The 60,948-nt window shown below is 46.4% G+C and overlaps 6 protein-coding genes across 6 annotated transcripts; all 6 read right to left on the bottom strand.

Moving 5' to 3' along the window:
* Positions 1-737: 737 nt before the first annotated feature.
* LOC144119780 (uncharacterized) lies at positions 738-1,577 on the bottom strand. Its single transcript, XM_077652321.1, has 2 exons — positions 1,225-1,577; positions 738-775 (listed from the first exon to the last, which is right to left on the bottom strand). Coding segments are annotated over exons 1-2 (354 nt in total). The 3' UTR covers positions 738-774.
* A 15,613-nt stretch (positions 1,578-17,190) lies between these two features.
* Positions 17,191-18,566, bottom strand: LOC144119779 (uncharacterized). Its single transcript, XM_077652320.1, has 2 exons — positions 18,558-18,566; positions 17,191-17,535 (listed from the first exon to the last, which is right to left on the bottom strand). The coding sequence occupies exons 1-2, from the start codon at positions 18,564-18,566 to the stop codon at positions 17,191-17,193; spliced, it is 354 nt and encodes a 117-aa protein (XP_077508446.1).
* An 8,576-nt stretch (positions 18,567-27,142) lies between these two features.
* On the bottom strand, positions 27,143-28,659 carry LOC144119778 (uncharacterized). The gene is made up of 2 exons (XM_077652318.1): positions 28,651-28,659; positions 27,143-27,490 (listed from the first exon to the last, which is right to left on the bottom strand). Exons 1-2 carry the CDS (start codon positions 28,657-28,659, stop codon positions 27,143-27,145), a joined length of 357 nt encoding a protein of 118 aa, XP_077508444.1.
* Positions 28,660-34,418: 5,759 nt separating this feature from the next.
* On the bottom strand, positions 34,419-35,170 carry LOC144119777 (uncharacterized). The gene is made up of 2 exons (XM_077652317.1): positions 35,162-35,170; positions 34,419-34,760 (listed from the first exon to the last, which is right to left on the bottom strand). Exons 1-2 carry the CDS (start codon positions 35,168-35,170, stop codon positions 34,419-34,421), a joined length of 351 nt encoding a protein of 116 aa, XP_077508443.1.
* Positions 35,171-45,473: 10,303 nt separating this feature from the next.
* LOC144119776 (uncharacterized) lies at positions 45,474-47,718 on the bottom strand. The gene is made up of 3 exons (XM_077652316.1): positions 47,671-47,718; positions 46,333-46,661; positions 45,474-45,492 (listed from the first exon to the last, which is right to left on the bottom strand). The coding sequence occupies exons 1-3, from the start codon at positions 47,716-47,718 to the stop codon at positions 45,474-45,476; spliced, it is 396 nt and encodes a 131-aa protein (XP_077508442.1).
* Positions 47,719-56,515: 8,797 nt separating this feature from the next.
* LOC144119774 (uncharacterized) lies at positions 56,516-57,243 on the bottom strand. Its single transcript, XM_077652315.1, has 2 exons — positions 57,235-57,243; positions 56,516-56,857 (listed from the first exon to the last, which is right to left on the bottom strand). The coding sequence occupies exons 1-2, from the start codon at positions 57,241-57,243 to the stop codon at positions 56,516-56,518; spliced, it is 351 nt and encodes a 116-aa protein (XP_077508441.1).
* Between the last annotated feature and the right edge of the window lie 3,705 nt (positions 57,244-60,948).

The following is a 60,948-nucleotide window of genomic DNA, read 5'->3' as shown; positions in this document are numbered from 1 at the left end:
GCGAGCTGCTATAAGAACAGAGTTAGACTACTTAGCAAACTGGGCACGCTACACAACGAAAACTGCACAAAAAGCGAGAAAAGGAAAGCGTTATAAAGAAGAGCCCTTCAGTAATGGTTCAGCATCGTCAATTAGCTACTGCAACTGTCATCGTATGTACGAGGAAAAAATTTCGCCACACAGATGAAAGCTTGTTGAAGCTTTTCCCTCCGCCTCCTTCCACTTCTTTGTGGAGAATAAAACTTGTATGTATGTATATGTATATGTATATGTATATGTATATGTATGTATGTATGTATATACACGAAGCTTAAAGCTAAAAGCTTCGTAAAAGTTCTGGCTGCAATATTATGCCGTTATCGGTTGTCCCGTTGAGTGTCCCTGATAAGCTTTATATAATGATGCATTTAGCTTACTAACGAAAGGTTGCTGTTCGTTATTAATATTTAGACAGTGATTTTCTCCGGGACCTGGTCTGGTTACTTAAAAAAAAAAGCGGAATAAGACAACATCCTCCATAGTGAAGCCGAAAACAAGAGCGGAATAAGACAACATCCTCCATAGTGAAGCTGAGAACAAGAGGGAACGAAAAGGGAAGCAGACATGTACACGGGTGGGTAATTTTGTTCCGATGGCTTTATTTTTAGCCTTACGGTCAGAAAGCACGCTTAATAGCAACAGATTGTTGGCTGTATCATGGCCGCAGTCAAATACGGTTGTCACATGTTCGTCATTTTCTTGAGAAGCCTTGTTCTTCTATCGTTCGGGGCCGTTTCTGCGGAAGAAAATGAGACATAGAAATCAATCAAGAAACCAAGGTCAATGCAGTGTTTGAGAACTTACGTTATTTTTTCTTAAAACGCAGTATGTGATGGTGAAATTATGCCGAATACAGTAGCTACTACCGTTACAGAGGAACAGGAACTGCCGGTGCTTGAATGGCGCAGAATAAATTACTGGTCTGAGGTTTTGCAACAGTCAACGCAGGCATAACGTGAAACATGCTTGACGGAAACTAAATTCGTGTAGGTGTGGTGAACCAAAACGTCTTCCAGCGCAGAAAGCTAATCATTAAATCTCACCAAGTGGACTATCCAAAATATTAGTCGCCAGAGCTGCAGCCAGATAAGATTGAAAATCTCGCAATACATCCTTCAAAATAGCCAAGACATTGTCCGGGAGTCATACGGAACAAATAGTCCAAACGGTTTTTCGAGAGCTTACCACTTCTTTAGGACGGGGTATCCGAAAGCGTCCAGTCCGTAGCCGTAGTTGAGGCCGTACGGGCTGAGGCCGTACACGTAGCGGACACGCACCGGGTGGGCGTCGTACCGGTGGCTGTAGCTGACGCCCGTGGTGCGGTAGCCGTACGGGGTGGCCACGTTGTGCACGGTGGGATTTACCGGCACCAAGTGGTGGACAGCGGTGACTGCGGCTGCAGCGACAGGGGCGGCTTGCACCGCCTCGACAGCTGGAACATCGTATGTGGGGACGTCCACGGAGAGTGCGTTGCCCAACAGAGCAAGGAGACACAAGACCTGTAGGCAAAATGAGCCGTACTGTTGCCTAGTTATCATCTTGAGGGAGTGACAAGGGGGGTGCGCAACAATAGTCGCCCGTTAAAAAATTAGTGCAAGATGACAGAAACAGCAACAATTTTCAGAAGGTCTCCTTCAAGAGAACCTCTCTGTTTCGTTAAACTTGGCAGTAATTTGAGTGGCCACTTCTGGTGGATTGAAATTCTTGTATTGAAGAGTTTGGAAGGAAATTCCTAGAAACAAAATTATTGCGCTGTTGTGCTGTATTGTTTTAAAGACTGAAGTGGTCGATGAAACCTTACCGACAGTGTCTGACTGCATGTTCATGAAGCTCTAAGCTTCTTGAACAGTGTAAAACGTATCAAGGAGGTACTTACGGCAATCATGGTTGACTCGATCTCTCACACCTTTGAAGTGCTCGAAGAAATGATACGTTTGCAGGGGCACTCAGCTCTCTTTTATACGCGACTTCGGGAATGCGTAATACCCAGTGTCTCCGTGCACCTACTCTTATTGAATCCTATCACATGACCTGTGTGCATGAGAGAGACTAAACCTGCATCGATTTTGCATGTTTACGTATTAAGGCAACGTTGAGGCTAAAGTTGCTACACAATTTTTTTTTTATGTAGGAGGCGGCTTTAACTTGTACGTTGGCGATTTCAGTGCTATATAGGGGTAGTTGCGACAGTATCATGTGCTGTCCATTTTTGCCCCCACAGTCGATTGTAGCTCCTTCGAGCACCTGCGCAGCCAAAAACACAAAACGCCTTGGCACGTATTTCGCTAAACACGCGCAAACCATTAACCAGCAGAAGCACGTTGAATGCCGTCGAGCACCCTGTTGGCTACCAGATTTATTGCTTTCTTTTGCTGCCTAGACAACGAAACGCGTTGTGTTGCCTTGAACTTTCCTTGTGGTCACCATTTCTCCACCGTCTGGGCAGCGGTCTTCGTTTCTATCTTGTCCGTGTATCTCCGCGCCATCAGTTTCATTTCCGGTCGGTATTAGTGCCGACAACTTTCACCACGGGTGCGGTAACTGCGGCTCTGTTAGGACACCTCGACGGCATTTATTTTAGTCGCGCGCTGACCACTCTGCGATTATTTTTATCGTCGTCAACCAAAAGGACCAAGGTTGCTTTTCTTTTCGGTAAGGAGGTCTGCCGCAAGCGGGGATTTTTTTCTGAAAGAAGCAATAAAGATGACGAGGAAGTGAGACTTCACTGAGGCAACATACGCCGGATGTTTTTAAACCATAGAAGTTTTTTTTTCGTGAATAGGCATTGACATTCAAGATAGTTTGGATTAAGGAACGAAACAAGTTGAAATTCCTTTGCATCTAGTTATATTTATTTTCTAATCATCGATGAATATTTTCTCTTTAAAATGGGAGGTAAAGGCGTGCAGCAGTCACACCAGTATAGTGGTTGGTGAATTTTTTTGGTGGCACGATCATGAGTTGCGTACAAACACCTGGGAGTAAGATACCTCACACTATATACTATACAGCGTGTTGTAGTGGACACTCTTAAAATTTTCAAAAATAAGCTTTTTGGGTAAAGTATGGCTTTGGCAGGATTGTACTTGTATTACCAGTGTTGGCAGACACTAGAGAACCGGTGAATCGTTTTGAGTAGTAAGCTGGTTAACTAATTTTTAATAATTAACTTTTAACTAGTAGAGTTCTGTGCCTAGTTGTAATTAGAGATTTGTAGCCGGTCGTTAGTAATAGACTTATCACTTTATATAATTTCGAAAACGCGATTACACTTGACGCTGTGGCTCGAAAAAATATCGCTTTTTCTACTAGTTACTTGCACTGGAGGGGCTGCTTTGCCTGCGCGCTTTCAAAAGCGTATGTACTGCCGCACGATTAAGACAAATTTTGCCGAGCCACAGTGGCGGGGTAATCGTGTTTTGGAATTTCTAAAAACTGATATGGCTATTGCTAAAGACCAGCTACAAATCTCTAATTGCAACGAGTTGCCTATCTGTGTTAATTAAAAGTGAGTTATCAGAAAGTAGTTAACCAGCTTATTAAGACAATTCACCTGATTTCCGGTGTCCGCCAACACTTGTAATACTACGGCGCAAAAGCCATCATTTTACCCCAAAAAGCCTATTTGGAAAATTTTTGAGTCTTCCCTGAAACACCAGGTATACTGTACTGGGCTAATCGAGTGACTCTGAAATGGAGGCAGCATTGAAGATCGCTTTGCATTATATTTTATTTTGCGGCGACAGATTTGTACAGGGTGTTCTCCACGGTACAATAGCCACTGGCGCCATCGGTATCTCCTTTGTCGATTTTTCTCAAACCTCATACATTCCTGTCCTCAGCTACGGGTATTATAATTCCGTAAGGTGAGGAATAGTGGCCCATAGAATACGCCTGATGTGGTCACATGACTGCGATTATCACGTGATCCACATAGAAAGTAGCTTATTGTTTAAGACAATTCACCTGCTTTCCGGTGTCCGCCAACACTAGTAATACTATGGCGCAGACGCCGTATTTTTACCCCAAAAAGCCTATTTTGAGAATTTTTAAAGTCTTCTCTTACTGAATCTGTAAGATATTGTAACGTGAAGATGTGCACACCAAAAGGGAAAAATATATTTACAGGGAAACAGCTTACAGCCACGCAGCCGAACAACCGGGCACGCGAAGCCCAGCCGCAGAAACGCACTTCGTCCTCTTCGCGTTCCAAGCGCGAGCGCACCAAGCACGAGCGTTCCAAGCACAAGCACAACCGTAGCATAACTCCCGGCGGCAAAAGCACCGTCCCGGTGCTAAGTGGATGATGTAGCAGGCGTGTGGTACGGTTTGAGACGGACTACATGAACGACGTCAGTCAAAGGGCTAGTGGACGACGTCGGAGCATGAAGAGGTGTAATCTCGTAGGTCACGTCGGTCACCTGACGGAGAACTCGATAAGGGCCACTGTACGGACGTAGAAGTTTCTCAGAGAGACCTACACGGCGAGAAGGAGACCAAAGGAGGACGAGTGAGCCCGGTGGATAGTGCACTGGGCGATGCCGGCGGTCGTAAACTGACTTCTGGTAGGTCTGAGATGCGGTGAGCCGGTCTCGGGCGATTTCACGGGCCATAGTTGCTCGGGAGATGGCGTCACGTGCATACTCTGTGGTCGAGGCAGTAGAACTCGGTAGTAATGTATCCAATGGCAGCGCAGGATGCCGACCAAACAGAAGGTAGAAAGGAGAATAGCCGGTGGTATCATGCCGCGACGAATTATAAGCAAATGTTACATAAGGCAAGGCAACGTCCCAATCGCGGTGGTCGGGCGAGACATACATGGATAGCATATCGGTCAGAGTCCTGTTGAGGCGCTCGGTAAGCCCGTTCGTCTGGGGATGGTAAGCTGTAGTGAGCTTATGCTGCGTGCCACAGGACCGGAGGATATCGTCAACTACTCGGGACAAAAAGTAGCGGCCGCGGTCCGTCAGCAATTGGTGTGGAGCGCCGTGGTGAAGGATTACGTTCTGCAATAGGAAGCCGGCGACATCGGTTGCGCAACTTGTTGGTAACGCACGCGTGATAGCGTACCGGGTCGCATAGTCGGTCGCGACAGCAATCCAACGGTTGCCGGAGCAGGACGTCGGAAAAGGTCCGAGAAGGTCGAGTCCAACACGGTAGAATGGTTCGAGAGGTACGTCAATAGGCTGTAGAAGGCCAGCAGGCAACGTTGATGGTCTCTTCCTGCGTTGACAGAGGTCGCAGGAGGCAACGTAACGCCGAACAGAGCGGTACAGACCAGGCCAAAAGAAGCGGCGTCGGACCCGATCGTATGTGCGGGAGACGCCGAGGTGGCCTGCGGTCGGTAGGTCGTGTAGTTCCGCTAGGACAGATGAACGGAGACGGTGGGGAACGACTAGCAGGAGCGGAGGTCCGTCAGGACGAAGGTTGCGGCGGTATAGGACGCCATCCTGAATGACGAACAGTTGCAATGAAGGATCTCGGCTGGCACAGTTGAGGCGATCAATGAGAATACGCAAGGAAGAGTCTTGTCGCTGCTCGTCCGCGATGTTAACCAGATCGGAGATAGCGAAGAGGCACGGGCCGAGGTCGTTGTCTCCAGGATCAGGCGGCTCTACAGGGTGCCGAGACAGGCAGTCGGCGTCTTGATGGAGACGCCCTGACTTGTAATGAACAGTGTAAGAATACTCTTGGAGGCGCAACGTCCAACGTCCGAGCCGGCCTGTGGGGTCTTTCAGTGAAGACAGCCAACAAAGGGCGTGGTGATCGGTCACTACGGAGAATGGACGGCCAAACAGGTACGGTCGGAACTTAGCTACAGCCCAAACAAGAGCTAGACACTCGCGCTCTGTAATTGAGTAATTTCGCTCAGCTGTAGAAAGGAGGCGGCTGGCATATGCAATAACGCGTTCTTGCCCTTGGTGACGTTGGGCTAGCACGGCGCCAATCCCATAACCGCAGGCGTCTGTGCGAACTTCAGTCGGAGCCGACGGATCAAAATGGGCCAGAATAGGTGGGGAGGTGAGTAAGTCGACTAGCGAAGAAAAGGCCTCCTCTTGGGCAGGGCCCCAGGTAAAAGGGGTGTCTTTCTTTAGAAGGTCGGTCAGGGGGCGAGCGGTGCTGGCAAAATTTTTGATGAAACGGCGGAAGTACGAGCAGAGGCCGACGAAGCTGCGCACATCCGTAGACGACTGGGGAATAGGGAAGTCCTTGACGGCTTTAACTTTAACAGGATCCGGGCAGACACCAGAAGCGTCGACTAGATGTCCGAGAATGGTGAGTTGGCGGCGACCGAATTGACATTTCGACGAATTGAGCTGTAGCCCGGCTCTACGGAAGACAGAAAGAATGCTCGCCAGTCTTTCGAGGTGCGTGGTAAACGTGGGCGAAAAAACCACAACATCGTCGAGGTAACATAGACATGTGGACCATTTAAAGCCGCGAAGCAAGGAGTCCATCATTCTTTCGAAGGTAGCTGGCGCATTACAGAGACCGAATGGCATAACTTTAAACTGATATAAGCCGTCCGGTGTGACGAATGCCGTCTTTTCGCGGTCATTGTCATCAACAGAGATTTGCCAATACCCGGACCGAAGGTCAATTGAAGAGAAAAATTTGGCTCCGTGAAGGCAGTCCAAAGCATCGTCTATTCTTGGGAGCGGATAGACGTCTTTTTTGTTATGTTGTTTAGGGGCCGGTAATCAACGCAAAAGCGCCAGCTGCCGTCCTTCTTTTTAACCAGCACAACTGGTGAGGCCCAAGGGCTCGACGAGGGCTCTATGATGTCTTTACTGAGCATCTTGTCCACCTCTTGCTGTATGATGGTGCGTTCTGTACTGGACACTCTGTAGGGTCGTCTGTGAATAGGAGCTGCGTCACCGGTGTTGATGCGATGCGTGACCACAGATGTTCGAGCCAAAGGGCGGTCATCGAAGTCAAAGATGTCGCGAAAAGACGACAGAAGATACCGAAGGTCGTGAGCTTGCCCTGGTAAGAGGTCAGCAGCAATCATTTTTGCATATTCATCAGGTGGTGGGACGTCAGAGTCGCGGCAGTTCGACGAGGGTGGGACGCTTCTCACCGCCGATACGACGCATTCGGCAGCAGGGCACAGCGTGGCGAGCGACATACCTTGTGGGAGCGGCTGAACGTAAGAGGCAAAGTTGAGAACCGGAAGGGACGCTTGATTTGCCGACATGGTGACAACTGTAAGTGCAAGGGCAACACTGCGTGTAAAGGGCACATCAGGAACCGGAGTAATGATGTAGTCACCATCGGGAACTGGCGGGACAGAGGAGAAACGGACATAAGTGGCGGCATCGGGGTCCAGGCGGACAAAGTCGGCGGTGCACAGTCGGTGAACAATTGGATCCGGTGGCTCTGAAGGAACAGGTAGAGCGAGTTGAACGATGCTTGTGGCGCAATCTATAAGGGCGGAATGGTCGGTGAGAAAGTCAAGGCCGAGAATGATGTCATGAGGGCAGTGTTCGAGGACAGTGAAGAGCACAGAAGTATGGCGGCCGGCTATTGAAACACGAGCAGTACACATTCCGACGACAATAGACATACCGCCATCTGCAACACGGACCACAGTTGAGGGGGCAGGAGTGAGCACTTTCCTTAGGCGACGGCGAAGACGAGCATTCATGACTGAGACGTGCGCTCCAGTGTCGATCAGAGCGGTAACAGGGACCCCGTCCACGTCGACGTTAAGGATGTTCCGATGAGCATGAAGAGTTAAAGGAGGGTTTTCTGGTCGGGTCGTCAGAGCAGCATCACCCCCAGACGCTGCAGCCATCAGTTTTCCGACCGGGAGCGGGCATATGGGGCCGGCGACGAAGGGCGGCGAGGTCGGGGCGATGGAGATCGACGGCGCTGAGGTGACGACGAACGGTTGGTAAGCGGGGTCTGAGCGTGGTGGCCAGAAGAGGTCGTTTCCGAGGGCGAGGGAGAGCGGCGGAAATATGCAGAACCCGGCGGGTAGCGGCTGTAGGTCGAGGACGGACGGCTTCGGCAGTGTCGAGATATGTGGCCAACTCGGGAGCAGTTAAAGCAGATGGGCCTGTCATCAGGTGTTCTCCATTCATCTGGATTGCGGCTGCGTCGAGGGTAGTATGCACGTTCAGAACCGAGCTCCGGGGACATGCGGCGAGCATATGGGGCACTAACTGAGCAAACAGGTTGAATCCCAAGATTGGCAAATTCTTTGCGAACGACAGCCTGTATAAGGGATACTGCTGGAGTACTGTCTGTTGCGGGTGGATGAAACGCAAAGGGGGACATTGCCTCTACTTCTTGGCGCACAAGTCGTGTCAGGCTCTCAGATGTCGACAGACGGCTCGGTGGAGTCGAGTCTACACAGGACGACGTCGCAGTCGTATTCGGCAACCGCGTGAACTGCGGAGAAATTCGGCGGCTCTTCGCTTGTTCGAACCGGCGGCATTTCTTGATGATTGCGTCAACCGTTCCGCAGTCCTTGTATACAAGAAGGTTAAAGGCGTCATCTGCGATGCCTTTGAGCACGTGACCTACTTTGTCGCACTCTGACATAGTGGCGTCGACTTTCATGCAGAGAGCTAATATGTCCTGAATGTATGATACATAGGACTCTGTGGACGTTTGTGCACGGCATGCGAGCTCCTTCTTCGCAGCGAGCTGACGCCCGAATGGCTTACCAAACAGGTCACAAAGCTTGCGCTTGCAGAGATCCCAGCTGGTGAGTTCATCCTCGTGGGTCTCGAACCATACCCTGGCAGTGCCCGTCAGGTAGAAGATGACGTTGGCCAACTTTAGGGTCGGGTCCCACCTGTTGTGTGTGCTCACGCGCTCGTACATTGCGAGCCAGTCCTCCACGTCGACGCCGTCCGTTCCGTTGAAGGTCCCAGGATCTCTCGGATGGGCAATGATGAACGCCGGGTTGGCGGACGCCGACGGAGCGGCCCCTTCGCTGGTCATGGTTGAAGAGCCGGCGAGCTGACGACCGCTGCGGAGTTCCGTGCTTGCTGTGGCTGTACCCCGCACCTCACACCAATAATTTAACGTGAAGATGTGCACACCAAAAGGGAAAAATATATTTACAGGGAAACAGCTTACAGCCACGCAGCCGAACAACCGGGCACGCGAAGCCCAGCCGCAGAAACGCACTTCGTCCTCTTCGCGTTCCAAGCGCGAGCGCACCAAGCACGAGCGTTCCAAGCACAAGCACAACCGTAGCAATATGCATGGCTGTTGGTCGTCAAACAGCTGATAAAAGTCATAGATCTCGTAATTTTAGATTTGCGACAATTTCCATGAAGCAGCAGGATTCCTATTCGTAATTATGGCTCTGCAGGTGTAGCTGCGAGGACTACTGGTTTCAGAGTGCCACTTTTTGTGCAAAAACAGTTAGCCACGAGTGCTTAAGTTTCCTGTTTCATTAGAAGCACTTTATCTGGCGGCTGCCATGCAATGTAGCTTGAAGGATTGGGGCTGTTTTGGTTGAGGTCAATCAGCGGCGCCCAGAATGTGAGGTAGTATAGGTACTTCTTACAACTGTGCGAAAATGGCACAGTGGTATGAAGCAATTGACCTAAACCAGATTTTGGAATCAGACTCTTCTTAGAGGTAGTTCTTCAACAACGTTAACCATAGATTAAGTCGCAACAATGGTAGGATTATCTTGTGCACTGCTTGTTTCCAAGAGGTTTGCTGCTGCAGTTGTCTTTGTTCCCCAAGAAAATAGAAAAAAAGGTGTTTGCTTGCTGCACGAGCCAAGCTCTATGTATATGAAGTCACGTGTGCCGCGGTTAATGTGGGTCGAGGCCGGTGCTCTGGTAAGACTATCTTACCCGGGCTGGCCCTTCATTTGCAAAACTGAAGTTAGTAATTCTAGAGGCAGTGAACGTCGCGTTTTGCCTTTCGAAAAAAAATAGCAAGCGCTTTTTGAGAGAGTGGACTAATGTATGAAGAAGTCGTTTACCTGCCTTCGACAGAGGTTGGCCACGTTAAAATCAGGTGTTTAGGCAAGGCGGGTTGTTGGCAGACTGTGCAATATTGCAGAAAGATAGAATGTGATAGGTTGGCAGTGCTCTTACTCACCTAATCGACGTTGCCCGTAAAAAACTGCTAGGTTACTTATTATTATATACCATACTGTTCAGGACTTGTTTTTGAAGCACTGGCAAACAGCAATATACATACTTAAACAGCGAAAACAAAATAAGTTGCACCCGTCTTGCTCCGGTCCCCAAAGAATCATCCTCACGGCAGCTGTCTTGGAGCGGAATACACGATCGCCCTGGAATGCGGTAAGGCTATCGGCTAGGCATGGAAATTTGGCATTGCCATTCAGTCCAACCTTATTCTTCACTCCGTACATTGCACAAGAGGCACCTAGCAATATACACGTCCTCGCTACCTTGGCTTTGCGTAGCTTGCCGAACACTCTTTCGCCTCGACCCGCAACCATTTCCGCTGCCATTCATCCAGTTTACTCGGTAGTCGGCGTGGTGGCGTTCGACGCACCCTGTCGAGTGCAGCACACTTCTTCCGGTCTGGATCCTCGTACAGAGCACAGCATGTTTACAAACATGTAGAGTAAACCATACAGTGGCGCTAAAGGGAGGGAAAGCTAAAAGAAAGAGCACGCACTACATAAGATTCTATACTCCTCTTTACTACCGCTGGCCTTGGGCTTGGCTGCATATTTAGTTGGTGCTGCTTTTGCACTTCGCAATGTTCTCTCGACCGGTGCATGCCGCTTGATTACTCTCTCTCACTGGCCTCATAATACTCCTATCTGCTCAACTTAGCTTTTTCCATCGCTCGCTCTCTTGAGCTAGGACTAGCCGAGGGTTTGTGCAGTTTCATTCTGACGGCACAACACCTATGATGGGAAGACGGCGTATGACTAACTAATGCCGAGAATGCTCAGGTGTGTCGAGCGCCGCTGCCGTGGAATGTTTGAACAGAATGAGAAAAAATGCGTAACAGCCATTTATTTTGTCAGGTAGTAGGTAGGTAGGTAGGCCCGACGAGTACCGCTGGCCCTCCAGGAGCCCCTACGAGAGGAATTGGGACGCATAGGGCGCTCAGGCATCATAACGAAAGCCTCCGAGCCCACAGACTCGGTAGGTAAGCCTATTGGTCATTGTGCGAAAGAAAGACTGGAAAATTCGAGCATGCATCGACCCCAGGAGGATTAACCGAGCATTACACAATGCCGCGACGTGAAGACATAGAGGCAGAGTTAGCGGGCGCTACAGTTTTTACGCGTCTTGACGCAAACTGATTTTCGTCAGATTCCGTTGGACGGCTAACCCTCCAGAATTTGCGCCTTTGCAACGCCATTCGGGCGCTACGGATTTCTGCGCTTACCCTTTGGAATATCCTCGGTGTCTGAGGTATTTAAGAAAACTAGAAAACTATAAATGAAATTGTCGAAGGCCTTTCCGGCGTCAGAGTATACGTTGATGACGTGCTTGTCTGGGAGTCGTCGAGGCAGGAGCATGACATGCGCCTGCAGTCGGTACTGCGGGCAGCAGAACGCGGCGGATTGACATTTAACCCGGACAAGTGTTCTATTGGCGTCAGCAAAATCGAGTTTCTGGGTGATGTCATTGACAAAGAAGGAATCAGACTAAGCCCATAACTGATAAAATGTATGGTAGAAATGCCACCGCCGGCTGAAAAGCTCGCGGTACAGAAAATGCTGGTCGTCGGTAATTATTTCAGCAAGTTCATCCCGTCATTGGCCCAGAGGACAGCGCTACTCAGAAATTTTGTAAAGCAAGGTGTTCCGTTTGACTGGACGTCTAATCATGGTGAAGAATGGAGGCAGCTTTCTGACTGTTTAAGTAAAGAGCCATTGCTAACAGTATTCGACCCAACAAAAGCAACAAAGGTGTCTTGCGATGCGTCACGAAACAGAATCGGCGCAGCACTGTTACAGTGTTACAGTGACACATGGAAGCCTGTCGCGTATGCTTCACGGGCGCTTACAGAATGCGAACAGCGCTATTCGCAAATTGAAAAGGAGGCCATGGCGGTCTGATATGGCTGTGAGAAATTCAATAATTTTGTGTACTGCCGGTCGGTTATTCTTGAGACTGATCATCACCCTTTGATCGCCGTCTCGGAGAAAGCCATTGGAGACATGCCCCCGAGGTTGCAGTGGTTTTTCCTGTGCCTTCTTCGCTACGACACAAAATTGCAATTCACGCCAGGGAAGCAGCTTTTTCTCGCCGACATGCTGTCACGAGCAACAACCGGGACCAGCACAGAGAACAACGTCATCAATGACGACACTGAAGTGCATGCAGTAAGTGTAGTCTCTTCAATCGTCACCGAGAGCACCTGAAAGAGGTTGGCTACGGAAACTAGTCGGGATGAAGAGTTAAAGGAAGGTATCGAGGACCTGGAAGACGGAAAACCACTTAAAGGATAATGGAAGTCGTTTGAGAGAGAACTCTCTCACGTAAAGGGAGTACCTTTAAAAGGGTGCAAAGTTGTGTTCCCGGCTAACACGAGAAAAGAAATCTTGGAAAGAATTCATCAAGGCTACCTGGGCATCAATAAATGCAAAGCAAGGGCAAGAAATCTCGTCTTATGGCCAGGAATCAATGCTGACATTGAAGCTTTCGCGCAGGCGTGTTCTGCATGCAAGTCGTACGCGTACACACAGCCACAAGAGCCATTAAAGTTGCTCCCGGTACATACCCGATAAGCCCAGGCATCGTGTCGGCATCGATATTTTTTAGTATGAAGGACGGTCATACCTGTGCGTCTACGACGCATTGCCAAATTTTCCTAAGGTAGAGCTGCTCAAAGGCACTATCGCAAAGACAGTCGTTGAAGGAACAAGTGCGATTTTTGCCAGATACGGCATACCAGTTGAGGTTTCTTCGGAGAATGGTCCACAATTTTCCAGCCGGGCATTGCCAAATTTTTTCATACGTACGACATCAACCACACAACTTCCAATCCTAGGTACCTCCAGTCCAACGGTTTGGCGGAAAAAAGGCGTTCAAGTAGTTAAGAGGATTTTAAAGAAAAGCAATTAAATGAATCAAGATTTTTGGTTTGGTCTTCTTGCCTACAGATCTACTCCAATGAAATTCGGATCATCACCTGGCGAGGTACTTCAAGGCAGAAGACTGGGGGCTGTGTTCGTTTGCTGCTGCGCCACCGGCGCGGCTGTCTGTTTGTCTGATTCCCTCCTCTCGGTTCGGACAGGATGAAACAGCATTAAACACGTATGTCAGGAACGATTTACGAACTTCGCGTTCATGTTGTGTCTTGAAGCCTGATTGCTGTAAAGTTCTTGAATTTTTTCAAAAGGGTGCTTCGTATTGTTAACGTGTTTAGAGATAGGAAGGACAGCGAGTGTCGCTTTATGAGCTTTATGATTACTAAAACGATATCTGAACAGTGTTTGCGTTCGGCCAATATATTGAATTTTGCATATTGAACATTAAAGCATATAGATTACGGTGCTGGTATGAGATGAGAAATTACCCCGACATATTCACAATGAAGTTCGATGCAATGCTGGTAGCCATTCCTGATGTCATCTGCAGGCAAACTTTGCAGGGCGATTTATTGCACGGATGGCAGCAAATTAACACACTTGGGTTTCTTCTAGATGAAGTGAGGATGTCACTGCGGATTTTGCCATGGCGGCAGACAACACGGGGGGCTTGCTGAAACATGTGCTCGAGTCGATCACTGTACGTGACAATGACATGGTGGTTTTTAAAAATGCTCGCGACGTTTGTAGCCGACGCGGAGTGGGCTACTACTAGGTTGATTTGGGATTAATAGGATCGTTGGCTTTCTTCTTTGAGGAGTGCATCGTGGTGAAGAAGGCCTGCGCGTTCTATCGCAACGTTTATTGGTCGATCTGGGCATTTAAATTTAATTATGGCGTTCCGGAGGTTGGTACAGTTTCGTTCGAAGTCGCGCTCGTCTGAACATATTCGTTAAAATCGGACGGCTTGTCCATATGGGATGCCTTGGATGCCTGTAGCTGCCTTGGAGCGCATTTCGCGATCGGCCTCGAACGCTCCAGGGCTAGCAGCTAAGCGTGGATGTTTGGCATTGGAATTCAGCCCGACCCTGTTGTTCTCTTCGTTCATTCCGCACCATACGCTGAGAAATACAGTCGTCTTCGCTGTCTTGGGTTCGCGAAGCTCGCTGAGCTCACTTGCGCCTCTATCAGTCATCATTTCCGGTTCCATGAGCCAGTTTACGCGATAGCCGCTGTGGTGGCGTCAAACCACTTGTCCTTCTGTTCTCGGTTGTACTGAAAGCAAAGTGCTGTCAAGCATGTAGAGGAAAAGTGTGCTGCAGTTTAACACGGGCCGTGATCTGCTGCGGCGACAGCATGGTGCTTTTTTGCAGTGGCAGCGAAGCTGATCTGTTCGCGCCTCCGTGGGCTCGCAATGTTTATTTATTTTTTTATTTATCAAAGTTCAACGTCAAGCCTTCAGATGTGGCCCAGCTTTTGCAGCTTTGGCAATTAAGTAGAGCTTTCGCTCTAAAACGTCATTCATCAGCAAGCTAGGGTTGGGAGAAGGCGCTTGCTGGTCTCACCAGGTGGCCGAAACCCCTGGCTCTCGGGGACCTCTTTGGCCCGCTCGACGGGCCGGAGTAGTGTCCACGGGCCGGAGCTCAGCACCACGGCTTCTCACTCCTCAGAAGTAAGGAGCTGACCCAGGTCCGGAGGAGGCGCGTCTTCCGGACATTTCCAAAGTATATGATATAATGTGGCTTTATCAGAACAATGAGTGCAGGAGGGAGAGTACTGACCGGGTATGTAAGGGAACATAGAACCAGGTCCGCGAAGAAGTAGGTCTGTAGCCGGCTCCAGGTGACTTCCTGTCCCTTGGTTAGGGACATTTGAGGGGGTGGCTAAAGTTTCCTGTTGAGTCGATAGCGGTAGGTCACATCGCGAAATGAGACCAGTCTGTCTCTCGCAGACCACAGGTCGGAGGTGTACAAGGCGCGGCCGATGAATCCTCGGGCGCTAGTGAGGGCGGCCTCGTTGCCCGGGTTGAAGGAGAGCGCTGCTAGCTAGATCAGTTGAATCTCTCGGATGGGTATTGGGACGTGAGAAGGGAGGTGACGTGTGGTGGGGGATATGCGGCCCTTCGCAAAGTTGTGTATGGTGGCATTCGCTTAAAATTGTGTCGGGTGTGGTGTTGGCTGTCGCTGCTTCCTCCGCTGTTTCAAGGTAGGTTGAGTATACGGGTGCCGCGGTGAACGAGGTGCCTGTCTCAGTTACCGCTGCCAGCGCGAACACGTGTTGGGTAGAGTAGTCACCTGTGTCTACGTACACGCAGTTAGAGTGATTGCCATATTTGGCATGTAGGGCACGTGCGCGTGCTATGAGGCGATCCCTATGATAGGTGGGATATATATTGTGACGAAGGAGACGAAACTGGCAGTGGCGTGGTGCACAGCGCTCGCGCTAGGCCAGCGGCCTTTAAATAATCTCATTGCCATCAGTCAACCCGTCTCATTATACGGCTGGCCGTCACGTAGCGATATTCTTGGGAAGCGGCTTTATTTCTAAGGCCCTGCGACTGTACTGTGGGGGTTGAACGGAGTCCTTGTCAGGGGACTCGAAGCCTATGTTGAGGCGGCAGAGGATAGCCCTGCCCGGTCTAGTATGGCTGAGGGGATTGCACTGGGAGGTGTGGTGGGCCTCGAACGGTTCTAGGAAAGTGATGTGGATTCCTAAAGCGAGGAGGTTTTCTGTGAAGGTTATTTGAGGGCGATATAGCGCAGACTTGTATGCTTGGTGAATGAGAGGGTCAGGTTTAAGTTTCTTGGCGAGAGTAAGATAGATATAGGGCAGGGTGCAGACAAAGCAGCTCAGTACTAATTCTTGTACTAGGAAGTTGACGTAAGCCACATTCACGCCCTGCTGTTTGTTTGCAATTCACCGGATGAGGCGGGTGGTTAGAATGACCGTTGTGGTTATCTTGGTGAGTGTCTTTGTATTCGTACGGTGACATGACATTTTATGCCTGCGGCATTTTATGCCCCAGATTTTCTTGTAGTCTCCTACCGTCCAGCAGAGTGCCGTCTGAGAATTCTGCCCTTCGTGGCTTATGAATCCGCCAAATGTGATGTCTGGAAAATAACGGCGGGAAATTCTTGCAAGTGTCAATAAAATAAAACATTTAATAATTTCAAAATGAGAGATGCTAAGCGAGCGACGCCAGATAAGCTTGGAGCAAGTCTTTTAAGATGTCATTTGAGCTAACACGGCGGCGTATGAAATTTTGAATAGCTCATATTTACCAAGAGCCTGAAGGCAAATTGGAGTGTTCCTCTAGTTGAATTTATGATTGATATTGATTCGACTCTCCCCCCAGCCCCGCAAAGAGTATACTTGCATTGAAGGCGTAAAAAAAAAAATAAACAACGGTGACGTAGGGGAGAAGTTATTTTGGTGCATACAAGACAAAACGAAGAAATACACTAATTCACTTAAGTAAAAAGTGGAATAAAAACACATCGTCCAGCTTGAGAACGAGACGAGCGTGCTGAACTGAAGAAGAACCAGACATATACATGCGAGGGTCATTTTGTTTCGGTGGGTTTATTTCATACGCTTGCAGCTAGAAAACCAGGGAAATAATAACAGAGTGAAACTCTGTTAATAACAGAGGTGACAAATATGGCGGCATAGTGTCCGTCGTTTTCTTGACGAGCCTTGTTGATCAGTCGTTCAGGGCCGATTCTGCGGATGAAAAGGAGGCATATAAGTACACGAAGAAACTAGGGCCATTGTAGTATTCGAAACTTTTATATATTTCTTGAAACACAGTATGATGCGATCATGCTAGGAGGCAGTAACTGCCGGGGCTTGAACAAATATCTCAGAACAAAATATTGCTCTGAGGTTTTTCTGCAGTGAACGTAAGTATAAGATGAAACATGTTTGGTGGAAACAAACATTTCACTTGATGTGAGCCCAACCAAATGTTCACCAGCGGCGAAAGATAATAAATCTCACCAAGCTCTGTATCTAATATAATTATCATCACCACGGCAGCCGGCAGCCAGCTAAGATTTAAAATGTCGATATTCTTCCTTCAAAATAGCCACGGGTTTGCCGGGAGCAGCGTTTAAGAAATAGTCCATGCGGTTTTTTTCGAGAGCTTACCACTTCTTCAGGACAGGGTATCCGAAAGCGTCTAGTCCGTAGCCGTAGTTGAGGCCGTACGGGCTGAGGCCGTACACGTAGGAGACGCGCCCCGGGTGGGCGTCGTACCGGTGGCTGTAGCTGACGCCCGTGGTGCGGTAGCCGAACGGGGTGGCCACGTTGTGCACGACGGGGTTCACCTGCTCCACGTGGTGGACAGCGGTGACTGCGGTGGCAGCGACTGGGGCGGCTTGGACCGTCGTCACAGCGGGCACAGTGGGGTAGCCGGCCACAGGAACGCCGTACGTGGGAACGTACGCGGCGAAGGCGTTGCTCAGCAGAGCAGCGAAGAGGCAAAGGACCTTAAAGAAAAATTAGACATCGCATTTTAACGTGACAGCGTTAAGGCTCATACTACGAAGAAAAGCCGTCCTCCTCGTCATCGGTGTCGCTGTCCGTGAGCGAAAAATCCCGATTGAAGGAAGCAATTAATAATATTGAGCTTAAAATAAAACTGGATGAACTTGGGTTCGGGTGGGAATCGAACCCAGAATATTGAATTGGGGATCGGGCGCATTACCCTCAGGTCCCGAAGGTTGAGTGGTTGGTTGCTGAATAAGGTAGACGTAGTGTATTCGTTGTTTTCTTTGACTTATTGCAGTGTCTTGTAGACAAGAAGTGATGCGTACATGAGTAATTGTAAGTATGGTAATCTGGGATTAGATGAATGAACAGGGGCACGAACCGGTCCCGATAACGCTGTCGTGTTCTACTCTTAAAGGCGAACCTCAAGCGTCCTACGATTTTTTTAGCCTCTTTAAAGAAGTGGACGTTTTATGCAAAACCGAATTATCCTATTAGTACCGCAGCGGTGGCCAAGTGGTTGAGCATCCGTTCGCATGCGTTAGGGGCTGGGCTCGATCCCCAGTGCCGCCGCGGGTACCCACCGGTGATACAATGGGTACAAGCTTTCCCCTGCCTGGTGTTCGGCCTCTTAAAGGTGAAACGCTTGGAAAATGGGTCTTTGACCCCACCTTGAGTAGAAGAAAAAACCTTGTGCCATGGCTCTGTTTGGCCACAGATGCCATCATTAACCTGCTAAAAATTACTGCAAGGAATGATAGCAGTAAGACGAATTTCTTTCACAAGGTCTTCGTCAAGAGAGCCTTTTTTTCTATTAGCATTAATTTCAGTCGCTACCTTCACAACCTTGAAATTTTTAAATTGGTAAGCATTAAATGAAAAAAATAAGGTATTTGCGCTCTTGAACTGCATTTTTTGAGGAGTAAAGTGGTTTATAGAACCTAACTGACTGCGTCTCAATGCATGTAGATGAATCTCCAAGTTGCGCGGACTGAGCTAAGCGTATCTAGCAGCTACTTACGGCAATCATGGTTGAGTCGATCTCTCACACCTCCGAAGATCTCGAAGAAATGATACTTCAGCAGGAACACTGAGCTCTCTTTTATACTCCACGCTGGGAACGCGAGGTATCCAGCGTTTTCTTTGGACAATTCTGAAAACAAGAGAGGGAGTAAAGCTGCATAAATTTTCGGTATTTACGTCTTAAGTGAACGCAGGAAATGGCGCTAAGTCGGACGTTTGCGATTTCAGTACTATTTCATGGTCGTCGCGAGAGTATTATGCCATGCCCCTTTCTGTCCCCTCAGCAGCTTTTAGTACGTTTCAGCAAAGACGTAATCAAAAAACAAAAATGTCGTCACACGTATCTTGCTGAAGACATGGACATCGGTAATCAGAAAATGCACGTTGAGTGTCGTCGAGCGCCCTTTGGCCGCTAGCTTTTTGTATTGCTTTCTTTACTATCAAGGCAGCGTGAGGCCTTCTTGTTGGCTCGAACTTTTTTTGTGTCCAGTATCTCTCTACCGTCTGGGCAGTGGTCGCCGCTTCCAGCTTAATCGTCTATCTCCGCGCCATCACCTTCATGTCCAGCTGGTATTAGTGGCAACAACTTTCATCACGCGTGCGTTTGCTGCGGCTCTGTTAGGACATCTGCGTCGAATTTTATTTTTGTCGCGCTCGTATAAGTGTTTCAGTATTTTTGTCGCAGGCAACCAGAAGGCCTATGGTTGCTTTTTGTTTTTGCACGAAAAAGGTCTGCCGCAAGCAGAGACATCTCACTGAGACAAGTTAGAAAGGTGACGAGGAAGTTGCACTGCTGATTGTGGCAATATTAGACAGATGTTTTTGAAGAGTATATATGTTTTATTTCGTCAACAGGCAGCGATATTCAAGACAGTTTGGTTCAAGGAAGGAACAAATTTAAAATATCTTAGCATGGGAGTGTATTTTTTATTTTCTCTTTTGCGATGAAATTTTGCTGTTTAAAATAAAAAGAGAAGACGTGTTGTGATCATACAAGTAAAGTGGTTGTCATAATTTTTTTAGAGGCACGAACGCAAGTTGTAGATAAATACCTGACGAGTAAAGTACTTAACACTATAATATTTACTCTGGTGGGCTGGCTCACTGACGTTTCATACCTAACAATAACCAAGCCAAATACGAAACCACATTTTCCCGGCAAATGCTGGCCCACTTGCAGTCTCAAGAGGTAGTACTAAACTCCATGGTGTCGAATATGTCTTATGAGGTCTCGTAACCCAAATATCAGGTGTCCCTTGTAAACCTCTGCCCGGTCGATGTAAGCGTGCAACGATAGGCCGCTTAAGGTGTCGCTGTGCATCCGCGGCTTTGCAAAGGCTGAAAAGTATGCGAGCTTTTTTTTTTATCGTGAACTCGTCGAGGTGACGGCGAGCCATATGGCGCATACGCAGGTTGTACGCATTCGAAAGGTATGAATGAAGCTCTAAAGCTTGTGCAACATAGAGAATGTTCGTACCTGACATTAAAGGGGTGCGAATTAAATGCCGGCATTACTTGCGTTGAGCGCAGTGAAGATGCTTTACTGAACCTACAGCGTATTGTGACGCTATAGGCTACTGAAGTGGAATGTTTAGAGTGAGGTTTCGTGGAATCGATACTAAGACCAGATTCCGGGTTTGTCGCAGCAGTGATATCCGTCGCCTGTACTTGATTCCGCTTTTTGTGCACCACAAAATTGCTGTTTGCATACTGTATCTATTGGATTAATCGTTCATATTATGTATATGATAGAATTCTAAACCGATGATGAAAGGCGCAGCTGCCGAAATCTTACCTGTATAGCAACCGTTATCAAGCAATAGGGTTCGCTTTCGCCATCGTCTCTGATTGTTACGTCACTGTGGATCGACAGGTGTAACTTGGAGAATTGCATGTTCCTTTAGCCACGTCATGAGCAAATCAGCAGTTAGCCGAGAGTGTTAATGTTAAGCTTTCTGTTCATTTTTAATTGAAGTACTTCGCCTGACTTTTTCCTTATAACGCGCCTGAGAAACTGGAGCTGAGTTGATTGAGGTCAACGGTTTGAGGCCAGAATGCGAAGTTGGTAACAATATTACAGGTTTACAACTGTGCAAAAAACTTTGTCAAATAAGCCACTTGAAAGAAACCAGCATTTTGATTGAGCTAAACTTTTTTTCGGTCTAGTTAGGCAAAAACGGCAATCGATTATGCCACGGCTGTCGTGTGCGCTGCTTGTTTGCCAAATTTTTTTCGTTGCCCCTTTAGACTAGAAGAAAAGAGACAAAAGAAGTTGCTGCCTGGCTCAGGCTCTAAGGAGATGAAGCCACGTGTGCCACGGTTGGCATGCCTCGGGACGGGTACCCTGGAAGGAGCATTTTCTTGGGTCGGTGTGTGATTTGCAGAATAGAACAAAACACCTTCAGGTTAAAGGAAAGTCACGTTTTTTGGAGGCGGTGTAAAGGAGTACACTACTGTCTAAAATCATGGAGGGGGTAGCTGGCAGATTGCGCAGATGTTGCAGACTGAGAGAGCTTCTCTTAGGCTACACCTGATATAACTGACATGATTTATGCTGCTAGGTTACGTTTGTTTTGTGGGATAAACGTGCCGAAGAGAGTCAGGCTATGAGGATCTCCGTAGTGGAAGGCTGGATAATTCTGACCACTTGGGGTTCTTTAACGTCCGCTGACATCGTACAGTACACGGTACTCTAGAATTTCGCCTCCATCGATATGCCATCACCAGGCCCTGTATCGATTCCACGTCTTTCATGTCAGTAGCCGGGCACCATAACCACTGAGCCACCGCGACGGCCGACGGTGGTAATAATATTATGCTTAGGCTACTAATAAGCACCCATAGCGAGGGTGACGCTGGTGAACACTTTTACGATTAAGTTACACTACCCATAAATATCCCCGAAAGCAGATGATTGAACTGCCACTACCGTAGCTCAGTTTGTAGATCACCGGGCGTAAAATTGGAAGGTCGTGAGTTCGGATTCAACCTGCGGCGCTTGGTTGCTTTTTCTTCTGCTTTCCAATGATTATTTCAAAATAACTACACTAATAATCTCCCGTCGATGAACGGCACAAATTAAAGAAAAAAAATTCCTTTGCTCCTTGGTTTCGGTTGCTGTTCTTTTCCGTCATGTATAAAGCCTTTAAGACATTTATAAACAAAATTGCCGTTTGGGCGAGTTGGTGTGACGTGATTCGAAAAGACCAGCGCGGAAACAGACAGGGACACGAGAAGAAAAAACACTGACGACAGGACGAGCGCTGACTAACAACTCTTTATTGTCGAGGAACACCCAGCACAATATATGCCAAAACACCACGTGACAGTCAGGGGGCCAAAGATTACAACCTTATCCACAGTCATCGAGGGGCGGCCAACACATGCTTGAACCAGAAGGAAAAACCAGAAAAAGTTAAAGTGAAAAAAAAAGTGAAAGTGAAAAAAAGGGGTGAATCTTTATGAAGTGAGCATATCAAAAGTACTTTAACCAGCAAAAAACCAAGGAAAAAAGTCCCAGGAAAAAAAAACAAGTGCCAAACAACATCGTGGCCAAAGGGCGGTGTCAAGAACACTTTAACAACAACAAAGAGCGAGCCTAAAAGGGCCCAAGCAAGCGAAGCAAAAGCAGAGTCAGAAATCTAAAAACAGATAAAACGTCATGCAGCCCTACAGATGCCATAAACAACTAAAACCAATTGAAAACAACCTAAAAAGCAAAAACTTGTCAACGCCAATAAGGTAAGAGGTAAAAAACAGTCTGCATGCAAAAACACAATTTGGACAACTACCACTTATGAGCCGCACCAAAAAACCCGAGGAGAAGAATGCGCACGGGCTAGCATAGGAAAAATTATGAGCAAACGGGAAGTGGCAGGCGAACACGTAAAATCAGTAATATTTAGGCATGGTCAAGGAAGCGCATTTCTTTCTCGTGCAGTGAAATTGAGGGCGTGCTTACGCAACTGTCCCCGGCCTTAGCAATAAAGTAGGCCTCAATGACCTCCCTTTCTGTTTTGTTTTTTGATGTTGCTAAGAACCTTGTGTTCTCTAATATAGGTTTACACTTGTGGCGAGGCTGGTTGCAGTGGTCTGCTAGATTACTTCCAGACCCTCTATCTACGATGAGGAAGTGCTCCCTGGCCCTGACATTAAAGCATCTTCCCGTCTGGCCTATGTACACACAACCGCACGTTAGAGGTATCTGATAGACAACCCCTGTCCGGCAGTGTGTGTACCGTTGCCCGTGTCTCGTAGTGCAGGTCGCCTGTCTTGCCTTGTTGTTCAAGACACATATCCTCGATAGCTTGCACGGTGCGGAAAAGACGACCTGGACGTTATACCGTCCTGCTACATTTCTCACGTTGTGGGACATCTTGTGAAGGTACGGTATGACTGCTACGCGTTTCTTCTCTCGCTCCTTCGCAACCTGCCTCCCCTCCTTTAACTTTTTGACCATCGCCTCACATATATTAGTAACTAATGAAGGCGTGTACCCGGCAGAGTAGAGGCGCTGTACCTGGTTGTCAAAGCTGTCGTCAGTGTTTTTTCTTCTCGTGTCCCTGTCTGTTTCCGCGCTGGTCTTTTCGAAACATTTATAATGCCAGAGAATATAGGTTGTGTCTCACAAAACAATTCCGGGTTCTCGATCACAAAGTTCCGTGATTAAGCTTCAGAGATTACGTGACTTTGGGACCTCATCGAAACCTGCCCAGCTAGGGAGGCGGCAAACTGCCCACCATGGCCATGCATATATGGTTTACGGGCGCTCATATAGGACAACCTCGGTCTCATAATTTCCACAGGTGGCTGTGTTTGAAACAGCCACGTACTGGGGCAACGGCACACACCACTTAACTGTTGAATCAGTGCGCCAGTGGTGGTATGAGCCTGGACACCCCACGGTCTATGAATGGGATTGAGAGGGTCGTGACGCCATGAGTACCACGTGACCACCACTAACATATTAATAGGGCACGGCAAAATTTAAAAACATTAGGGTCGTCAAAGTTTTGGAAGTAGGGCCACTCTAGAAAATGAATTAGTGGGATTAGTGAGGATTATCGGATAAATGTAAGGCGAATGAACTGTGTCAAAATAGTATAATTTCATATTATAATCCAATGGAAGGTTCGAGAATATTCGACAAAGTTATGACTCGCGCATGCAATATAAGAGAAAGAAACCGGTTCTGAACGGAGGTTTTGCAGGAAAATCGCAAGAACTTTGGCACACTCTGTGTCGACACCATGGTAGCCTAAATGCTATAGCATTTTCTTCTTTAAGAATGGGGTTAAGAAGGCCCTCATTTTTTTTTATCGGGAAGAAGTAGCTTACATGGTTATACATACATAAACAGCAAGAACAAAAAAAGGAAGTTGCGTCCGTCCTTCTCCGTTCTCCAAAGAATCATCCTGGCTGTAGCTGCCTTGGAGCGCATTTCGCGATCGGCCTCGAACGCTCCAGGGCTAGCAGCTAAGTGTGGATGTTTGGCATTGGAATTCAGCCCGACCCTGTTGTTCTCTTCGTTCATTCCGCACCATACGCTGAGAAATACAGTCGTCTTCGCTATTTTGGGTTCGCGAAGCTCGCTGAGCTCACTTGCGCCTCTATCAGTCATCATTTCCGGTTCCATGAGCCAGTTTACGCGATAGTCGCTGTGGTGGCGTCAAACCACTTGCCCTTCTGTTCTCGGTTGTACTGAAAGCAAAGTGCTGTCAAGCATGTAGAGGAAAAGTGTGCTGCAGTTTAACACGGGCCGTGATCTGCTGCGGCGACAGCATGGTGCTTTCTTGCAGTGGCAGCGAAGCTGATCTGTTCGCGCCTCCGTGGGCTCGCAATGTTTATTTATTTCTTTATTTATCAAAGTTCAACGTCAAGCCTTCAGCGGTGGCCCAGCTTTTGCAGCTTTGGCAATTAAGTAGAGCTTTCGCTCTAAAACTTCATTCATCAGCAAGCTAGGGTTGGGAGAAGGCGCTTGCTGGTCTCACCAGGTGGCCGAAACCCCTGGCTCTCGGAGACCTCTTTGGCCCGCTCGACGGCCCGGAGTATTGTCCACGGGCCGGAGCTCAGCACCACGGCTTCTCACTCCTCGGAAGTAAGGAGCTGACCCAGGTCCGGAGGAGGCGCGTCTTCCGGACACTTCCAAAGTATATGATCTAATGTGGCTTTATAAGAACAATGAGTGCAGGAGGGAGAGTACTGACCGGATATGTAAGAGAACATAGAACCAGGTCCGCGAAGAAGTAGGTCTGTAGCCGGCTCCAGGTGACTTCCTGTCCCTTGGTTAGGGACATTTGAGGGGGTGGCTGAAGTTTCCTGCTGAGTCGATAGCGGTAGGTAATATCGCGAAATGAGACCAATCTGTTTCTCGCAGACCCCAGGTCGGAGGTGTACAAGGCGGGGCCGATGAATCCTCGGGCGCTAGTGAGGGCGGCCTCGTTGCCCGGGTTGAAGGAGAGCGCTGCTAGCTAGATCAGTTGAATCTCTCGGATGGGTTTTGGGACGTGAGAAGGGAGGTGGCGTGTGGTGGAGGATATGCGGCCCTTCGCAAAGTTGTGTATGGTGGCATTCGCTTTAAATTGTGTCGGGTGTGGTGTTGGCTATCGCTAGATCGATGGCTGCTTCCTCTGCTGTTTCAAGGTAGGTTGAGTATACGGTTGCCGCGGTGTACGAGGTGCCTGTCTGAGTTACCGCTGCCAGCGCGAACGCGTGTTGGGTAGAGTAGTTGCCTGTGTCTACGTACACGCAGTTAGAGTGATTGCCATATTTGGCATGTAGGGCACGTGCGCGTGCTGTGAGGCGATCCCTATGATAGGTGGGATATATATTGTGACGAAGGAGACGAAACTGGCAGTGGCGTGGTACGCAGCGCTCGCGCTAGGCCAGCGGCCTTTAAATAATCTTATTGCCATCAGTCAACCCGTCTCATTATTCGGCTGGCCGTCACGTAGCGATGTTCTTGGGAAGTGGCTTTATTTCTAAGATCCTGCGAATGTACTGTGGGGGTTGAACGGAGTCCTTGTCAGGGGACTGGAAGCCTATGTTAAGGCGGCAGAGGATAGCCCTGCCCGGTCTAGTATGGCTGAGGGGATTGCACTGGGAGGTGTGGTGGGCCTCGCACGGTTCTAGGAAAGTGTTGTGGATTCCTAAAGCGAGGAGTTTTTCTGTGGAGGTTATTTGAGGGCGATATAGCGCAGACTTGTATGCTTGGTGAATGAGAGGGTCAGGTTTAAGTTTCTTGGCGAGAGTAAGATAGATATAGGGCAGGGTGCAGACAAAGCAGCTCAGGACTAATGCTTGTACTAGGAAGTTGACGTTAGCCACATTCACGGCCTGCTGTTTGTTTGCAATTCACCGGATGAGGCGGGTGGTTAGAATGACCGTTGTGGTTAGTTTGGCGAGTGTCTTTGTATTCGTACGATTACATGACATTTTAGGCCTGCGGCATTTGCGGCATTTTATGCCTCTTATTTTCTTGTAGTCTCCTACCGTCCAGCAGAGTGCCGTCTGAGAATTCTGCCCTTCGTGGCTTATGAATCCGCCAAATGTGATGTCTGGAAAATAACGGCGGGAAATTCTTGCAAGTGTCACTAAAAAAAACATTTAATAATTTCAAAATGAGAGATGCTAAGCGAGCGACGCCAGATAAGCTTTGAGCAAGTCTTTTAAGATGTCATTTGAGCTAACGCGGCAGCGTATGAAATTTTGACAGCTCATGTTTACCAAGAGCCTGAAGGCAAATTGGAGTGTTCCTCTAGTTGAATTTATGATTGATATTGATTCTACTCTCCCCCCAGCCTCACAAAGAGTATACTTGCATTGAAGGCGTAAAAAAAAATAAACAACGGTGACGTAGGGGAGAAGTTATTTTGGTGCATACAAGACAAAACGAAGAAATACACTAATTCCCTTAAGTAAAAAGTGGAATAAAAACACATCGTCCAGCTTGAGAACGAGACGAGCGTGCTGAACTGCAGAAGAACCAGACATATACATGAGAGGGTCATTTTGATTCGGCGGGTTTATTTCATACCCTTGCAGCAAGAAAACAAGGGAAATAATAACAGAGTGAAACTCTGTTAATAACAGAGGTAACAAATATGGCGGCATAGTGTCCGTCGTTTTCTTGACGAGCCTTGTTGATCAGTCGTTCAGGGCCGATTCTGCGAATGAAAAGGAGGCATATAAGTACACGAAGAAACTAGGGCTATTGTAGTATTCGAAACTTTTATTTATTTCTTGAAACACAGTATGATGCGATCATGCTAGGAGGCAGTAACTGCCGGGGCTTGAACAAATATCTCAGAACAAAATATCGCTCTGAGGTTTTTCTGCAGTGAACGTAAGTATAAGATGAAACATGTTTGGTGGAAACAAAAATTTTACTTGATGTGGGCCCAACCAAATGTTCACCAGCGGTGAAAGATAATCAATAAATCTCACCAAGCTCGGTATCTAAAATATTAGTCATCACCACGGCAGCCAGCTAAGATTGAAAATGTCGATATTCTTTCTCCAAAATAGCCACTGGTTTGCCGGGAGCAGCGTTTAACAAATAGCCCATGCGGTTTTTTCGAGAGCTTACCACTTCTTCAGGACGGGGTATCCGAAAGCGTCCAGTCCGTAGCCGTAGTTGAGGCCGTACGGGCTGAGGCCGTACACGTAGGAGACGCGCCCCGGGTGGGCGTCGTACCGGTGGCTGTAGCTGACGCCCGTTGTGCGGTAGCCGAATGGGGTGGCCACGTTGTGCACGACGGGATTCACCTGCTCCACGTGGTGGACAGCGGTGACTGCGGCGGTGGCAGCGACGGGGGCGGCTTGGACCGTCGTCACAGCGGGCACAGTGGGGTAGCCGGCCACAGGAACGCCGTACGTGGGAACGTACACGGCGAGGACGTTGCTCAGCAGAGCGGCGAAAAGGCAGAGGACCTGTAGGAAAATGAGACATAGTGTCGCATTTTAACGCGACAGCTTTAAGGGTCCCATTTCGCAGAAAAGCTACTCTCCTACTCAATGATGCCGTTGTCCGTGAGGGAAAAATCGCGATGGAAAAAAGAATGAAAAATATTGAGCTCGAAAGAAAATTAGGCTAACCTGGGTTTGCGTTAGAGTCGAACCCAGAACCATCGGAATGCGACTCGGGCCCCTTACCCATAGTCCCAGAAAGCCTTTTTTTTCCTACATGGTATTTACTAGACGAGGTTGTGTATGTAAAGAAAGGGGATATATGCTGATTATTTTAAAAGCGCGCAGCTAATGACGTCACTGCACTAGCTAGACAGAAAACACCACAGCTAAAAGGACGGGAAAGAGAGGCACTGCATCAACAGCGGAAAGCAGTGCTGCAGAAAGTCGCTTTGATCATAAATGTCCCTGAGTTTGAGCATCATTCGACTGAAATACCTTCTGGTTGAAACAACAGGTTCAGCGTTGCGGTCCAGCATTCGCGTTTTCCACAGGCTATGAAATGCAATGAGGAAAAACATGTCATATGGTTCGTAATCAGCCGCATGGTAACGAACACTGTAGGAATTTAAAATAAATTGGTACAAGCTGTACGAAGCTGGCCCTAGTGAATTCGTTGGGGTCTTTGGCTCAGTGAAGTGTCTTAGAGAGGTGTACTGATGCGTACATCAGTATCATGAGCATGCTAATGAGGAATTTGGATAATTGAGTAGGCAGTGCGAACGGGACCCGATAGAGATATTTCGCTTTTCTATTAAAGGTGGAGCTTAAGCGTTCCCAATCTTTATTTCGTCCTAGACAAGGGCAAGTTCTTTGCACTACACAAGACACTTGTTAGAAAAATTTCTGCAAGGTACCAGGAACACTAATTTCTTTCCCGAAGTCTGCGTCGAGCAAAGTTTTTTTATTAAACTTGGCAGTAATTTTAGTAGATACCTTCGCTTGCTTGAACTTTTTAAATTACTGAGTTTGGGATAAAAATATAAAAAAAATTCTTCCGCTCTTGTACCACAATGTTTTCAGGAGCGAAGTTGCTCGTAGAACCTAACTGACAACGTCTGAATGTATGTACACAAATCTCTAAGCAGCGTGGACTGAGAGAAGAGTATCAAGCAGGCACTTACGGCAATCATGGTTGAGTCGATCCCTCACACCTCCGAAGTGCTTGAAGAAATTGTACTTTCACAGGGACACGCGGCCGTCTTTTATACTCGAAGTTGGGAACGTGAGATACGTGCAGTGCGGGCTTTCAGCAATTTCGTTTGAATGCTTTCACATGACCTGTAGGAAGAGAGGGGGGATATCTGAATCGATTTTGACCATTTGCACAATTAAGGAACCTTAACGCTACGGTCGCTCGTCTTTTTTTTTATGCAGGACACGGCGTTCAACTTCAATACTATTTGACGGTCGTTGCGACAATATTACGTGGTGCCCCCTTCTCTCCCCACAGGAGTTTTTAGCGTTTTCTAGAACCGGCGGAGTCGAAAACACAAAACGTCCTCACCCGTATTTCACTAAACACATGCGAACCAGTAATCAGCAAAGGCGTGTTGAGTGCCTTTGAGAGTCCTCGAGCCGCTAGCTTCTTTTATTCGATTCTTTGCTCCCAAGACAGCGTCACGCGTCTTGTTCAATCTAACTTTTCTTGTGGTCAGTATCTCTCTACCAACTGGGCAGTGGTCGGCGCTTCCAGCTAGTCAGTGTATCTCTGCGCCATCATTCTCATGTCCGGCCGGTATTAGTGACGACAAACTTTCACCACGCGTGCGTTAACTACGGCTCTGTTAGGACATCTGTGTCGAAATTCATTCTAGTCGCGCGCTAACCAGTATGTGGTTATTTTTATCGCAGGCAACCAGTACGACCAAGGTTGCTTTTCATTTTGGCAAATAGGTCTGCCGCAACTGGAGATTTCTTACTGAGAAGAGCCACAAATGTGGCGAGGAAGTTAGATTGGTCATTGAGGCAACACCAGTCGGATGTTTTTGAAAAGTATAAATGTTTTCTTCTTTTCATAGGCGGTGATATTCAAGATAGCTTCGCTTAAAGAAGGAGACAATTTGAAATGTCTTAGCATCGGAAGGTATTTTATTTTCACTTCGGCGATCAAATTTTGTTGTTTAAAATGCAAATTAAAGACGTGCAGAGAGCATGCGAATAATGTGGTTCAAACTTTTTGGGGCCAAGAACGTTAGTTACAGATGAATACCTGACGAGTTGTATACTTCACACTATAATACTTAAAGTAGTGTGCTAGCTGACTGACGGTAAATTGAGCACTATGCTTAAGATGTTTTTGGACGAATTACTTTTTATAAGCCACTGCTTTGTACAGGAAAATGTCCAGGGTATAAAGGGCCACTGGCGGCGTCGATATTGTCTTTTTTACATCGCACTTGAAAACCCGTGCGTTCAAACCCTTTCCAACGAAAATTTGAACCTCGTGGGCTGAGGTATAGTGATCCTGTAAAATCAAAGAGTTTCTCAGTATTACTCTGAAAGAATGCTGACGCCACAGTATATGGGAGTTTCCTAACGGGCACCTCATCTCCGCTGTAATGTAGGGAAGGCGAGGTTTCTTATCTCGCTTGACTAGGGCTGCGCCGTAAGCATAGATTCTACCTCTGAATCGGCAGTTGTGTGGCGGTGCGCTGCTGTGCGTGCATATTTTAATAGTCGTTTTTCAATTCCTCAATAAATTTACCACAAGTGTTCGGCTGGTGTGAAAACCTTCCCAGCATTTATTCAAGGGTTGCCTCGAGAACAGTCGTATTGTTGTGGCTGAATCTTCGTTTGATGTCCAACAATAGCCAAGCCAAATAAAAAGCCTCATCTCCCCGGCAATCCTACACTTCTCCATGGTGGACGAAGTGCTGGGCAGCCTGAATTTTCATGATGTAATATTGAGAAACTCTATTGTGTAGAATGTTTTTCATGATCTCATGTAACTACCAATGTCACGTGACCCTTGTAAGCCTCGGAATCGACAGTGTAAGGGTGCAGCGATGAGTGGGTTAAGTAGTCCTTGTCCTTCCGCGGCTTTGGGAAGGCGGATAAGTGTGGAAGTTTTATATTGCTTTCGTATCCCGCACTCACTGAGGTGACAGCGACGGCTCTAGGCTAAGCGGCATACCCGAGTTTTACGCATTGTGAAGGTGGGATTGAAACCCTAAAACTCGTGCAACATAATGAAGGTTCGTATTTGATGTGAAATGTGCACAAAATGAGAGGTGTACTCTTGCTGAGCTCACTGAACATCCCTTGATATTCAGCGCTTTCTGAGGCTATAGGCTGTTCAAGGAGAATATTGGGAGTCAGGTGGAAGTCACGTGGAAGTCACGTGGAAGCGACACCGCGGTCAAAGATGAGATTTTTGCGGTTGTTATATCAGCCGCCTGTGTTTGATGCCATCTCTTGCGTACCACGACGTTGCTTTGTTCGCTTACCGTATCTATAGCTATGATTGAAGATGCGCGGCAGTTGGTCCTGAACCAACAGATCAAAGACACCAATGTCGCAGTGTTATCTGCGCAAGAACTGCCGCCAAGCAGCAAGATTCGCTTTCGTCATCATCCGTGGTTTATTGGTCATTATGGCTCCTCTGGTGTAGCTGCGACTGCTACAGATTTTGAGTGCCATTTCTTGCGGAAATTAAGTAATAGCCACGAGTGTTTATATTAGGCTTATTGTTTCGTTATTGAAGGACTTAATCTGAGGGTTCCCATGCATAAGCGCTTGAGGAATTAGGGCTGTGTTGATTGATGTCAACCAGAGGAGACCTATATAGGATGTTGGTAAGAATCTTACAGTTAATTCTTACAAACGCGCGGAAAGGAAATAGTAGCATGAATCTACTCACCGTAACCAAGAATTTGGCTGAGGTAAACTCTTGCTTGGAAGCCGCCGCGGTGGCTGAGTGGTTATGGCGCTCGGCTGCCGGCCCGAAAGACGCGGGTTCGATCCCGGCCGCGGCAATCGAATTTCGATGGAGGCTTAATTCTGGAGGCCCGAGTGCTGTGCGATGTCAGTGCACGTTAAAGAACCCCAGGTGGTCGAAATTTCCGGAGCCCTTCACTACGGCGTCTCTTAGCCTGAGTTGCTTTGGGACGTTAAACCTCTATAAACCAAAACCTAAACTCTTGTTTGAGCTAAGTCTGCAAAACAGTAATCGAAGGTCAGATCGATCACGATGACGCCAGGGTTATCGTGTGCGATGCTTCTTCTCAGTGCTTTGTTCTTGTCTCTGAACTTCGTCCGATGAGCACTTAGAGGGGCATTTCCAGTTCCTCTGCTGTTCCACACTTGTAAATCTAGGCTCGTCAAAAACGAAACTACGCGGGCAGGCAAAGTGAATAGCCGTGAAGCACCAAAGCATACCGAAACTCAGCTGGCCGGCTTCTGCACAGCCATATATGGGCTCTTCTTGGCTTCCAGAAGTCAGGTTCTATTTTTTCAACCTTTTTTTGTGTTAAAAGTGCACTAGCGGTTTCGAAACAAAGTTTACATGCTTCAGTATCTTAACGCATAACCTTCACACACGTCTATTAGCCTCACAGTTGAGTGGTTTTCGACTATTTCGTGATCACGCTTGTAATTTGGACGTTGGCCGGTGGCTGTGATAGCTGTATTTTAGTTCGTGCTATTTTTCTACCATGTAAGAGCTTTGTTTTTGTAAGAATGATCTTTTCGTGGTTAGAAGCTGGTATTCTATCGATACAAGCCAACTTCAATTTCGTCTGGCCGCAGAAGTAGATCAGTGGTTATGGCGTTATTCTGCTGACCCGAAAGACGCGGGTTCGATCCCGGCCGTGGCGGTCGCATTTCGAAGGAGGCGAAATGCAAGAGGCCCGTGTATTGTGCGATGTAAGTGCACGTTAAAGAACCCCAGGTGGTCGAAATTTCCGGAACCCTTCAATGTGGCGTCCCTTATAGCGTGAGTTACTTTGGGATGTTAGACCCCCATAAACTAAACCAAACCAATTCCTTCTGAGAGATCCTTTGAAATTTGATTTAAGCTTTTGTGGTCATGAACAGAAACTATTCCCATTTTCAAAGCCTCTACAGCACGTGGTACACCGGGCGTTAGGTTAACGCCGAACTTCATCTAACACGTTTTTATATAATCGTCTGTGAAGGCCAGTAACGTCGTCGATTCGTGTACCAAAGGCGGTGCTGCAGGTCAGATGATTCATTCAGATATAGGCCACGAGCGATCAAACGCTTGGTGACTAAACTTTGGGGACGCTGGTTGCGTTTTCTTGTTCAACCCGGATTCCACCGGCCATGAAGAGGTGTTCAGTTTCACGTTGCTATGCCTCCTGCGATCTCACGAGCGCATTTATGAAACCTTTGTCTTGAAGGGATTCATAATCGCGGAAGAGGCTCAAGTACCTGAACGGTGATGGAGAGCAGCTTGAAACCGTACCATTTTATTTTCTGATATCTTTTATCACGTATCACATACTTGCTATAATACGTATTGGATGCGTTGCGACAAGTCGCCACTGGCTTGTTTGTTAACTGCACCAAGAATGTTATAGTAAAGTATTACTCATGCAATAAATGACAATTCGCCGATCGGCAGGCTGTTGAAATCGGCAGGCTGTTGAAGTGCAACAAGTGGAATGTTCTCAATAAAACACCCAAACCATCGCTTCACGAATAGAGAGGGAAATAAACACTGAAAAACATGGTGCATAGGTTCTTTTTGTGGCTTTATTTCTAAACATTGTGGTCAGAAGACGCAGTTTCTGGAAAAAGGAGCGATGTCGGCTGTCTTCCTTTAGTCGCTAAGATAGAGAGGCTTGTTCTTCTAGTGCTTTGGTGTCTTTCTTTGGAAGAAAGAAAATATACACAAATTAACAAAAATATAAACACTGTAATGTTTAGAAACTGCATTTGAACATAGTTCGTAACTTCGGTATTATGATTACTACTAATATAGTGTAGCTTGTGATACACGCAGTCAACGCTCGCACTTAAGTGGCGCACACCAGTTTACAACAACGTAAATTCTGACAGAAATAATCTGTGCAGTAGGAAGCATTCATCTGAGAACCTAACTTGATCTCTCGCGTGTGCGTCGTGGCAGTTATAGTTCCCGAATTTGAAAACTCCTGAAGATATCCCATGAAATCGAGCACAGAGAAAGGTTCACATCGTTGCAACTGCTAACTACTTACCACTAGCTGGTCTAAAAAGTCTCTGAATAGTTTCGTACAGACTCGCTAGGGCTTTTTTTGTAGTAGCATTAAGCAAATATCTTTATAAAGTATGATATCCTTCCAATCTTCGCGTTATACTTTTACAGGATTCTATTATGCTATAAATACTCTTCACAACAACGTGACAATCCCTTTATTGTACTTGGACAACTGAGAGAAAATAACAGCTGCCGTAACACTAGATACAGAGAAACTTGGATCACTCCAACACCAAGAACTTACTCTATGAACCAGTCCTTAAGTTACAACCTTCCCCTCTTGCTAAACAAACTAATCCATGACAATTTTGATATTACCAGAAATTCAAAACACAATATCCGTGACTACTGCCGAGACAATTTCAATCTGTGAAAGAAGCAGATATAATTTTTTTGTATATTTTAGTGATGTAAAACATTTGCTTTGAGTACATGTGTGTATTGCGACTTTCGTTTTGCATGTGTGTTCGCGCTTCGCGTAAATGTGGATCTGCATCGGATACCCATGACATTACTAATTGATGTAAAGGATGTGCCCTCGCCTTCCTTCTGTACTGCCACTGTCTCAAGGAGTCGGGACCATCAGTCAAGCTGTTACCACAGCTTTTAGGCCCGGCTCCTCCTTTGTAAGAAAGGAAAATAAACTTGAACTTGAACTTGAAATAGTCCCAGCGGTTTCTCGAGTGCTTACCACTTCTTCAGGAAGGTGGTGTAGCCGAGGGCGTTCAGTCCGTAACCATAGTTGAGGCCGTACTGGCTGAGGCCGTACACGTAGGGGACTCGGACAGGGTGGGCGTTCACCCGGTGGCTGTAGCTAACACCCGTGGTGCGGTAGCCGTACGGGGTGGCCATGTTGTGCACGGTGGGAGTCACCGACACCGCGCCGTGGACAGCAGTGACGGCGGTGGCTACGGGGGCGGTGTGCACCGTCGAGACAGTGCGCACGGTGGGGTAGCCGGGCACAGCAACGCCGTACGTGGGAACGTACGCGGCGAGGGCGTTGCCCAGCAGAGCAAAGAGGCACAGTACCTGCATGGGAAAATATGGCGTGATCACCCTATCTTAAATAAAGTGAAAGGAGACTGAAGGGTCAGAACAGCAATGATTGAGAGATAACATGATGCCTCTGGGAGAAAAATTACGAAAAGGTAACGCGGACAGGGGCAGGCGGCGTCACTGTGAATGTGTTGGGAGATGAAATTCTTTCTTTTTTTTTGCTTAAATAACAAGAGAAGTCTAACTGGCCCTATCCGCTTGTATGCTCTGTTTTTAATGGCGAGATATGCGCAGGAATTAGGAAGTACCACTAAATTTTTGCGTGCACTGGGAACCATTTTCGGAGGAACAAATCAACCAATAGCTTCTCCCTGCACGCAGAGGTACGAAGTTCGTTTATATGCGTCTTGTGAAGAACACAGGAAATTACTTACAGCAATCATGGTTGACTTGATTTCTTGCAGCTCTGAAAGGCTTGAAGACACGATGATTCTGTAGGGAGGCTCCCCGCTGTTTTATAGTAGCCGTTAGGAGCGAAAAATGCCGCCAGTCTGGGCAGATCATTTTTTTTAGTGGCATCCAGTGGCCTGATGGCATGGGGCGGAGTTAAACTGCTTCGAATGGCTTATTTGCAATTTTGGGATTACAGTCAGCCTATGGTTTTGTGTTCTTTTATTCAATCATTGGCAGCCATCAACTTATATGTCAATGAACTGGAACGCCAGATTTAGCGCTGTTCGCTGTACTGATGTTCTTGTTCTTTAGCTCGCAGCGATCGCATACCGCGTATTCGAGCAAGGAGGACGACGTAAAAAAAAAAACACAATGCGTTCGCACGTACTTCGTTTAATATATAGAAACCGGTAACCAGTAAAGACGAGTTCGATGAGTCCTCTCTGGTGGGCAGCTTGTTTTTGTTTCTGCCATTATTATCAGGGAGTGTCACGCGTCGCATATACTTAAGCTTTCCTGTTAGCCGGTACCCCTCTACCGTCTAGTTATTCACAAGCGCTTCCAGCGTGCTCGCCTATCTCTAGGTCATCAGTCTCATCTCCAGGCGCTGTCAGTGTCTACAAACGTTCAGAGACGCGTGCGTTAACGAGCGCTCACTTGGCATTTAGGTGCGCGCATTTGTTTTCGCCGTACGGTCAGCTCTTGTTGTGTGATATCTTTTGTGGACGTGAATGTGAAGGCGTCCGAACGGGCGTGGATACTTATGCTTTGCATCGGAAGGTGTTCCGTAAGTGCGGATTTGTTCCTGAGGAAAGCGAGCGAGGCGGAATCCTTGGATTAATCACAGTGGAGGTCTTCAAGTTTCAGACTTCAAAGATAGACTTGGTAGATGGGATCCATAGATTTGCCTTTGATGGCGCAAGCCAAGCAGATGTTGCACGCCTGCTTTGAAACTGATATCACATGGCAAGTCTTCATGCTTAAATTTAAGTGCGTGGAATGCGAGCAGTTCTAATTGTCTACCGTTGAGAACAACGCAGCGATAACGCTGTGAGAGACTTTCAGCGTTTAGGACACTTCGACTAGCGTCAACGATGAAAATGATTATGGAAGAATTTTCATTACATATGAAAATTGCCTCGTTACAACTGCAGACTGCTTGTTTCCTGCTGTAGGGCACTAGTTTCAGGCGACATCTGAAGCGAGTTTCTGTGCGCCATATCGTGAAGGTTGGTGAGAATTTCAACCAGGACTACGCGGACGCGTCATATAATGCTGATTATCAATGTGGTAGACGAAGAGGACCTTGCGCCTGATAGCGATCTGTCTTACGGCGGACTTATTTTTATTGAAATGCACATCACACGCTGAAGCAGTAGTAGGTACACATGGTTGCTGGTACAACCCGCTGGAGAGAAAGAATCTTTATAAGGGCCCGTAAAACGTGGTCCTCCTGGCATTGTAGTCAGTCGAGACCTTAAGTACCATCTCAGGTTTGAAATGACCTCCTTGTGGTATGGTACATGATAGCCGTAGCTTCTAGAATAATAGGCGTATCCCATACATTGTTCACTAAAGCTTTAAAAGTTTTTTAGGTCACCCGTGTGCAAAATTGGCTGCTGGTAATGAACTAGCACCATAGCTTACTAAATAAAAAAGTGCGATAATGTAAACTGTGGTAAGGTATCTAGAACTACTGCGCCCTACTAAGCCTCCTAGGCGAGAAGTTGTATAAACGGCTTTTTAAAATTTAAACAAAAATTAGTTTTGTACTATTCTCTTCGGTTTCTTTAAACTGACGCGAGAAACGAAGTTCTTAAATCGGCAAACAACATTGGATTTGAAAACAAAGTCACATTTGCGTTTTTCTCCACGGTCTACGTAATTGATATAGACATGGGCACCAAGGGCATTTAATGAAGGCTCAGAGAATATAAGGGGGTCAGAAAAAAAGGTTTTTTCTATACACTGAGCTAGTAAGATAGATAGAGAAAGACGATAAAGGCCGCGTTTCGGCGAGTTGGTTTTCCATGCTGAACGTAAAATCGCAAGAAACAAGGACATAGAATAAGACAGTCTTATTCTGCCTTATTCTATGTCCTTGTTTCTTGAGCTTTTACGTTCAGCGAGAGAAAGACGAGCGGAAAGGCAGGGAGGTTAACTAGGCAGCCCCCGGTATGCAACCCTACACGTGGGAAGAGGAACGGAGGTAGAGATAGAAAGGGGAGTGAGCAAAGGTAGATGATCACTTTTCCACATGCCCGTTGGCCATAACTAGCAGGGTACACATGGCACACACTGATAGTTCACAACCTTGCACTCAGTCCTGAGTCCTTTAAGAACTTCAAAAGTGCCTTCAAAGCTATCCTCTGCGATAAAGGCTTAACTCCAAGAAACCAGAATCTTGGCTTCAGTAAGGGGCCGAGGATATAAACGGCGGAGTGTTGCAGCCAGGAGTGCAAGCTCACGCTGGAACCGAGGGCAGTTACAAAGAAGGTGTTCTATTGTCTCGTCGCAACCACATGACTAACACGCATTAGAGTCTGCCATTGCGATTAAGTGGGAGTAGACATTTGTAAACGCCACTCCCAGCCACAGGCGACAAAACAGCATAGCATCGCATCGGGAGACGCCGGACAGAGGATTGAGTTGAAGTAAGGGGTCTAGGCGGTGAAGACGGCATGTGGAGTTTCCAGGAGAAGACCATGACGGTAAAATGTCTGTTCGGCCAAGCATTGGCAGATGTCTTGCTGCGTCGGCTCCTTTCAACGGTATCTGGACAATGTTGGCACTGCCGTGAGACGATCAAGCTGCAGCGTCAGCTGCGTCGTTTCCGACAATGCCACAGTGTCCCGGTATCCACTGGAAGACGATGTCATGACCCTCTTCCTGCACCTGGTGTTGATGATGTCTTAATTCAGCTAAGAGTTAATCGTGATCGCCATGGCGTAAAGTGGAATTAATACATTGTAGGGCGGTTTTGAGCCGCAGAACAAAGCCCATTTTTGGGGCGTTTGTGCACCGATGTCCTGCACAGCCGCATGAAGAGCGGCCAATTCTGACCCGGTGGAGGCTGTCCGATGCAAAGTTTGCTGGTTAATACTGGTCTGTCTCGCAGGAATGACCACGGCGTAGGTTGAACTTGTACCTGAGACCGAACCATCTGTATACACATGAGTGCGGTCACTATATGCGGCGTGGAGTAGGTAGAGCGTCAACTGTTTAATGGCCGGTGCCGATAAGTTCAATTTTTTCGATATGCCCGGAATTGTAAGGCACACACATGGCTCCCGCAGACACCGTAGCGCAGAGAAAGGCCGTGCTGCCGGGGTGAACTGTGATGGGATGGACAACTGGCGGGCTGCTATAACCATTGAAAACGCTGCGTGTGGTCTTTGATCCGCCACTGACACAAGGTGATACTGGACAATCCTTGTTAGACGCCGTATGTGGATCCGCAGGGTGTCAAGGGTTATATACGTCGAGAGTGGGTGTCCTGGGCAATTGCAATGGTAGCGACTGTTGATGCGCTGCGAGGGAGACTCAGGCATATGCGAAGTGCCTGACCTTGTATAGTTTGCAGGGCACGCAAATTCGTCTTGCATGTGCTTGAAAGCACTGGTGCACTATACCGCAAAAATCCCATAAAGAGTGCTCTGTACAGTTGCAGCATTGATAGAATCGACGAGCCCCATGATTTTCCGCCAAGAAATCTGAGCAGGTGTGTGACAGAGATTGGCTTTCTCTTTACAAAGCTGCAATGCGAGCTCCATGATAAATTCTGGTCTATGATAATTCCTAAACAAAAATGAAAAGAACGATAGGAAATGGCATGGCCGTGAATAGTTAGTGGATAACGAGTCATACTTTTGCACGTAAATTCCACTATAGCGCACTTCTCGGCTGACACGCTCAGACCTTGCTCTCAGAGATAGGAGGAAGTTATGGTTGCTGCCCTTTGAAGTCTTGCTCGCTCCTGGAGACGCATCACAGAGGAGGCCCAGGTGCAGATGTCGTAGGCATACATAGAGATATGGACGGCATCAGGTAGGTACTCCGGGAGTCTTATAAGTGTTAGATTAAACAAAGTAGGACAGAACACTCCACTCTGAGGCACGCCCCGGTAGGTGTAATGCGCGGGTGTGGAGCCATCTTCACACATAACAAAAAATGTCCGTTTGGTCAGATAGCTTTGGATCCACCTATACATCCGTCCTCCAATTCCTACAGCCTCTAGCTCATCAAGGATGGCCTCATGCGTCACGTTATCGTATGCACCTTTGACATCAAGAAAAGTGCCGCGCACATGCGCTTCTGGTCTCTCTGTTGCTGTACTGTGCACACGAAATGAATGACGTTGTCTATAGAGGAGCGACCCCGTCGGAAACCCGCCTTGGCATTAGGGTACACGTTATTGTGCTCAAGGTACCACTCAAGGCGCTCCAGAAGCATTCTTTCCATGACTTTTCCCACACAACTGGCCAAAGCTATTGGCCTGTATGATGACCGGTCGAGCGGGGATTTTCCTGGTTTTAGTAATGGTATCATCCGACTGGATTTCCACTGGGAAGGAACAACTTCGTCTTGCCACGAGTGGTTGTAAAGGCTGAGTAGATCTCTACGCGCGTCGTGGCTAAGGTGGCACAGCGCAGCATATGTTATGCCGTCTGGAACTGGGCAGACGAACGCTTACTTTCTGCAAGGGCAGCATCAAGTTCCTCACGAGTAAAGATAACATTCATCGCTGAATCCCGTGATGCAGGTGGAACACGCTGGGAGCCCGAGGTAGTCACTGCACCCGCGATTGTCCTGCAGAAGTCAGTTGCAACTTCAATCTGGTGACGGTTTTCATGTAGGGCCAACGCGTAGAAAGGCTGTTTTTGCTGTGGAAGCGTTCGAAGCCCCCGCACTGGTCGCCAAATGAGGCACATAGGGTTTCGAGGATCCAGAGATTGACAGAAGGACTTCCAGTGTTGTTCCGCCAGAGTGTCCATTCGTCGCTTGATTTACCTCTGCAAACAACGCGCCTCTCTGAGGTACGTTACGAATTTTTCCGTCTGTAAAGTCTTTCTGCACGCCGACGAATAGCACGTAGGTGGTCTAATTCGATATCAAATTCCGTGCGCATTCTAGTTGACGTGACGTAGCCTCTAGCAGACTTCATTGCTGTTGCTATAATGTTCTCCAAACTGGAAGTTAGGGTTTCGTGGCATGCCTCTTCCATTTGTGTTGTAAATGCCGTCCAATCGATGTGCGCGTGTTTGGCTGGGCCGGACGCCCCAAGACCTGGAATATTGAGGTAGGTGGGTGTGTGGTCACTCCCGTGGGTCTCCACATCAGAAAATTACCGGCGCAGAGACCGCGAAACTAGCGTCAGGTCTAGGCAACTGCTGTATGAACTGCCTCGCAGGTGTGTCGGGCTGCCGTCATTCATTATGTAAAGTTCATTTTCTGAAGCAAATAAGGCCAGATTCCTCCCTCTGGCATAGAATACAGGACTTCCTCACAGTTGGTGGTGGGCGTTGAAATCTCCGCTAATAATCCAAGGAGCCCGGATTGCCTCCATAATTGTCTTCAACCTCTCGCAGTCCAATTGAGAGGAGGGGGAGACATACGCCGCAATCAGTGTGAACTCTATGAATCCTTTTTTGACTATGAAACACACGTACTGATTGTCATTGTGGGGTTGAACTGGGCAGCAAACGTACGTTATGTCGGTCCGGATGTAGACCAGAACTTTACTGCGCTCTTCGCATGTCGGGCAAAGAAGGGCTCGTACCCGGAAAGCCTGCTTGCTTGGGATTAGTTAAGTGGTTGTTGAAAACATATTGCCGAAAACTTGCGATTCCTGACTTCAGGCCTCTTGCGTTCCCCTGGATGTGAGCTAGTAAGTATACCAAATAAACCAGCTAGAAGCCTCCCCAAGGAGGAAAAGTGCACTACCTTTGCAGCTATCGACGCCTTTAGGGAAGTGGAGTAAGCTCTTATAATAGATAGTTAAATAAAAAGTAGAGAATATAATTCTGCTTGCGAACTTAGTAGGAAACATGCAGGTTTCCTGGATGTTATCTCAGGTTTGTAAAGCCTCTAGGAGTTACTTTTTTTGAGTAATGAAATAGTAGGCAAATATTCTTCCAAACTCGTTGGAACCCAGCAGATCAATGCTTAAAACGGCTAATAAAAGCTGGAGAACCCACAAGAATGAAGCCACATTTGTAATTTGCGCAGTGTAAATGCGCTGGCGATTCGCGAACCGAGCCTCGTTGTGGAGAAACACGGCAGTGCTATGAAAACGAAGGTGTTATAGAAACGTAATACTATTTCGTCGTGTACTGATGATGGACGAGGTTGTGCATTGTTAAAAAGATATACGTGAATAAAATCCTGTCATATTTTAATTACTTTATTGACATGGCGCTTCTCTCGAGTCGTCAGTGACTTGCCATCTAGTCGACTTTGAAGCGGGCGTCTCTTTGCAGGTGCCCTGAATCAGTAGGAAAATTCGTGGTGTAACAGTCAAGGTAGGATATCTGGATTCACATACCCTTGGCGGTTGAGAGCGAGTATCAATTCAATAACTACATGCTACAGAAGTCCATAAATTGAGACGTTTGCTTTGACATTGCTTTCTCTCTCGAAATACGGTTGACGGGGATAGATTTATATACTATGACCGCTGCCGCGGCTGCTCAATGTATGTTCGTGGCTAGCATTCACTTTGGAAATAAACACAATAAACACAAAAAAGAAACCTCATGCTTAGAACTTAACGCTGTGAACTGCACGGTCGCTACCACAATTGGGAGAACCCAGCACGCACGATAAACAGTTCCGTATAAACCCTACCATGCACATGAAATTGTTCCACGCTTGGGCTGGGTTGATTGTCAAATAACGTAGCTCATACGAACTTATCTCAATTGAGCGGTCGTCACTACTTAACGTGTATGAAAAAAGTATATCGCATTTGCCACCTGCTACCGTGGTTTCTCGCCAAAAAGTGCCCGACTTCGTGGTGAAGTATGCACCGACGCAATGATACTGACGCCCGCTGCAGTTTTTCCGCTTAACTTCACAGCGCACAGAACAAAAACGTAATAACTATGCGATGAACAACACCTTCGCTGTTCGTCGTCGGCTTGCGCCTCCGTCTCAGATAGTTGCAAGCGGCGTCACTGATCGGCAACGTAGTGGGCGCACACACTACCTGTTCATTTGCTTTCAGAACCTGTCGCTTCTATCTGCGCGATCTTAGCGACAGGGGCTGCCCATGGCTCGGTGCGCGGCTGTGTATGCGCAGGCCCTCACTGAAAAGTCATAAAGCAGCTCCTGGAGTTCGTTTGGTTTGATTTATAGTGGTATAACGTCCCAAAGCAACTCAGGCTATGAGAGATGCCGTAGTGAAGGGATCCGGAAATTTCGACCACCTGGGGTTCTTTAACGGGCACTGACATCGCACAGTACACGGGACTCTAGAATTTCGCCTCCATCGAAATTCCACCGCTGTGGCCGGGATCGAACCCGCGTCTTTCGGGCTGGCAGCCGAGCGCCATAACCACTTAGCCATCGCAGCGGCTAAGCAGCTCCCGGAGTGATTACATTTCTTATTTTACAGTGCCCCGCGGCTGCATTCAAACGCATATTGATAATATTGATAGCAAGATAACGTAATATAAAAAACCACTCTGAGTGTAATAGAATTACTGACAATTTTAATTGGCGCAAAAGAATTAAGAATGATTCAGTCTAGTTCCCTGGCATGAGTGCATAGAATAGTCAACGAAAAGAGGTATTTTCAATTTTTTGCATGAATTCGAAATATCACGGATATAAAAGACCTATCTCCTGCTTATGAATACGTTATGATGCAATAATGCCGTGTTCTGCCGTCATGTGTTGTTGGAGGCGTAACTGTTTGCCTTCAGGTAGTTTTTCATTTGTGTCCTTTGATGGGCGCTTCGCAGTGCACTCATTGTCCGCTGTTCAGAATCGTTATTAACTTGCGGTCATTTTCAGATGACATATTCTTCGGTTATATATATTACTGCGTATTGTTATAAGCACTAGGCGGAGTGTGAGGTTAACATAACGTCATCAAGACTTTAAAAACGGTAATTATCCGCGGCAACAGCTATGAGATCAAAGACCATCAGCTTTCACTGGATTTCAGAGCAACACAGTCCATGCCTTCACAAGTTTGGAGAGATTCATGTTTAGCGGAGGTTTGTTTTTTCGATTTTCACACGAGACACGCCAGAACGACCAACCAAGCTGTCGAGAAATATAATGCTCGCGCGACCCTGTAAAAAACTTAGACTAACTGTTGTCGACATTTCAGAAGATTTGCCTCTTTTATCAGGCTCTACATTAACTCCATGGGTTGTGCAATGCCATGTGCAATGTGCTGACCTTAACGACAGGACCGCAGCTCTAGCCATGCCCATCTGTGAAAAATAGCTGTATTTCCAGGATGATGTAGGTAAAGGAACACCCACTGTGGATACGTCACTAAGAGAAAAGAGTGATTTTAATTAGAAACATTAGAACATTAGAGCATTAGAACATCAATTGCTCCTGCCGTGCGCGAATGATGACATTAGCTTTACTGTCGCCCCATGCGCAATTTATACGGATCTAGTTATAAACGTCACACGTTAAACTGCGGTGGCCAGAATGTAATAGCACAGGGCTGAATCTTCATTCTTATAGTTTGTCTCCTTAACTAAATTCAAGACACCATGAGCGAAGAGGTTGCTCAGAAAATTTTTGAAAAGGTTATTCTTCCACAGGCAAGCAAGAATCTGGAATTTGGGCATGTCTTCAACAGAATTACGACCCGTAGCACTCGTCTCCGCTTGTAAAAAATTGGATGAAGACGGCGGACTTTATGAAGTGGCAAAGCCGGCTTACTGAAATTAGTTGAATTGAATATGCCTGAATAATCTGAGAAATTGCCGCATAAGTGGGCAAACATAGAGTAGATGTCCACTGATAGCTTCCTGGACTTCATTCTTAGGCGGAGTCAAGCAGAGATCGCCGGAAAATGCTTGCATGTGAAGTAATGACGCATAGGTTATTATGAAAGGCATTCTTGAAATTTTTGTCTCATTTTATAATTAAAAAACATATAAACGTCGATAAGTTCACGCAACGCAGAAAGTATACTTTGAATAAGTTTGCTTTGAGAACAAATTGTCGCTTAAAATTTCGGAAAAACTTGGTTGCTCTTTTTTTTCAGATTTTTCAAACCATTTTATTTCCTTTCAGTTGAAAGTGGAAGACGAGTCAAAAGGCATGGAGCCTGACAAGGCCTCGACTGCCATCTTTAGTTCGGAGCAGGCAAAACTTCAATACGTTCGCAGAGATTTCCCCTGATGAAACGGTGTACACATAGACAAAATATAAAGTACATATGAACAGAAAATGCTGGCTGTCGATTAACGCAATGTTAGAAAGTACATCAGAGGATCCGCGACAACACACTGGCGAGAAAAAGAAACCGCTGGATAACATGTTGACAGAAACATGGAAAAAAAAAACTTTTTCGCAAGAGTGGGGATTTGCATGGGCATATGAGTGCAGCTATATACATAAGACATCATCAGTGATCATTAGGAATGCCTTGTACTGTTGTTTGAAGGGCTTAAATGGTAGCGTAATATCAATGTAGGACTCATGATGGTTAAATAACTTTGTTGCTTGATAATCAACATCCTGTCTCCCATAATTTATTCTCACTTTTCTTGTTTTATGTGTATGGGTTCGAAAGCTATAGTGTGGCGATATATCTATAAATCTAGTGTGAAAAGTCTGACATTGTCGTCCCACTAACCTCGTGCGCTAATTTTATTGCGGTAAAAAGAACTAAAAAAGAACTCAAATCTTTTTGTTCACTACTGCTCTCGAGATCGGCTTGCATGATGTTCATGGGATAATACTAAATAGAGAAACTACTCATAAATTGATCAGCCAGAGGAAGAGCCGAATCGGCGGGCTCATTTATCGTGAACAGTTGTGCAGAGAGACGCCCCGAGCTGGTTAGAGTAAAGCATTATTTGTATAGCAAATACCGCCCTGCTTAATAGTGCGGCATTGCACAGTGCACGATGCGAAACAAATGGAACGTCATGAGTAAAACAGACAAAAAGTGGTCCATGAGTACGAACCAGTGTATTGTATTGTAATAATGCTTTCATTACGTTCATTGGTTTCTTGTATTTACCGTCCTTGAAAAAGCTGGCGAAACAATTAAGATAATTTTCTTAGTAGTGATAACAAGGCAATATCTCTTTATCAGACCCGGAACTGATCACTAAAAAGGCACAGAAATGAACGAAAATTGAACTTGGCCAAAAAACAGATGTCAAAAGACATAGAAATAATATAAACGGACAAATATAATGTATCGTTGCTTCTGAGAATTTATTTTTCAGCCCTGAGACCCAAAAACACTTTCCATGGCAAAAAAGTAAGGCTATCTCTGAATGTCGAGACTTGCTTCAATCCTTTTAAATGGCGAGGCTTGTCCTTCTGCCGCTTAGAGCCGTTTCTGTGAAAGAAAGGAAATGAACAAAATTAAGAAAAGCTTTAACAATTGTAATGTTTAGAAATACCTTTTGAACACACTACTTTGAACACAGAAATAGTATTTGAACACAGTTTACCAATTACTACACTCTAATCATTAATACGCCTATGTGGGAGTAAAAAGGCAGTAAGCTATTCTTAGCTCACACATATTTATAAAATGGGTGTGCGCTAGAGGACAGCGTACTGCCTTTCTACTCCTTTCATTATAGAGTGTTTGGAGAGCTGCTTGTGAAAGAGAAGCAATAACTGCGGACTGCGAAGTGGTGAGCACTAGTTAAACGCAATGTGGGTTCTAGCAATAAACATTTACTTAACGGGGAGCATCCGTATGAGAACCTAACTTGGATTAATGCGTGCAGCTCGTGCCAGTTACGTTTCTAGAGTGTGAACCTTGAATACATCCCATGGAATTGAGTGCGCACAAAGGCTCTCATATTTGAAGCTGATGACTACTTGGAGCTAGTTCGTCTAGAAAGTGTCGTACATGGTTCGTACAGAATCAGTGTGATTCTTTTAGCAGCAGCTTCTAGTAAATTATCACTACGGTGTCTCAATTACTTACCACTTCTTCAGGAAGGTGGTGTAGCCGAGGGCGTTCAGTCCGTAACCATAGTTGAGGCCATACGGGCTGAGGCCGTACACGTAGGGGACGCGCACAGGGTGGGCGTCCACCCGGTGGCTGTAGCTGACGCCCGTGGTGCGGTAGCCGAACGGGGTGGCCACGTTGTGCACGGTGGGCTTCACAGGCACCACGTGGTGGACAGCGGTGGCGACAGGGGTGGCATGCACCGTCGAGACAGTGTGCACGGTGGGGTAGCCGGCCACCGGAACGCCGTACGTGGGAACGTACACGGCGAGGGCGTTGCCCAGCAGAGCGAACAGGCACAGGACCTGTAGGCGCAAATGTGGTGTGATATTTTTAAGTGGAAGAGGAATGAAGGACCAGTAGAAAAATTAATGAAAAACAGCATGAAACTAGCGCTAGAAAAATTACTAAGCGGAGACACCAACCGAAATAGGGGAACATATTCACGAAACTGTTTTCCCTGTGATATGGGTGCAGTAGTCTGATTGGCCATACAAACTTAACTACACTGTTTAAAATCGAAGGATTTGAGTGGGAACTCGGAAGTATCTACAATATTTCATGAGCACTACGAGTGCACCTCTTGAGGAACAAAGAAATCGATAGCTGCTCCCGGCATTCAGACGTTCGAAATTCTGACAGATTCGTGTTGAGGAGAACGTAGTGAGACATTACTTACGGCAATCATGGTTGAGTTGATTTCTTGCTGCTCTGAAGGGCACGAAGAAATGATGATTTTGCAGGAGCGCTCAGCCCAGTTTTATACTCGGCGTCAGGAGCGCGAAATTCCTCCAGTATGCGTAGACCTGTATTTCTTCTTTTTTCTGTGCTTTTTTTTGAGCCAGAGTCAGTCTGACGATTGTGTTATTTTGCACATTGAGATTACTGTCCCTCTATACGGTTCTTTGCCCTTTTTTGCATCAGTTAATAGCATAAACATATCTTTTTTGAATAAGAGTGCCTGGTTTAGCGGTCGTCTCTACAGTTGTATGCTGTATCTTTCAATCTCCAACGTCGCAGTGAGAATTTCTAAACAGGGGTGTAGAAAAAAGAGCAAGGTGTATTCACAGGTGCTCGGCTTGATATATGGAAACCGGTAACGAGTAAAGACGAGCTAAGTACAGTATACTTAACCTTGAAGGCCACCTTTTATTTATTTCTGTATTCAGAGGCTGTGTCACACGCCCTGCTGCCTTGAACTTTTCTAGTGGTCGATATCTGCATTCCATCGTGCCTACTTTAAAACACTTGCAGAGTGCTCGCGTGTCTCTGTGCCATCATTCCTGTGTTCCGCTTGTATCGAAGTCGACATACTTTCAGGAACGTTGGCGTTAACGGCCGCTCTGGTGGGTACTTGAGCATGCTTTTGTTTAGCCCGTGTGCTTGCGCCTGAGCCATAATTTTTTGGGAATTTCAAGTCCGGTTTTCGAAACGGACGTGGATATTTTCGCTCTGCTCGATCAATGCACCGCAAGTGTCTATTTATCGCTGAAGAGAGTCTTGATTGTGACAACAACAGCAGTTCGTTTTTGATAAGTATAAACGTTTTCTTCTAAACGGGCACAGATTTCGGAAATAACTAGTTAAACAACTGATTTTTTACAGACGATAACCATCTGTTTAAGTCTAAGTGTCGAATGAGATGTATTCTTCCTTCATGACGAAAAATTCCTCTCCGTTTAAAGTGGCAAGTACGGATTTGAAGTGGTGAACTAGAATAGTGTTTATTACGTTCATTCGAGCCACGATGACGACTCTTGATGATGCCCTTACAACAGTGACTTTATACTGTATTCTTTGAAGGACTGATATGCTGCTATTAAATGAATAGAGATGAATGCAATGCTCAACTATTGCGGTCTACCTGCACCAGCTTGGACCATTTTCTGTTCTTCTGAAGGCAAGAGGATATAATCTCGGAAATGTAATCCATGTTTGTTTTTTTCTCTAGTTCGCTGCAGCTGTCGAATGCGCCAGTTGCCTCGCATCCAGAACTTCACCTTTTAACAATTAAGACTTCATAGAACTGCTGCATCTAGAACACAGAAATCTCGGGTTTATAACTCTTATGGGATCTAGATTTCGAAGTTGAAAACCAGGAAAGATCGTTGCCGATGACAAATTCTTTATAGCACCAAATAAAAGCATTATTTTATTAAACGCTGAGAGGAGCAGGAACAAGATATTACCGTGTGCGAAAGCCAATGTATTAGTTTTAATCTCTTGACAAAACGAATGCAAGTAGTTAAAAAAAATAATTTTTGTCTTGCAACTTGACTACCAGTACAAAAATTGGTCAACGCTATATATACACCGCTCCTTGCCCCACAAATCTGTTCACTCTCGCGCGGTGACTGCGCGCATATGCTTTGATTTCGGTTATAATCCTAGCGGGCGAAATCTGAATGTTATTCTGCCTTGGGCAGACTCAGCATCCGCGCAGTATTCTCGCCAGGAGGGGCACAAGCACAGGCGCTTTCACCATCTAGACACTAGAAATATATGATGTACTGTCGGGATAGGAAGCCTCTACCGCTGAAGAGGCATGCAATTTGTTTAGCGAAATAAACTGTGTTTGTGCACGGGCAAGGCTCAATGCCAAATCGAAGGGGAACTGAACAAAGTGAAGTCTTAGCCACTGTTGTAAGGGAATCATCAAGAGTCATCTTCGTGGCTGGAATGAACGTAATAGCCACTCTTCTAGTTCATCATCAAAACCGTACGTGTCACTTTAAACAGTCGCAGCTAAGGAGAGCCGCCCCGTAAGATTACTTCGTGTTGTGTGCATTCACGTGTTTTCATAGCAGAAGTGACCGTGTAGACGTTGGAAAACGTTACGTAATACTGTTCATTGAATATGAACCTTGCATATTTCAAACTTCGAACCGCATATTGTGGGCTTTACGGTATCAGTTTAAAGCGGGAGAAGAGACAACGAGCTTTTGTGCGCGAGGTCATTAGCGTTGATGAAACCTTCAAACAAAACTACGGCGGCAGTGCTTATGGTCAATTATCAGCCTTATCTGTCACCTATTTTCACGAGAGCGTGGTTCCTTGCCGTGACAACTTCTTTGCACTGTGGAACGAATACCGCGCGGAGGAGCACTTGCAACTTTTGAAGAGAATGACTACAAGCTTCTGAACAGAAAAAAATGCCTTACAGACAGTAAAAGTGATACTTATTGGTGTTTTTATTCTAAGAGTCCTCAACGCATCACCTAATTATTAAAACATCACTTTCAGTCCACAGTACACGACTACTCTGTTTATTGGCATAAAAATGCGCTCGCATGGTGAGTCATCCTCTAGATTAGTCATGAAAATTTGGATTTTTTTTATTTCACTAGAGTGCAAATTATACCGCACACTAGAGGCTCTCCTCCTGATCTATAGCACCGCTATTATCAGCAGAGAAAACTATATATTTTGCACGAATAAATGCGGTAGCTAGAACTATAAATATGTCCACTAAGCCTGCAGCATATATCAGTTGTTTCATTGTTCTCATAACCTTTGAAAACGTATATTTGGCAGAAATCGTTTGCAGCAATTGTTTAATCATTACGATGTATATCTGAGAGAACGTAATAGTGAGAAGTAAATTTTGTTCTCTTTCCTCATGTGTAGCGATCTAATTTGCTATTGCTTTTGAGCAAAGCGATGCAATCGGGCGTAGCTGCTTTCCTTTTAATTTAACCATACACTTCAAGCAAGGCGACAGCGTATGCAATTCACCAATTCGAGGTTCGTGCTACTGCCTCGGATTTACATAGAGCTCACCTGTGCCTCGAATTTTCTAAAACTGGAAATAGCATCGCCGTTGAAAACTAATGTACTAGTGTCGTGTCCTCCACCCTATGTCAAAGTAATAGACATGGACACCAAGGCGCATTGAGAAGAGACAAGACAGAAGAAGGAGTGTAGAAGAACTGACCTACGCTGCTGCAGTGCGACGTTTTTTACACTCACCGCATGACTTTTGCCATCTTAAACTGTTTTTTCTGTGGTTGCTGCCCCATGAATTAGAATTATTAACTAGTGTACTAACTGCACCCAGATGCTTGCAGTAAAAAATTACTGATGCATTAAATGCCTATCCGCAAATTTTTACTGTAATTCACAAGGGTAGAAACTTGGGTGATTCGGTAATGGTGTTCCATAGTATGTGAGGGTAGCGCAAAACGGGACCAGGGACAAAGAAAGACGCACACAACATAGGCGTTAACTTCCGACTGACAAAAACCTAGGGGACTGCTATGCTTCCTATTTTCGCGCACAAAGAGATGGTGAATTTTTTATTGAAAGGAAAGGTAGAGAGGTCGACCGGTGGTGATGTGATCCTGGCCTGCTGCTCCACAACGGAGAAGGGGGAAAGGGAAAGTAAAAGGAGAGTTATGTGTTCTATTGTGTTGGGTTTAATGGCACATAAGCAGCTAAGGCTATCATGCGCCAAGCTCAAAAGGGAGAGTTAGGGCGAATGGAGGGTGATGATGTCATAATACGTAAAATAGACGCACACAAGGGGAGTAGACACCACGGACGCTGGTGTCACCACTCGCTGTGTGCGTGTGTTTTACGTGCGCTGAAAATCTGAGTCAGTATTAGAAACCTCGCACTAGCCCAGCTTTCCCAGCGCTTGTGGTGTTTACTCTCCTTGTGGCCTTGTGTTTAATGTGCGCTTGAGAGATTAGTCACGGTGTTGAAAAGTACCAACTAGCCTAGTGTTCCAGGGTCCGTTATCTATACTTTTTTGTGTCCGTTTGTTTTATATGCGTCGGAAGGTATAATTATACTGACAAAAACCACTAACTAGCCCAGATTCTTGGATTTAGTGAAATCAGTACGGCAGTGAAAAAACACAGTATATGCAAGGCAGCAATGTGGGCTAGTTGGTTGTACATTTTGGTTTGAATAACGCGCTACACACTAACAAAACGACACCGGAACGAAGGACACAGGACAAGTGCGCACTAACAACTAAAATTTATTCTGGTACGAGGGTACATAAATACATTCCACGAACATGCTGAAACAATCAATTCATTGCCAACGGCTGTGTCGCACGCTCCTTCGTTTTTTGATTAGATGCACCTCCTCCCTTGATAACAACACCGAGGGTGTGCTTACGCACTCGTCTTCACCGGCCTCCCATATCTCAAAGGATTCTTTTATTTCTCTTTCTTTCCTTTCCTTTGCCCGAGCTAAAACTATAGTCCGATCAAAGTAAGGTGAACATTTGTGATTTGCGCAATGGGGGGCGAGGCTTCCAGGATTCGTTATTTTTCCCAAGTGATTACTGTGCTCTTTCAACCTGGTGTTTACACACCTGCCTGACTGACCTATGTAGCTCATGCCACATGACAGGGGAATTTTGTACACTATACCGGTGGCACATTCTACGAACTTTTCTTGGTGTGCGATACCACAAGTGTTAGCCAATTTTTTCTTCGACTTATTCATTTCGTGACAAAGGCTCACTAATTTTCTGGGCGCGGTAAATACCACGGGAACACCATATCTGTCTGCTACTTCCTTTAAGCCGTGCGAAACATTATGTACATAAGGGATGACAACAACACCAGCACCCTGCTCTGCATGCTTTTTCTGCGGTATTTTTCTCTTCAGTAGCTTTTGTAGATTCTTTTCAGCCACTGACGTAATTACCGCGTCAGGGTACCCACTCATCCTTAGCCTACCAATTTGCCTCTTGATGCTACGCTCTACCTGATGGGAACACGATTTCTTAAGACACTGCGCCAAACTGTTACTTGCTACACTTCTTTTCACCAATTTAGAGTGCGCGGAATGATAACTTAAGAACCTTTTTCCCGTTTTCGTCAGTTACGTCCAACAAGTGTGCTTGCCACCTTCTTTTATCTTAATGTCCAAGAATTTAATCACAGAGTTCTGTGGAAGCTCGAACGTGAAATCCAGCCCGGCGAAAAACTCTAGGAAAACATCTAATATGCTGCTTACTGACAATCGGTTCGCAATCGCAAAAGGGAAACAAAGCAGAAAATCATCAACAAAACGAAATGCCTTTAGTTATTCAAACTGTGTCAATCTTGATTTCAAGGCCCGGTTTCCCTTTGCCATGTAGATATCCGAAATGACCGCAGCAATGCACGACCCAATGCTAATACCACTTTTTTGAACATACAATTTCGAGCCAAATTCCACAACCAAAGAACTGAGGTATTTTTCCAGCAACTTTAGGAAACCTGAAACACTAATGCCACACTCATTTTGAAACCTGACTGCCCCAAAGTGATCAACACATTCTTCAACTGCAGTTAATGCAGCCGCGACTGGAATACTAAAGTACATGTCCTTAACATCCACTGATACACAGGTCACTGGCGTGCTTTTCTTCAAGAAGGCGATGACTTCTTCAGAACCCCGGATTTTAAACGGATCGTCCACCTGCAGTCTCGACAGGTTCCCTTGTAGAAACCTCGCGACAAACCTATGCCACGTCTCTCTGTCATCATTGATTGTCCGGAACGGATTTCCTTCCTTGTGTGTTTTAACGGTGAACAGAAGAGTGCGTAAGCACACCCTCGGTCTTGTTATCAAGTGAGGAGGTGCATCTAATCAAAAAAACGAAGAAGCGTGCGACACAGCCATTGGCAAAGAATTGATTGTTTCAGCACGTTCGTGGAATGTATTTATGTACCCTCGTACTAGAATAAATTTTAGTTGTTAGTGCGCACTTGTCCTGTGTCCTTCGTTCCGGTGTCGGTTTGTTAGTGTGTAGCGCGTTATTCAAACCAAAATGTACAGCCAACTAGCCCACATTGCTGCCTTGCTTACGCTTATTTCCAGTTCAACGGGCTTAAATATTCCCAACCTTCCGCCCCTTCCTCGTGTGTATTTTCTTGTGAATTGCATTGCTCAGGAGAGATGCCGCACCCGTACCCTCACGTACGCCTTGTCTCATGGCCTTTCTACCCCCGTGCTGAACTCCTTACTGGGAAGTATGGCTCCGACGGAAAAAACAGCGCGACGTCTGTGCAAGATTTTAAGAGCGGAAAGTTGGAGGAAAATTCGGCTGTTTCGGCTAGAGATACAAGTGACCTGCAGTGCCGTACTTGACGACGAGGAAGCGCGCTTCATGTGCCGCTACTTCAGCGGTGTGGCAGAGTCGTTTGGGGAGGACCTTTGGAAGACAACGTTCTCACGGCTACCAAGGAAAAGGCAGCGCACCAAAGTAGAGGACCATCTGAACCTGTCTGGCCAGCAACTACCAGAGAAGGTGAGAGATACGCTCGTCAAAGGGCCCAAGTTCGCTACCGACATTTGTCCCTCGACAGAACAACTTCTCAGCATGGCACATGCCGTTACCGCGAAGGTGTCCAAACAACAGAAAGCTGCTTGTGCGGCTGAAGGTGAGCGCTGTGTTATGAGGTACTCTCCTCCAAACATGAGAAGGTGCGCCACCAAAGAGACGCTGGACTTTTTGAAGTCAAACAACTTAGCGTTACTGCTGTCGGATAAAACAGGGAAGTTCGTGGTGATGAAAGACGTTTACTATAAAAAAATGTCGTTGACAGCGCTGGAGAAGAACTTTGTTGAAACCAACTTGAAGGAAATACACCTAAAACGAGTAAAGAAGCAAGCAGCAGACTTATGTGCAAGTCTAGATCTGGGACACCTAGCTAAACAAGTCAAGGACTGCAAACAGCTGAGCATCACGACAATGTTCACCGTGAAAACACACAAGGAAGGAAATCCGTTCCGGACAATCATTGATGACAGAGAGACGTGGCATAGGTTTGTCGCGAGGTTTCTACAAGGGAACCTGTCGAGACTGCAGGTGGACGATCCGTTTAAAATCCGGGGTTCTGAAGAAGTCATCGCCTTCTTGAAGAAAAGCACGCCAGTGACCTGTGTATCAGTGGATGTTAAGGACATGTACTTTAGTATTCCAGTCGCGGCTGCATTAACTGCAGTTGAAGATTGTGTTGATCACTTTGGGGCAGTCAGGTTCCAAAATGAGTGTGGCATTAGTGTTTCAGGTTTCCTAAAGTTGCTGGAAAAATACCTCAGTTCTTTGGTTGTGGAATTTGGCTCGAAATTGTATGTTCAAAAAATTGGTATTAGCATTGGGTCGTGCATTGCTGCGGTCATTTCGGATATCTACATGGCAAAGGGAAACCGGGCCTTGAAATCAAGATTGGCACAGTTTGAATTACTAAAGGCATTTTGTTTTGTTGATGATTTTCTGCTTTGTTTCCCTTTTGCGATTGCGAACCGATTGTCAGTAAGCAGCATATTAGATGTTTTCCTAGAGTTTTTCGCCGGGCTGGATTTCACGTTCGAGCTTCCACAGAACTCTGTGATTAAATTCTTGGACATTAAGATAAAAGAAGGTGGCAAGCACACTTGTTGGACGTACCTGACGAAAACGGGAAAAAGCTTCTTAAGTTATCATTCCGGGCACTCTAAATTGATGAAAAGAAGTGTAGCAAGTAACAGTTTGGCGCAGTGTCTTAAGAAATCGTGTTCCCATCAGGTAGAGCGTAGCATCAAGAGGCAAATTGGTAGGCTAAGGATGAGTGGGTACCCTGACGCGGTAATTACGTCAGTGGCTGAAAAGAATCTACAAAAGTTACTGAAGAGAAAAATACCGCAGAAAAAGCATGCAGAGCAGGGTGCTGGTGTTGTTGTCATCCCTTATGTACATAATGTTTCGCACGGCTTAAAGAAAGTAGCAGACAAATATGGTGTTCCCGTGGTGTTTACCGCGCCCAGAAAATTAGTGAGCCTTTGTCACGAAATGAATAAGTCGAAGAAAAAATTGGCTAACACTTGTGGTATCGCACACCAAGAAAAGTTCGTAGAATGTGCCACCGGTATAGTGTACAAAATTCCTCTGTCATGAGGCATGAGCTACAAAGGTCAGTCAGGCAGATGCCTAAACACCAGGTTGAAAGAGCACAGTAATAACTTAAGAAAAATAACGAATCCTGGAAATCTCACCCCCCATTGCGCAAATCACAAATGTTCACCGTACGTTGATCAGACAGCAATTTTAGGTCGGGCAAAGAAAAAGAAAGAAAGGGAAATAAAAGAAGCCTTTGCGATATTGGAGGCCGGAGAAGAGTGCGTAAGCACACCCTCGGTGTTGTTATCAAGTGAGGAGGTGCATCTAATCAAAAAAACGAAAGAGCGTGCGACACAGCCGTTGGCAATGAATTGATTGTTTCAGCATGTTCGTGGAATGTATTTATGTGCCCTCGTACCAGAATAAATTTTAGTTGTTAGTGCGCACTTGTCCTGTGTCCTTCGTTCCGGTGTCGTTTTGTTAGTGTGTAGCACGTTATTCAAACCAAAACAGTACATGAATTGCAGGATGCCGACGATTATCAAGAAAACACCCCAAATATTTGTCGACGAATACCAAGTAGGGCACAGTTTTGTAATAATGTTGTTCTTTAGCTGGTTATATTTAAAGCCCTTCAGAAGGGTGACAAAATGACTGAGGAAGATTTTTTTTGTACTAAAGCCAACTGAATAGCTCTTTCTTTTAACTAGAGCAAGGCACGCCAGTAGGGACAAACAAACTCGCAGTTAACAATGACCGAAAAAGAAAGACGCGAAAGTACATACAAGAGAATAAAAAGTGACAAGATTTGTGAATTTGTTGCTTTTGTGGCTTTATTTTTCAGCCTTGTGGACACAAAACGCATTTGATGGCGAAACACAGCTTGATCTCTTAATGTTGCTGACTTGTTTCCGTCCTTTTCATATCGAGGCTTGTTCTTCTTTTGGTGAATCTCTTTCTGTAGAAGCAAAAAAAAAAGCACACAAATGAAGAAAAATTTGAAAAATTGTAATCTGTAGATGCAGCATTTGAACACAGTAACTTCGGTATTGTGATGCCTATTACAACACTGTTGTTGTGGTAGAGATACACGGAGAGTGCGGGGGCTTAAGTGGCATAGTGTAGTTCACCACAATATGCTAATTGACAGTATGCGCTTAAGGAGAACACATGGTTATAGCAACCTAACTTGATCTGATGCGTGCGCTTCGTGGCAGTTATGGTTCTCTAGTGGGAACACTCCTTGAAAACCTCTTATATGGCTCGTACAGAATCGCTGAGGTTTCCTCTACAATAACCTCAAGTAAATTATCCCTACGGCGTCTCAATTACTTACCACTTCTTCAAGAAGGTGGTGTAGCCGAGGGCGTTCAGTCCGTAACCATAGTTGAGGCCGTACGGGCTGAGGCCGTACACGTAGGGGACCCGGACAGGGTGGGCGTCCACCCGGTGGCTGTAGCTGACGCCCGTGGTGCGGTAGCCGAACGGGGTAGCCACGTTGTGCACGACAGGATTCACCTGCTCCACGCGGTGGACGGCAGTGACGGCGGCGGCTACGGGGGCGGTGTGCAACGTCGAGACAGTGCGCACGGTGGGGTAGCCGGCCACAGGAACGCCGTACGTGGGAACGTACACGGCGAGAGCGTTGCCCAGCAGAGCAAAGAGGCACAGTACCTGGAGGCGAAAATATGGCGTGACATTCTTAAGAAAGCGGGATGAGAATGAAGGGCCAATAAAGAAATTATTGAAAGGTAGCATGAGACTGGGGTAGAAAAATTACTAAGCGCCGACACGAACAGTAATAGGGGACCACATTCACAAAACTGTTGTCTGTGTGATATCGGTGCAGTATTCTGATTGGCCATACAAACTTTCCTACTCTGTTTACAATGGAAGGATTTAAGTAGGAATTCGAAAGTATCTACAATACTTCTTTAACACTACAACTGCACCCCTTAAGGAACAAGGAAATCGATAGCTGCTCCCGGCATTCAGACGTCCGAAGTTCTGAGATTTTCGTGTAGAGGACAACGCAGTGAGAAGCTACTTACGGCAATCATGGTTGAGTTGATTTCTTGTAGCTCTGAAGGGTTCGAAGAAATGATGATTTTGCATTGCCGCTCAGTCCAGTTTTATACTCCGCGTCAGGAGCGAGAAATCGTTCTGTCTGCGTAGACTTGTATTTCTTTTTTTTTCGTGCTCTTTCGGGACGTGCTGGCAAAGGCCGAAGTCAGTCTGACGATGGTCCTATTTTGCACTTTGAGATTACAGTCCCCCTACGGTTTCTTGCCCTTTTTTGATCAGTTAATAGCATGTACATTTCTTTTTGAATTAGGAGGCCTGATTGGGCTGTCGTCTCTTCAGTTGTGTTGGTTATTTCACTCTCTAACATCATAGTGATAATCTTTCTCTGCGGAGGTAGAAAAAAGAACCGTCACGGACTCGCAGGTGCTTCGGGAGATATATGAAAACCGGTAACGAGTAAAGACAAGTTCAAAACGGTTGAGTTACCCTGTCAAGGGCAGCTTTTATTGATTTCTGTACTCGGAGGCAGAGTCACACGTCCTGTTGCCTTGAACTTTCCTACCGGTCGGTATTTGCATTTCGGCGTTGTTAGTTTAAAGCGCTTCCAGTGCGTATGCGTATCTCCACGCTATCATTCTGGTGTTCGACCTGTATCGATGTCGACACACTTTCAGATACACTGGCGGTAACGACCACTCTGGTGATAAGCTTGAGCGTGCATTTATTTTCTCCGTGTGGTAAAGCCTATGTGAGAATTTTTGATGGCTTGTAGCCCTAGGTTTTCGAACGGTCGTGAATATTTTGGCTCTGTGGGATCAATGCGCCGCAAGTACCAATTTATTGCGAAGGTTGCGATCAGGACTGCGCGAAAGAGACACTATTCATTCCGGGAACTTTAGCATTTGTTTTCGATAAGTATAAATTTTTTTTATATGAAGAGGCAGTGAATTTAAAAATAGCTCGTAAAATAACTTGCTTCTGCGAATAAAAACAGTTCATGTGTGTTTAAGTGCCGTAATACAATTGTTGCTTCATCAACAGAAATTCTTTTGTGTTTCGAATGACGAGTAGAAAACATGCATTGGGGAAGAAGAAAATTCATTGCGTTCGTTCGAGCCATGATGATAACTTTTTGATGAGGGCCTTACAAGAAGGGTGTTAAGCTGTGTTATTTCATGTATTCTTGTGTTCCTCTGAGATTACTTAGCAAACGACGTTATATGAATCTTTGGACTACTTGCTGTTTTTTGTAGCGATAGCTACACTACGCCACCTCTTCGACCCTTCAGCGTGGCACCAGTTGAGCTCCGTGGGGCGCCGTTGGTCACGTTGGTTGATCAGGTGGTGTGGCCGTTGGTCACGTGGTTGGTCAGGTGGTGTTGAGCAGCTGCTGCTGCCAGATGCGCGGCGCGCAACAGCTGCAAGAGCTGTGCGCATGCGCCGTGTCAAGTGGGACGAAGATGAAGAAGGAACGCCGAGCGAACCGGAGCGGCGAAAGACTGACTTTGCAATTCGACTGAGCGAGTTCCACTCGGCCAGATGTAGCTATCGCGTAACTCCAGGTTTAACTAGAACTAAACCACACTTATTTTCTTGTGGTTGAATGGCGCCACTGTTGCCAGCGGCATCACATTCGGCATTGTAGCTTTTAGTGGAAAATCCCTCGTTGCCATTCTGGTCTTAGAAAATGCCTAATGGGCTTGGTGGCCTCTACACATTCAAAATGTGTGTTGTGCGTTCGCGTTATATGTGTTGGTGTGCCCTCAGAAGGATGGAAAGTGTGGCAATTTTCGCAGAGGTTTTGAGTTATATGCTTTAGACTGCGATGACTTTTGCAGACGGGTTTTGCACGCTTGTTTTGAAGCTTGGTACCTGAGAGAGAAAGGTTTTTGCTTGATTTGAAGTGTACGCAACGGGCGTACATTTATTGTGTGCTAAGGACTTATAGCAGACAACGCCGCCGCAGTGGTTCAGTGGTAATGGTGCTCGGCTGCTGACCCTAAAGGCGCGGGTTCAATCCCGGGCGCTGTGGTCGAATTTCGATGGAGGCAAAATTCTAGAGGCCTGTGTACTGTGCGATGTCAGTGCACGTTCAAGAACCCCGGGTGGTCGAAATTTTCAGGTGTGCGACCTTCACTACTGCGTCGCTTATAGCCTGGGTCACTTTGGGAAGCTAAACCACCGTGAGTCGTGTGATGCTCGGCAACTGCACGAGGAAGACATGGAACCAAACGTTGAGTCGAGGTGCCACTCCCAATGATATCAGGATCATTGTCATCATATCTGTTCAGGTGTTACATACTCTTCAATACAGTCATTCTAAGCATGCTCAACCTGATGCCTATATAGTTCTGATTCTTTGAGGAACGTGAATGACTAAAACAGGATTCTCCTGCCATTTTAACGTATGATCCAAACATTAAACTTTGTTTTAATTCAATACTGCATGATTACCGCGTTTATTCGCATAAGAGATGCACTCGCATGGTAAAATCACCAGCCAGAGTAGTGAAAAATATTTTGGGAAGATTTGTACATCATAACTACAGGTCATACACGCGCTTCCTGAACTATAGCACCATTATTAGCCCGACCGCGTTAAGGGTCCCATCAAGAGATAACCCTGGCGTCGTCGGCGTGGCGTGCCGAGAAAAGCAGGTGACCCACCTTCCACCTAGGTCATGTGACCTTGTAACGTGATCAAAACCTGCCCACCAGAATGCCACCGTGGCAGGTGGTTGTTGCATCAATGACAGGTCGTGAGAGGTTGCTCTTGAAGAGCAGCCTGACAAGCCCTACCGCGGAGGCCTGTGTTTAGAAAAGCCACCTGCACAGGCAGTCGCGGTTCGTTTAACCGCTGCACCGTTGCGCCAGGAGTCGTATGAGGACTCCCCGCGATGTATGAATGTGCAATAGAGAACGAAAAATCCCGCATATATAGGCATGCAGGCAGAACGTAGGCGACATGGAAGGAGTAGTTGCGCGGGGGTTATCTCCGATGCTATCGCATTGCACTCTTAAGGGTAGGTTAAGAATATGACGATGATTGAAAGCTCCGTGTCCATTTCCTCGAAATGGCAGGCAAAAAGGTTCGCAGGTCACTGAAGGGACCCATTATTTTTATCGATTCATGCCGTTAGAGCGGAGCCTAAGCGTCCTGTCAAGTTTATTTGCTTTTCAGAAAACCGCCTATGTCCCGCATTTATATGTGGTACCTTGAACTATTAAATATTTCCACTAAAACCGCAGCATATATCAGTTGTATAATTGGTCTAATAATCTTTCAGCAACCATAGCAGGCAGAAATGCTTTACAGCCACCATTTAATTATTAGACTGTGTGCCTGAGGGCTCGTAGCAGTGAGAAATTGACTGCTATATATTTGCCCATTGATCCTGAACAATTCTTGCAATTGCTTTTAAGCAAAGTGATACAACTCGGCGTGCCGTTTTTTTTAAAATTTAGGCAACAATTTAAGCAGAGTTAAAGCTCGTGGACGGAATAACTCAGTTTTGGACTACTGTCTCGGCTCTGTTTAGAGTTCACGTGAACCTCGAGATTTTTGTTATAGTAACTAACACTGTCATTCAAAACGAAGCCCTCCGCACCATACCTAAGTATTACATACGGACATCTAGTGGAATTTGATAATACCCCGCAAAAAATAAGTGGGCTAGAAGAAGCTTGTCTATGAACTGAGCCAGAAAGCTGTCAAAATATCCTAGAAAACCACATCATTA

The sequence above is a fragment of the Amblyomma americanum genome, chromosome 2 (genome assembly GCF_052857255.1).
Source record: "Amblyomma americanum isolate KBUSLIRL-KWMA chromosome 2, ASM5285725v1, whole genome shotgun sequence".
In the NCBI taxonomy this organism is placed as follows: Eukaryota; Metazoa; Arthropoda; class Arachnida; order Ixodida; family Ixodidae; genus Amblyomma; species Amblyomma americanum.
The sequence above is the reverse complement of the archived record's forward strand: the minus strand, read 5'-3'. Positions and strand labels throughout refer to the sequence as shown.

Excerpts from the sequence above, each read along its gene's own strand:
- LOC144119780 (XM_077652321.1), bottom strand. The coding sequence starts at position 1,577 with ATGATAACTAGGCAACAGTACGGCTCATTTTGCCTACAGGTCTTGTGT.
- LOC144119776 (XM_077652316.1), bottom strand. The coding sequence starts at position 47,718 with ATGCTCAAGTACCCACCAGAGCGGCCGTTAACGCCAACGTTCCTGAAA. Across the intron at positions 46,662-47,670 it reads TAACGCCAACGTTCCTGAAA|GTCCTGTGCCTGTTCGCTCT; the intron begins GTATGTCGACTT and ends TTGCGCCTACAG.